Source organism: Neopelma chrysocephalum, unplaced genomic scaffold (genome assembly GCF_003984885.1).
Source record: "Neopelma chrysocephalum unplaced genomic scaffold, ASM398488v2 Primary Assembly neopelma1_84, whole genome shotgun sequence".
NCBI lineage: Eukaryota > Metazoa > Chordata > Aves > Passeriformes > Pipridae > Neopelma > Neopelma chrysocephalum.
In genome coordinates, this window is record NW_020897746.1 from 9,526,694 (window position 1) to 9,596,026 (window position 69,333).

Consider the following 69,333-nt stretch of genomic DNA (forward strand, 5'->3'; position numbering starts at 1 on the left):
ACAGGAGGGAGGTAGGTTTAGGTCAGACATCAGGAAGAAGTTATTTACAGAGAGAGTGATTGGGCATTGAAATGGATTTTCTACCTGAAAGATGGGAGTCGGGCTTTGCTCCAGGGAACAAGTGACAGGACAAGAGGCCACAGTCTCAACCTGCACCAGGGGAGGTTCAGATTGGACATCAGGAAGAATTCTTCACAGAAAGGCTGACTAGGCACTGGAATGGGCTGTCCAGGGGGGTAGTGGAGTCCCCATCCCTGGAGGTGTTTTCTAAGAAGGGGCTGGATGTGGCACAGAGGAGGCGGCGTTGGACCAAAGGCTGGACTCCACGACCTCAGAGGTCTTTTCCAGCCTCGTTGATTCGGCGATTCTGTAAAAGGAACCGCGCCTGCCAGAGCTCAAGGGGTGCTTGGACAACGCTCTCAGGCACACGGCAGGATGGTCGGGGCTATGCAGGTGGGAATTCCTGGTACCCGGCTGTCCCTTCCCAGCCCAGGGCACTCCAACGCCCCCGCTCCCAGACCGGCCCCTCCCGCCATTTCCTGTGAGGCGCCGCTGTGGGCGGAGCTCCCTCAAGGGCGGGGCCGGAGGGGGACGCGTCACGTGCCGGGCGGGCCGGCGCTGGGCGGGGCGCATGCGCGGCGCTGGGCGCGCGCGGCGCGGGCGGCGGGCGGGCGCTCCCCTCGCTGGCAGCGCTCGCTAAGATGGCGGATTTCCTGCCGTCCCGCTCCGCGCTGTCCGGCTGCTTCCCCGGCTGCCTCCTCACCAGCGGCGAGGCCGAGCAGCAGCGCAAGTCCAAGGAGATCGACAAGTGCCTCAACCGCGAGAAGACCTACGTGAAGCGCCTCGTCAAGATCCTGCTGCTGGGCGCGGGCGAGAGCGGCAAGTCCACCTTCCTGAAGCAGATGCGGATCATCCACGGGCAGGACTGGGACCGCGCGGCCCGCGAGGAGTTCCGCGCCACCATCTACAGCAACGTGATCAAGGGTGGGTGGTGGGTGAGAGCGGCGGGGCCGGGACCACCCTGCCCTGCCCTGCGAGCGCCGGGCCCGGCCGGGCCGGGGCGGGGGGAGGCGGCTCGGGCGGGTCCCGCGGGCCGGGGGAGCGGCGGGGCCGCCGCCTTCTACTCCTCCTTCTCCTCCTTGTCCTCCTCCTCCTCTTCATCCCGCGCTGTCCCGCCGCCTCGTCCTTCCCTGGCTCGGGGCGCAACCCTTGCGGGCCCGCCGGGTGTCACCGCCCGGGTGCGGCCCGCGGGGCGGCCCCGGCGCTCGGCCCCGGCAGCAGCGGGTTGAGTCCGGGAGGTCCCGGGATTTGGCGTTTGCTCCTTGGCTGGAGCCGCTCCAGGGAAGGTCTGGAGCACCAGGAGCGGCTGGGGGGGCTCATTCTGGAGGAAAGGAGGCGTAGGGGTGACCTTATCGCTCTCTACAGACACCTGAAAGGAGGTTGTAGCGAGGTGGGGGTCGGGCTCTACTCCCAGGTAACAAGTGACAGGATGAGAGGACATAGTCTTAACCTGCGCCAGGGGAGGGTTACGTTAGACATCAGGAAGAATTTCTTCATAGAAAGGGGTGAATAGACATTGGAATGGGCTGCCCAGGGAGGTGCTGGAGTCCCCATCCCTGGAGGTGTTTAATGAAAGACTGGTAATGGCACTCAGTGCTCTGGTCTGGTTGACAGGGTTGGTGTTCGGTCCTAGGCTGGACTCGATGATCTCAGCGGTCTTTTCCAACCTAATTGATTCCGTGATTCTGTGATTTCCCGGCAATGCGGTCGCGGTAATGAGCGGTAATGGATGGGGGGGAAGATGCACCTGGAAGCGCGTGAGGAGGAGCCGTCCCTGTGCTCTCAGCGTTTCACTGCACTGGAAGAATCGCTGCCGTCGTGTTGGAAACTCGGCTGACACATCAATTAACAGGAACCCAGAGGCAGAGCCACTTTTCATAGATGCTTTGCCAAAACCTCCACACACGATTTAGGAGCGGACGCTTGATTTCACTGCTGTCATCCCAGCTTTATTGGTCGTCCTCACTCATTTAATCTCTTAGCCCAACTGCCCGTCAGGTTTTCAGTTTGGACTCTTTAATAGCTGGAAAAAGCCTTAATGAACTTTCTCAAAACCGCAAAGCCTTGTCAGACTTCAGGCCCTGAATATCCAATGATTCTCAGAGAGAATTGTTTTACAAACCTAATGATGAATCAAGCCTGGAAAAACTATTAATAGCAAGGCAGTAGAAGTCATGAGTGTGTATGTTGGCCAGGTTAAAGTTTATTAATAAAGGTACTTCGAACTCTGTGAAAGTATACGTGTAAAAACTTGCAGGTCTGTTTTGGAAGCTGTTTTCCTGCAGTCACAGATAGATTTGACAAATAGCTGCCTTTGACAGGTAGAAAAATCATGGAAAGAGACACTCTGGCATTGAACAAGTATGTTACTGTACAATCATTTGTGACCACATCTTGATTTCCTTATATCTCTCCCTATGCCTTTGCAGTTGCTTATTCTTTCTGGAATTTTCTTCCTATTTTTTTCATCTGTTAATTTAGTTCTATAAATCATTTCCCTGCATTTCCCTTATTATTATGAGCACAATGGGTATAAGTCCTTTAGAAGGACTTTAAAAAGAAGTTTAAAATACTCCTTTTCTCCTAGAGAATATTTACCAAAACAACCACAAAAGTGTGGGAAAGTCTGTAGGTGATATAACTCCTTCTGCACTTAAACTGTAAAACCAGACTTTTTATGAAGTGCAGTGATTTTAGTAAATGTCTTCATATCTCAGAATATGTTCAAGGCAGAGATAGAAATACTCTCAGTGATAGAGATACACTCTATAATTTGATATAACTAGATATTAAGTTGATAGCACAAAGATTAGGGAACTTTAAAATAAGCCAACAGGTGGTTTAACATCTTTTGAAATAAACTCGTAAATATACTTCATTTGTCTTGTATTCATGCCAGGTGAAAGCATTTGGTAGCACAGATTGGGGAATTAGTCATTAAAAATAGCACTTTTTCAAGAGTTAACTTGCACTATGGATATTATCCTGTTGATTGTGGTGATGTTCTGTCTGAGTTTTGATATTCCCTGTAAATGCCGTGGTTTGGGTCCATCCAGCAGGAACTGGATGTTCCTACCGAGCTTTGTGCGGAGGGAGTGCATTGTTTGACTCTGTGCTGGTGAAACAGTAGATGCTGAGAAACTCTAATCTCGGTGCTCTTCCTTGTCATTCAAGGTGTGAGAGTCCTCGTGGATGCCAGAGAGAAACTCCATATCCCCTGGGGAGATCCTGCCAACCAGAGCAATGGAGACAAGGTGATGGCTTTCGACACCCGCGCGGTCACCGTGGCGCAGGGGATGGTGGAGACCAACGTTTTCTTGGACTACCTGCCGGCCATCCGGGCCCTGTGGGCAGACAGTGGCATCCAGCACGCATATGACAGGCGCAGGGAGTTCCAGCTGGTAAGATTTGGGGCTCACTGCCTTTAATTGGGTCTGTGTGATCCTTGTTGCTGCGTTGCTTTTTCCCTAAAACGCCACTTGAGCCGCCTCCTCGTGGATCTGAAGCGTTTCTCTGTGGCTGGCTGTTCCTCTGTGGTATTGCACACAGATGCATTTAGCTACTTCCCTCCTCCCTTTCTTTTAATAATAATAAAAAAGAGATTCTGGTGTAATTGTCCTCATTTCATATGTGGGAAAGCCGAGGTACTGAGGGCTTTTATGTTCTCTAACAAAGCTGGTACCTGCACAGTGTTTTCACCATATGTTTATTACCACCCTTTGTTAACTAATGCATCGACTTAAAAAACCAAACCAAAAAAAATTGGTTTGCAATAAAGGCAGGCTTAATAGTGATGTGATTTTTTTGAAGAAAAGATATGCATGGGTTAATGAGAAGAATTTAAAAACCACTCCCTTCTCTATTCCAGTTTGAGCAATCTAGCAAACATTCCCTCTGTATACTTCCTGTTTAATTTTGAATGTCTGTGTTAATGCTCATGTAATGAGATTTTTGTTACGTTGAAGTTCTCAGCTGAAGGTGGAATATACAATTTAAGAGCAGGGTTGGGATGTGGAGTACACAGTTCAGTAGTGGGGCTGGAAAGGAAAAAGAAACCTCTCCATTCTTGAGCTGGAGCTTTAACTGTCCGTGACAGCTGAAGTCCTTTCGCTCTGTTTCCATACAAATGCTGCAAAAGGAAATGAAAAATTCAACTTAAATTTGTTGTTTCTTGGTTCATAGACTTGTGTATGCCAGTGGCATAGGGTTTTGCGGGGGTGGGGGTTGAGAACCTTAAAATAGATTAAATCTGTTCTCGTAGGTCTCTCAAACCTAAGTGGCTTTGTGTTTTTATGTCTTAAAAATAACCTTTGTGTTAGTGTGAATCTGAACAATAGCTCATGATGTCTCCTGTTGAGCTATTATGAATGGTTGTGTAATCATGCTCTTGACTTAAAGAGGTTGTGCAAATATGCTATAAATATGTATTGCCCTGATCATGGAATGTCTTCTGGAGATTGCAGTATGGGCAGGTGCTTTGGTGGCCTATCACCTGCTCAGCACAGGGCTCAGCTCTGTAAATAAGTTTCTAATGAGACCTGTTGCTCCTTGTGAAGGGATCATAAAAGGGTAATTGCTCTGCTATAGTCAACATCCAGTTCTGGTGCAGATGTGAATTCTAGTGGTGTAATTGCTGTGCTGAAGGGATCTGTTCTAAAATCTGTTAAATAAAACAGTTTTGCCTTTGATTAAACATGTTTAGTGACTGGAGGCTGCGTAGCAAAGGAAAGGGAGCTATTACTGTTGTCGCCTTGAGTCTCTGAGAAGTAGGTTCTTTCCATGACTGAAACATGTGCAGAGTTTCACTTTGAGTGGGATGTGAAGAATGTGTTCTTATGAATCTTATGAAAAAAAAAAAATTATTTTTTCTGGGAATCCCTAAATTTGTGCAATTCTCTGCAAAAGTATGTATGGGTAGTGTTGTGCTCTAGACAGAACTCAAGACTATTTTTTAAGTGCTCTTAATAGTTGAGTGATGTCCTAATAATCTTTGAAAGCAAGGTAACTGCTTTATTTATACTTACATTGCTTTATTTCCTAAATCCTTTCAAAATCGCAGCCGGACATATTTATGCCAAGTTATAAACATGATTAAAAAAAAATAGAAAAAAGGCAGCTGAATGATGTCATTGTGTTGAGTGCAGGCAGTGTGATCTGTGCTGGCCAAGCATGAAGTCTCAGTTTTACCCCAGTGAGCTTCAGCTTCAGTTCTGCCAGAGCTCCATGTGGGCGGCAGGAGGGTGGGAAGCTCCTGGAGGCAGTGTGGGGTTTTGCTGTACCTGCTGTCGGGCTTTGGATGAGAGTGTTTGGAGAGTTTAGGTCTGTGCTGTAAGAAGGAAGAAGGACACAAATGGTTAAGGAGGGAGTGACAGGCGTGTCCGAGTCAGGAGATAGAGCAGGGGGAAGTTGGGAGAGACTCAGACAGATCGCAGACAGATCGGTCATGTCCAGTGCTGAGTCTTGAAGTAAAGGCTCAAGACTGAAAAGTGTTAACACTGTAGAATAGAGAATAAAGGGAAAATACTGTTCTGCTTCCAGTTCAATTGCTTGTGATAAAAAATGTAATGAGAGAGAGATACCAGCAATCATTAGATGAGTAGGAGAAGGAAAAGTGCCACAAGAACAGTGTAAAGTGCTGGGACTGAGCAGGGTGGAGGAATATTACTGGACTGGATGGGCTCCTTTGCAGACTGTTAAATGAGTTTTAACTTTTTTCACTGGTCCAAGTTTGACACTGCACTGAAAAACATGTTTCATGCTAAGAGAGCACAGGCAGGAGTGCTGGGGAGGTGTTGTTTGTCATGGCAATAGGACACTTTGGGGCAGGGCTAGAGGTGAGCAAATGAAAAATGGAGCAGTGATGGGTAAGGAGGGAAAAATGTCAAAATTTACATAGAAATTCTGGAGGAAAGGAAGCAAGAGCATGTAGTGTTGAAACCATTTGTAGCTTGGGCAGATAGGAAGTACAGAGAAAGGAGGTTTAGGATTGAAGTTTCTGCCTGTATACTGTTAAAACTTCAAGATACGTGTACATTTGTGAGAGATCATTGAGCTGTTCTTGCTTTTTTGGTTTTTCCCCACCATCTTTCACTGTCAATGCCAGAGATGATGCTGGGAGCCTGAAGAAACAATGTGGTCTTTTTATAGCAGCATGAAAGGGGAAAAAACAGAACTTGGTTGTATTTTAATGGAATCAGAAATCAGCATTTCCATGCCTAGTTCGCTGGAGTGTCCTTCCTCATTTTGTTAACTCAAGTGGTCATGGGATTGTCAGTATGATTTATTTTCCTTGGTATAAAAATAGGGACCTTCTGGCCACTAGCAACATGTATTTATGAAAATTCATTAGGTCATGCTTGTGTAGTGCTTTAAAACTGGAAAGAGCTAATTACAGCTTAGTGCAATATGTGCCACTTCAGTACTTCCCAGGTGGTTGATGTTATAATCCCACACATTTTATTACAAACTGAAGTCATTCAGGTGATTGTTCCACTAACACAGTTAACTGTCCTGGCTCTGTAGCTTACACTGGAGATTCTGCTCATCTCAGGCTTTCTCTCCTTCATCTACTGAGCTGCTTTCTTCTGTGGCCTCTCATCAGGTGGCTGACACGGTTGAGTAGTTACAGAATCAATGTGAACCAGCCCAACGCTTTCTGACACCTAATTAACATTTCACGTTTCTCGTCGCTACTTGATTTCCGGTCAAAATCTCCCGAAATGACTTGGATAAACATCCTCATTATCTTAATTCTGCAGCATGCAAACTGACTTACCTGGGCACTGCTCATCCTGGTGAGCTGCTGGGCGTGTGGCTGGGAGGGTTTGCTGTCCTCACGGAGGTTTGGGTGACGCTGTGGCAGATGAGCATTGTTTGGTGTTTTGTGTCTTGTAACACCGAGGAAGGCACTGGTGAGCAAGAGCAGCCTTGAACAGCACCTCTCACATCAGTCATTTCTTGAATTTGCTGTGAGAGCTGTTCAGAGAGAAGCCTTTTGAAGTAGTCTCCAGGAGTCTCCTCATTCAACGAGAATGGAAAAGTGGGATGAGAGCCGAGTTGCTCAGATGCACGATAAGCTTTGGACGTTTTCTAGGTTTGTTCTTGTTAAAGATAACTTTTGGGTGGGTTTGGATGTTTGCTACCAGCAGTTGTTGATTTTCAGACAGATACTTTTTGCCCTACTTGCAAATTACATTGAACATTGTTGGTGTTTTTGTTATGCGAGGGCAGGGGTGACCCTTTATTTTGTCCCTATTTGCAAAGAACTGCACAGACCATCCATAGGTGGTACAGTAAGGATTATAGGATATGCACTTACCTCTGGATCACTGCTACTTCTGTGACGTGTCTGCAAGTGCTAGATCAGATTATAGAAGACAGGAAAAGGCGTGTTCCGCTTGAAGTTGTAGTGGTAGCTTTGCTGCAGTTTCCCTGTAGCATTCTGCTGTTGCAGACTGGTGTTTTTGGCAAGTGTTATTCAGTTTACTGGAAGATTGTATTGTATTTCATCTTCTTCTCCTTGGGCTTTTTTGGGTTCTGTCTCTGAGCGTTGCTGGGCACGAGAACAGTAAGTTTGCTCTGCTGAAATAATGAGTCCTCAAACGGACACTGAAGTTTAATGTTCTTTCAGGTGCACAAGCAGCACATCCTTGAAATGTGCTTGATTATAGAGCAGGATCCTGCAGAGGTCAGTTGTGTGTGAAGCCAGACTAGATTTCCAGATGTTGAAGTCTTCCCCTTTTGGAGGGTGGATGCCCATCCTGTAGAACAGCTGTGAGGTCAGGGTGCAGCATCTCTCTGAAGTCCCAAGTGCAGGACCTGCAAAAAGAGTATCTTACCTGCCATTCATTAATGTGTCCACACCATGTGTGTGATACTGACTTTCAGAAGCCTTTCTGTAAACACATGCATTGACTGTTTGGGCACTTAATCACATAATTCAGAGTTATTTTATTGAAATACAGTGTTGTAATTATGTTGAGTATTGCTTAAATTTGTGTGTGGAAACCCAAAAAGCTGCTGCTTTTATGTGTTGAAATATTTTCCCCTCTTTTCTTAATCAATAGCTCTGCCAAAGATCAGATCACAGGATGGCATGTGAACAGTGAACATGACTCCTTAAAGCCCTTGGAAAGGGCTGCTTGCCATCTTTTGGTCTTTATGTGAAAAGGATTTATCAAAGATCATTGCTTTAACTATGGAAAGAAAAGTGCTTTACGAATTCATACTTAAAAATGAGTCATTTAAATCCTCAGAAAAGACTTGGAGTTCTTGGAGGAATTGCTGTTTCTCCTGCCCCAATGACAAGATAATGCTGGCTTTGAGTTGGTATTAATAAGACTCCATGTAGGGATTAACTCTAGAGTGCAACAATAGAGACTTGAGTGTCCTTATTCAGGGTTTGTGGCAAAACCCCTTCAGTGTGTGCCAGTGCTTTGGTAGTGGGAATTGACTGTAGTATTTCAGTTTAGCTGAATGATCTTCAAGTGAACTTTTATACTAATTTAACACAAAGTGTCATTTTTTTATCATTTTCCAAATTGGGATTAGAATTTCTGTTTCAGCCTCTGTGAGTTCCTGTGCCTAGAAAGGCTTTTTCTGGGACTGCCTTCTTCCCTTTCCACCACTCCTCCTTTCCTGTCTGCTGACCTTTCTTGTTAGCAGCGAAATATTGAAGTGTTTGGAGAGTGGACTGGTCTTGTATTGCCAGTTGATACTGGTCTGGTTTTACTGAAGAACATCTTTGCCATATATTTTTTTTTAATATTACTATTTTTCTTGTTTATATTTTTATTTTTTGTTACTATTATTTTTAAGCCCAGATGTGGCTCGTGATTGAGAGGTCTCAGTAGGAGCTGTCTTGGTGTGGACATGTCATCCTGGCACACACATGCCAGACAGAAGCATGATGAGCTGTTTTCCAACCAGGAATGTTAGCAACCTTTTGGAGTCCTGTGTGCCTTTTCTGCCTGGTTTCAGTGCAATCTCCGAGGATGGGATTCCTAATTCAAATAATTTCAGATATTGAACAATCTGGTCTACTGGAAGGTGTCCCTGACTGTGGCAGAGGGGTTGAAATGATATAATCTTTAAGGTCCCTTTGACTCCAAACCATTTAGGGATTATATGATCTGTTTAAGGAGAACTACAACTTTTAAAATGAAGAATTAGAGTGTGGGAGCAGAGGGATATGTTCTTGTACATACTGTGTCTCCAACAAGCTGTGTCCTGTTGATAGTCATGTGCCTTAGTTTCCTAAACATTTTATTGCAGAAGCCTAAAGGGTGACCTACTTCTTGCAAAAAATTGGATTTCTGTAACCGAGCCTTGATTAAATCAGTCTAAAATATAAATGCTCTTCTGAATATGAACGTTCACATCTTGAGTGTGTGAACCTCTTCCCAGCAGATTGTTTGAAATGGGTGCAAATGTGTTAGAGGAGCTTTTGCTGTTCCTGCTGTCTACGGTGTAACGTGAGACCTTGGTACAAACATTCATTCCAAGCTCATTTCCTTGCTGGCTACTCACCTGCAAGGTTCTACATGTTGGTACCTGTGCAACTGCCTTGTTACAGACTTTGGAATTTAAACACAGCAATGGCTGCACTGTTCTCTGTCCATTCAGGAATGACTTCCCAAACACAAACCCTGCACAGTCCCAGCACTCGTGGCTGTCAGCAAATCTCCGTGCTGGCAAAACACGTGGTGCTAATGCATCTGTGATCTTCCGTCTCTGTATGTTGCACCTGGGGCAAAGAATATGGGGTGATCTTTTTCATATGTAAATATGGGATCCTTCAGGATTAGGGTGCTGTGCCAGGTGCAGTGTTGGTTTGTGCTGCTGTTCCCTAATTTGAGTTTACTGTAAGACTCCAGCCTGAGAGGCTGGTTAAGTCTGGTCTCACAGAGCACTTGGGTTGTTCTTGGTGACTGTTTTGGCTCTTTGTTGTCCTAAACTTCAGTTAATGGTAAATGTTATTTTTATGCTCTGGGTTCATGCTGCGCCTCTCACGCAGAAGTAGCAAAGGGGCGGGAAACTTCAGCTTGTGGCAGCTGAGGAAGTTGCTTAAGAAAATGTGAGAAAACCCAAGTGCAGCCGACCTGACTACGTAAGAAAAGCAATAGAGTAACTCTACCAGTCCAACATTGTGTCTACTGCCCCTTTTTTCCTTGGTAATATCTCAATTTATCACAAATAATTTCAGAGGTGCAGAGCCTGCCCTTTTACAGGACAACAGGCTGATAGAGGCCACTTGATACTGAGTGGTATCTTGTATTGCTCTGGAATATGACGACTTTGTTTATATCTTAAGCTGAATGAATGGGTCATGGAACACATTATTAGTTAACTCATCAGCCTCAAACTATAAAGGTATTTAATCCAAATAAAAATGTGAATAATCCTGGAGACTCATCCTTATGTTTTATCCCAAAGTAGCCTGATGGGTTGAATTTAAATGGTGATCAAGAAAATGTTTAGGGCTTCATCAGCAGCTAAAAGAGGTCCTAATGACTTGCAATATCTTCTCCACTTGCATGTCTGTGTTAACAAGAAACATGAGGTAATACAACTGGAAAAGCTGAGAAATTTTAAATAGAGAAAACACCCTGAATCCTTTATCATCACAATAACTGACAACTTCAGCTATTACAGAGAAGGAAATTTTTGGGTTATAATAGGCAGTGAGCTACCCTTCCCAGCACTCAATTCACTGTACCATGTTGCACCCATCTCTCCATCGTGGTCATTCATGCCTTAAATTTCCCAGTACTTCAGAGCCTCCTCAGTTGAAGTAAGTGGAATATCACACTCCTCTTCAGTGACTTAACCAAGGAACTGAGAAGGTCCCAAAGTTTCTGGATGAGGGGTATAGGAATGTGTGATCACACATGAGTTTCTGTATCTTTTTCCTTTGTTTAATGATGTAGAGAAGTAATGTTAAACAAACGGATGGGATCTCGGCAACCTGCCCGGAGCACTTCTCTCTCTGGGCACATGATGGTATTTGATCACCCACTGGTGACCAAATAAAGAGGATGCAGAATTTCCAGGCGTGGAAACACAGCACTGACACCGTGTTGCAAAATATCTACACAAAACTGTGCTTAAAAAAACTCAGTGCAGGGTGATTACTAAAATTTTACATGGGGGTGGTATCAGGACCTTTAACTTCCATTAGCAAACACTTACATAGTTGCTCTAATAAGTAATTTCTACTCTTTCTAGTTTTAGTTAATTTATAGTACAAAATTCTGTAAGTGATAGGACATGTTTGCAGCCTCTTGGATGTTGTTGCTGTTTAGGAATTCTTGTGTACTTTACTGTTAGTTTGAGCTCTTTAGACACAGCTTTTAGTAATTTTTTATGATGCCAACATTCAGCTAATGGTACAGGTAGATCTTTCATAAGACCCAATAAGTTACCACTGAGTTTTGTCAGATGTCTTGTAACCAGAGCTGGTTTATTAGCACATCACCATTTGCCAACAGAAATACCAGAACTTAATTGAAATGGATTCTGCTAATTGAGGCAGAGGAAGGAACTAAAAAGCATTTGGTCATCTGGATTTCTCATGAGGCTGAAATAGGAACCAAATGTACTTTGAATCCTAGAGAAATGCACTGGGATCCAGTTCAGGGTTCTGCTTTTGAATGCTGTGATTTAGTGCAGAGTTTATGCAATAATGGACTTTTCCAGCATCCTAAAGTTCAGTATGGCCAGTTTTAGTGCTGATACGCTTCCACATGCCAAATATTTGTCATGTTTTTGGGAGCCTTTGCCGGCCTTGTACAACTTCTAAGCAAGTAAAGCCCTCAGTGATGGATGGCAGATTTGCAGACTCACCACTGCTCCAGCGTTAGATTAAATGCAGTTTGAGTTGCAAACACATGAAGTCATGGAGCCAGTGGGTCAGTGCTCTGAAAGAAGAGCAAATGTTTACAGTCTGTTTCCAGTCTGTTTTGTGTGCAAAACATCTTGAGGTTTATATAGATGCTTCCCAGAGTGTAAATAGTAACTGGGAGGTGGCTGTTTCGCCTTGGTTGGTGCATGTTTTCATAGGATTTCTGGGACTGTGTGTTCTGTGACTTGGAAGATAGATTTTCCAATTTCATTGATGAAACCCTTTGCAGTATCAGTCTTTCCTAAAGTAAACTTTCTGGTAGAGGAGTTTGGATTGTAAATACTTAGGGAGAGAATAAAAAGATCCTTGGAGAAACAGAGTGCACCTGATCCTTGTGGACAGCATATCCTAATTTGCTTTCATGGGTTGATTTCTGTTGAAGTTCTGACAAACAGCAGCCTCTTGGTTAGATGCTCTGGTGCTGTGGAGTGTCCCATGTGCCAGTTATTGTGTTCCTTGTCCTGGCTCTGATCTCCACAAGGGGCTGCAGCAGCCTTGAGTTTGCTTCCTATCTGGAAGCATTGTTAATCCCAAGGAATACCAGAGAATCTCAGAGTGATTTGGATTGGAAGGGACTTTAAAGATCATGTTGTTCCAATCCCTTACCTTGGGCAGGGACACCTTCCATTAGTCCAGATTGCTCCAGGTCCCATCCAACCTGGCCTTGGACACTTCCACTGTTCCAGTGCCTCAGCATCCTCACAGTAAAGAATTTCTTCCCTCCAGGATAAAATGCTGTGCATTCCTAGGGCTTTTAGTTGTTGGAAAGAGTCTCGGCAGCTTCTTAAATTTTTCAGCTGTTTCTAGAATATGGCACATCCTGGTTTCCAAGAAGTCTTTCAGAATTAGCACTATGGGAACAGAGTGCCTGGCATGGAAGAAATTGTAGTTTCGTAGGCTTTAATGGAATGCTGTTTTGTACCTAAAAGCTGTAGTGAATTTGCATATTTTGAAGCAAGTCTTGTTAAGAATCTGACAATTAAATTCCTTTAGGAGAGGGGGGTTTATACCTAGCTAAGGAAAATGAAACTGAGTTTCTTCCCTCTTAGGAAAGTAATTGAAAACTGGAACAGTTTCCTGTGTGATACACTACTATGCAGATTAGAGTTCTTTTTAGAATTTTAATTAGTTTAATTAGGATGGCATGTTGCATATGAAACTGTGGAGATGCTGTTCTGATGGGAGGAAATCCGAGTGTGAGCTGAGTGAGGGGCACTTGGAAGGGAGAGCAGCGCTGATCTGGGTGCAAGAAGGAGCAACAGCTGATGCCAGAGGCATGTTTGGATTATTTAGTTCCAGGCTGACTTGGTGACATCCCCTCTGTCCCTCCCAGTTCCCAGGACGTGGCAAATCCTGCTGGGGAGTCAGAGCACAGGAGCCCAGGTTGGCGTGCTCTGTCTTCATCCATTTGTTATCCACATTTTGAGAATTATGGATTAATTGGATTACATGGTAAATAGGGGATAATAGATTAAAGGGATATTATTGGGTTAAACCCCTTCTTAAACCCCTTCACCTTTCTTTGTTAATACTGTTATGCAAGATAAAAATGTCAGCCACGAAATAAACTTGGTGTGGCTCCTCCCTTCGGTGCTTTTGGAAATGAGCACCTTCCACCCACCGTGGCCCAGCTGTTCCGAACACAAATTCTGCTCTGCTGCCACAAGGTTTTACAAGAGATTGCTTCTGTGAGTCAGGACTTGGACCTTTCCTTTTTTTTAGGGCAGATATTCAGTTTGTGTGACCGAACACAAGACAGGTTTCACTTCTACCCGGCGTGACGCAGTTCTGATGGCTTTGAAAAGAGTCAAACCCGGCTCGAGCCTCAGCCCGAGGGCTGGAAAGAGGAAATAGGTTTGTGCTCTCGGAGGTGGGACGAGCTGTGACGCATTTGTGAGGTGTATTGGTGGAGAGCAGCGTTATTTTGTGCTCCTGAATCAGCAAGTGTCTGAACTCTCCAGTCTTGCAAAGAAACAGGAATTAATTCCAGGGCACTGAATTTTATCTTTGAAATGGGCAGATCAGGTTTAAGCGACTATTCAGGTGGTTGAGCTGGAGAGAAAGGAGTTGGGAGATCTGAGATGTGTGGTCTTGACACACACTGTCTGTGCTCCAGCCCTTCTAGGGCTGGGCCATTCATGCTTCCACAGACAGCAATGCCCTTTCCCAGCAGTTTGCCCTTCCTTTTCTGGGAGTTTGGGATTAGTTTCACATGGAGCAGTTGGCTGCTCTGCTTATGGCCACAGTAATGCTCATGTGGGAATAAATGGGGACTGCTCTGCTTTGGTGGGAGTGCCAGTTTGTCCTGGTTTTAACATAACTTTGGCCATAATTAACACTTAGAGAAAGGAAACATTTCGCCAGGAAATGTGTTTTGTGTTAGCACACTCAAATATTTTGACCCAGATTTGCAGTTTGGTAAGTAAATGTACTGTTACTTACCTCCACACTTTTCCCTAATACCTTCAGCACCTTATTAAAAATTAGTTAATGTATATGCTTATTGTAAACTCCCAGAACACTGCAAATATGCTGCTTGAAGAGAGAGTGTTATATCAAGTGTTGAAGCACAGAATGGCAATTCAGAAACTAATTGTTTCCCCTCATCATAGGAAATTCCAAACAAATTGCTGGATTGCTACTATAAAATAGGGAAAGTATATTTTTAAAATTTAGTTCCTGGAGTAAACAAGGTATAAGTATGATTGTGGAGTTTTGTCCTAGTCTATTGAGTGGGGCATGTTTGAAAGAGGAGTCCTCATTAGAAAGCACTGGGAGGAGGGACTGGTAAGAAATTAATTTATAGAAACCTGAAAGCTGTGAAAGAACCAAGATTATTTTATTTATCTCCAAGTCTGAGACCAGTAAAAGAAACCCAACCAGTCCAATGTCTCGACATGAGACTTGGTTAAACTTCTGCTGGTCTAACAATCAAGACAATTGTGGATTTGAGCTCATTAATATAATTAGGATATGCATTCGTGACATAAATATATCATCTGGATCATCTCCCTCTTTTGTGTAACGTTTCAGACATCCCCTGCCTGGGTGGGGGAGGTTGTGCTCTCTAATCTCTCTCCCACTGGAAATTTGCATTGATTTGACTGAAATGTTTCTCCACTCCTTAGCTCTGTTTATTACTGACATTTCAGAAGACATCTGGTGCAGCTTCAGAGGCAGCACTATTGATCTGCAGTCAGTCTTCTTTTGAATCAGCTTGGGGTGGGGTGGCAAGAAGATAAAGGTTGTTGGAGTTTCTTTGCCAGAGTCCTCAGATATGGATTTTTCTGGATTAAGCCTCTAACAGAAAAAACCTGTCCATAACAGAGTGTGTGCTCTAAGCATTTTTAGGGTGCTGCAAGGTGCAGAATTTCCAGGCTCTGGTTATTCCTCCATCATCTTCCTTCAAGCTGCTTTTCCCATGTTATGGATGGGTTAGGTTTGTGTGTCAATTTAGGCATGTACACACCAGCCTAAAAACATTGTAGGTGCCTGTTCTTACTCTAAACTAGGCTTGTAAAAAAGCTTTTTTCGTGTGTTGTTTCTGTTTGTTTGTGTTTATATGGTTTTTTAATTAAATAAAATAGGAAATATTTGTTTCTCTTTTCTAAGAAATTCAAGTAAGGTCAGGAAGAGAAAATGTTTGGTGACTCTTACAACTCTAATCTAGAGTTACTAAATTATATCTCCTGTTTTCTTAAAATACCTGATTTATTATCTCAGACACTTAATAAGCCTTGTCAGTTCAGTATGTTCCACTGAACTTGCAGCCAAACGCAGATGGCTTGATAAATTGTGTTTCTTTCTTTAAACCTTGTGATGACTTAATCTTTATTCGGTGCTTTTTTTCCTCTTTCCTTTTTGAACGATTGCTCTTGGAAAAAATGCAGTGTCCCCATTCCCCTCGAAGAGCTAAAAAGCCATTTGGCTGTGCTAAGGTTTCAGCAAATCATATTTAGATTGCTGACATTGTTTTCATGGAAACCAAATAAATTGGTGCCACTTCCTGGGTTTAAAAGATGTGTTCATCTGGTGTGTATTTCATGTAGTCCTTTTTTTTTTTTTTGCCCCTCCCCAAAAAATATTTCTGTGGTTACTTTGCTTGACGCACTGACTAGACAGTGATCTTTGTGCTGTGTTTCAGCTATAAAAGATACCTGCTCTGGTTTTACCAGCAGGTAAATCACCAACTGTGCTGTAACCATGTCTTTGGAGAGAGAGCGAGTTGTAAAACTGGAGATATTTCCTTGTACAGGCACTGGCAAGTGGTTACAATAGATGCAGCGTTGTAAGGGAAGCTGTTGTGGAAACATCACCTTGATAGGAGCATGATTTAGGTGTGTTTTCTTGTAAATCACATTCATGATGAACTGCCTTGGCTCTGTCAGTGAGGATCACAAGGCTCCAGGAGGCACACAGGCTGGTTTGACTCAAACCTTTCTGAAAATGGAATACTTGACAGTTATGAATAAAGCTATTTAACAGTCAACTTCCTGTGGTTTACATGCATTTCTGAATCAGGAGGAGGCTGAAGGCCTGCAGCCGAGATGTGTATATTCCATCTGAACAAAAAAGGGCATCTGCTACAAGCAGTCAGAGGGACTGCTTAAAATCTGATATCCCAATGTGATACAATAATGTTTAAAACAGCCAAAGCACTCTCATGTAACACCGGAAGGTCTTTGGAGCTGATGCGTAGGTGGTTCATTCTATTGTACTGGGGGGGTTGTTCAAGAAGTTTGCTTTATTGCAGTACATCAGTATTCATGTGCTCAAGCCTGTGCTTGGTTTTGTCACTTGTACTGGCATCTTTGGGCTGTGCTTTAAGTGCAGGGCAGGGCACGAGTCAGGTGCCGTGGGCTGGTTGGTGTCTGCAGTGTCACAGGTCGCTGCTCACCTTCAGCCAAGCCTCAGAGGTTTGCAGTTCAGAACTGCTCAACTGTAAAAATTACTTTTAAAGGGTTCACTCGCATTTAAAAAAAGAAGTTCACCTGTGACTAGTTAAAGACTATCACATGGAATCACAGAAGGGTTTGGAGGGACACTTTCCACAAGACTAGGTTGATCTAAGCCCTGTCCAACCCGCCCTTAAAGGCTTTCAGGGATGGGGCAGCCACAGTTTCTTGTCAGGGCCTCACCACCCTCACAGGCAAGAATTTTTTCCTAATATCCAATCTAGACCTACTCTGTCAGCGGGAAGCCATTCCCTCCTGTCCTGTCGCTCCAGGCTCTTTGTAGATAGTTCCTCTCCATCTTTCATGTTGGCTCCTTCAGGTACTGGAAGGCCACAATTAGGTCATCCCAAAGCCTTCTCTTTTCCATGCTGAACATTCCCAATTCCCTCAGCCTTTCCTCACAGCAGAGGTGCTCCATCCCTCTGATCATCTTGGTGGCCTCCTCTGGACTCGCTCCAACAGGTCAAGGTCCTTCCTGTTCTGGGGACATCACTATATATTTTTAGCTAATCTTTAAATTTCCATCCTATGTGCTCACAGAACGTGGGTGTGAAGACAACAGGAATGTGATGGAGAGCTGCAGTTTTTTTTCTTGGGGGCAGATCCTGCAGTTTCTCAGTTCTGTACAGATTTTGTCCTTGGTGTGGCTCCTTTGTGACGTGACAGCCACAGGTTGACTGAGGGGCAGCCACGTGGCAGGGCTGGACGTGGTGAGCCACACTGGAGTTAGTGGGGCAGAGGGGGGAAACCCAGACTCTTTTTTCTACTCATCTTGGGTAAACCAGAGAGTTTACAGTTTGTCTGAAGGGAAATTTTAGGTGTGACAAGTGTCTGTTGAATACCGACATTTAAATACACTCACTGTCATGAATTTCCTGAGGGAGATGTAGTTCTGTATCTACCAAGTAGTCTTTGGATCTGTTTTACAGGGATGTGACTGGATCATTTTCTTACCAATTTTTAAAATTTGGTGGCATTAAGTCTTTCCTTGTTTGTTGTGTTCTGGGTTTTTCAGTGTTTTCTCTTAATTTTTGCAAAAAATACATAAATTCACCCTTCGGAAAGGGATTGGCAGTTTTGCTTGGCTGCTTTGTGATGTTACCCTTTTGAAGCTTGTTTAAATGGGTCAAAACTCTTTGGTTCTATGGTAGTGCATTCTGATAAGGATCTGTTCACTGAGGTGGTTTGCTGCTCAGCAGTGTCTGTATTTAGCAGAGCTCAGGCTGCTGCTACGAACGTGGCCAGGGCAGACAGAAAATCCCCACTAGTCAGGGCCCTGCCTTGCAGCTGTGGTGTGGAAGGGTGGCTGGAGTGAGGTGGAAGAACAGAGGAGTTTGAAGCTGTTCAAGGTTCTTGATGCTGTGCAAATCCAATGATTGAACAACTGTTGTCCTTGGATGCAGAGTCGAGTCATGTTGGTGGCACTTGGTGTGTTGGGTTTGTTGTCTGAATAGATTTTCACGAGGTGAGAGCCCGGTGATGGAGCTGATGATGTGCAGGCAGGAAGCTGGTTATGTCACTGCTGTATCAGCTGTGTTATCCTTGTAACTGGTTGATTTTATAGTTCAATCTCTTGAGTTTCAGCATGGCCACCCTGATCCTTGTCTGCTGTTGGCTCTGGTCGGTGACAGCCCAGGAAGCAGAGCCGGTTCCTCCCAGCAGTGACTTTGCTGTGGGACACGTGGCTCTGGAGCGTTGCTGTCGCTGCAGGCCCCTGTATTTTGCATTTGTGATTTCAGGAAATCCCCTCTTTTAGGAAGCTGCTCCTGGGGGGTGTTTTCTGCCCTTTCCAGGCTGTAGTTTACTTGTCTGTCCCAACTGCTCCATCCGTTGCAGTAGCAGTGAGCCCTGAGACTTAAAGGAAGGGTAGTCACTTATGTATTCCAGTGCTGTGGAGTTAATGGTTCTTTAGGGAGTAGACATTGCTGTAAGTAGTGTAAAAAAGAGCTGTCTGAGATGAAAATACATGTTTGCCTACACACACACACACAAATACTTACAGCCTCTGAGGCCCAGGTATTCTAGAATAAATACCTCCACTTAATGAGTCTGGAATCTGGCTGATTTGTATGTAGCCCTGTGGGGAAGGGCAGGTTGCCAGCTCCTACTGGCACCTAAAAAAGAAATTAAATCTGACCTTAAATTTTATTTTGCCCTAATACTCATCTACAGACAGTGGTTTTAGCACTTGGAAGGCCTGAATTCTGATCCTGTTACTCCTGCTTGGGAAGCTTGATGGATTTGTGCATCAAGGTTGTTTCTTTTCTGTGAAATAGGAATGCTCTTCCCTGCACACCTTCCTTACAGGATTGAGGCTAGAATGGGTGCTGAAAAAGATGTAGTTGTACAATACTGCTGTCATGGCAAGCAGTAGTTGCTGAGTGCCACTAAACTGGTTAGTGTTATTGCTGCAGTTTGTCATCCCAGAGAAAACTGGGACAGCTGAGCCAAACAGAAGGTAAGGTAAGGTGGTGGAGGTGTGTTGGAGTCTTTCCCTGCAGGTGTGTCGAGCATGAGGCATGTTCCAACCAGAGCCCCAGTCTTGCCTCATTAAAAGTTGATGTTCAAATTGCACACTTCAAGGTGTGGTATCTCCTTGTGTTATGTAACTTATTTTAGTACCTGGAAAACTTGCAAAAATACCTTGCTTATGTGTCTGCCAGAACCCTTTTTGGCCTGTTATTTACCCTCCCCTAGTTAGGTAGGGTAGATGCTTAGGTGGCACAATTTAATAGTGAGGTTTGATATTCAGTCTAGATAAGTTTTCAGAGTTCAGATTGAAGTGAGGGGAAGTCATTATCAGGGTGTAACTCCTGTCCTAATTCACTTGTCTGGATTAGATGTATCACCCTGGTTTCAGATGCTGCTTGAATTTCTCATCAAGAAAACTCAGAATTCTTGCTCTTCCATCTGCAGAGTGAAAACACAGGTGGTTTCTTTTCTGCACTTACTGTAAAGTAAATAAGTTACAGCTGGTCATCAGGAGCTTTCAAAAGGAAGCAGTTTGTGCTTCTGTGAGGATGCTGAGAACCCTAAAGAGGTGCTGCTTTCCTCTGCAAGGAATTCTGTCAGTACATTACCTGCTGCAGTTGAATTCAGGTGCAGCAGTATCCATGCAAGAATTCCTCTCTAATCCCAGCACCCCAACGGAGTCCTGCAGGCTTGACTGTAGTTCAGGCTTAGCATGGAAAACTCTTTAGTTCCGCATTAGTGGAGGGATTACAAACTGCAGTTACTCTTTGCCAGGACTGTGCTGGCTTGGATCCAGAGGATAACCTGGAATACCTGCACAGTAGATGTGATCCCCTGCAGTACAGCACCCTGGAGCTCTGCTCGTTACTCCCAGAGGAAGGAATTCTGGTCCAGCTTGGTGTCTGATGGGAAACCTGAGTAAAAGGCTTCGTGTGTTGTGGTTTCTCATCCTCTGTTGTGCTCATCATTCCCTGTGCTCCAGGGAAGTACCTGTGGGAATGGATCGTGTGGCACTGCAGTTATAAATTAACTTTCTCCAGTGATTAATCCCCATACCTGAATGTCTGTGTGTGCACACACTGCAAAGCCTTAGAGGGATTGAATGTTTCTTTTCATAAGGAAGGTGTGGCTGCTTCATTGATGCTCCCTGTGGATAATACTTGGATTTATTTATCAAGTCTAAACTTGGAAAGAATGTAACTATTATAAATGTGCCTTCTTATGCTTTTAAGCTTAAATATTAACCGGCCTAAGAATAAATCATCAGTTGTGTTCTTAGTTTAGCTGCTTTTAAAAATGGCAGTGATTAAAGCTTACAACACTTAAATGTAGATTTTGGTAAATTATCTGGACTTCAGAATGTAAACTATTGGGATCAAGTACGTCGCTTATTTAAATAACTGTTTGATTTGTTTTTAGGGGGAATCTGTAAAGTATTTCTTGGACAACTTGGATAAACTTGGAGAACAAGTAAGTTCTTTTTTTGTTTTTCTTTCCAGTCTTGAGTTTTAAGTTGTCTTTGTGATCTCTGGGTTTTAAGTAGATGAAATGTAATCAGTGTCTACTCTAATAACTTTATCTTTAGTTAACTTCTACTGTTGCATTATCTCAGCAGTTCATCACTGACATGTCAAAAACACAAGGCAGTGCAAGGGCCAGGAGACTTTCTGGAAATAAAAGTTCTGTCAACATTGAGCAAAAAACAAGTTACAAATGATTGTCCAGTCAGAAAACTATTAAAGTAGTCCCTCAACACTAAATGATACCCAAAAATGACTGGGTTTGGGTTTACATATCCATTTAGGAACACTGAGTTAAATCAGTCACAGGTCAGTAGTGTCCATTCACTAAAGAATAAAATCTGTTCTCTGAGGAAAAAGCTGAAATTTCTGTAGAATACTTTTTTTATAGAACTGTTAGTTATTGCTTGGATAGTGAAGTTGCATGCTGATAGTCTGGGCTGTGTGTTGCAGGAATGGCATGTGGAAAAACTGCCTTTAAAATGGGATGGTGCTTGAACTCTGTGGGGAGGCAGTTTCTCTATAGTCATTTCCAGCTGATGGCTAACAACTGAAGGAATCCAAACCACTTCAATTGAGCCCTGTTACATCATGCTTAATTTCATTTTTCTTTTTTGCCTTTACCAGATAAAAATTTGATTTTAATCCAGGCTATTTCTCTGCTTTGAACTGTCATTGTTCTGACCTGAGCACAGGCGCTTCCCAGACCTCTGGCTCGGGAACTCCAGCACTTGCTCTCTGAGTTAGGATTTGGTCTGGAGTTATAAGACCTGCACTCAGGAGAAGAACTGCACTTGCTTTAATTAAACTGCTAAACTCTCTGCCAGTGGTGGATTTCTGGTGGTCTTTGAATCCAGTGCCACTTGAGTTTTGAATGGTTTGGTTTTCTTCCCCAGCACAGTTGAGCAAAGAGTTTTGCAGCTTCATTTCAGAGTTCTTTATTTAGAAACTTTGGTCCATTCTTTGATTAAAGTGTAAAACTTAGTCACTAGTTAAGTTTTTTTAATGTTTTTATATACACACACTTACTATAATGTGATGTTGCCATGGGAATGCTGAACTCTGAATTACAGCTTTTCCAGCTTCAAGTTAGACCAAATGGTGTTGAGAATCAGAGAGACTCATCAGGATCTTCTGTTGTAGAAAATGTTAAGTCTTTGAGGAAAAAAAGCACTAAGTTTTGTTCCTGAGTGAAAGATTTGATAGGTTCTTCTGGTTTATTCTTATCTATGTGCAAGATTTATCTAATGAATATTTCCCCAAGCTGTATTAATGTAAGTATTTTACTGTTCTTATCTGATGCAACTGGGCTGACCTGCAACTAAATTGCTTATAAACACACAGATCTGCCATTCGTGTGCCTGTTGCCAAAAAGGAACTGATAACAGCACTGAGGGAAAAGAACTTAATGTTCAGATTTAATCAATCAGCAAAAAAAAAAAAAGAGTATCTGACAGGCATACGGGTGTGGGATCGCTTGGATTCCTTGCAACTGTTTGTTGGTGTTTCAACTGCCAGTGCAGACTATATGTATTCAAAATACCTCACAGAAAGATGTTGCTTTCCATGTTGTGATTGGATCTTAGTCATGCCTTAAATTGTAATTTTAACTAGGCAAACTGTGATGTGATACCCAAAAGGACTCCTTTAGAAGAAACAGACTGCAGTGGATTTGGGGAAGGAGATAATTCAGGAAGGAGGCACATGTTCCAAATCAGTGTCTGTATGGGGATACTTGCAGGAAAAACACTGATTGACAATGGCAAAACACTGAAAGAACTTGGAAAATAATACTCACTGCCATCCAAGGAAAATATTCACTTAATGCTGCAGTCTTCAGATGTGGAGAATGGGATCAACACTGAGAAAAGGGCCAGCAAGTGGCAAGCTGCCAGTATCCCAAGGATCTGGAGAGGGAGAAAAACATAACCATCCTTCAAAAAGATAACTAAAATACTGGGAGGTTTCTCAGGAGTTGTTCTGTTTGGTTTCCTGTAGCCAGATGATGGCTGGATACCCACACTTGTCTTGCAGAGCACTCCTTTGCTGCCTGTTGCATCAGAGTAGCCAAGATCCAGGATAAAACAGAGAGTCAGGGAATGGTTTGGGTTGGAAGGGACCTTTAAGACCATGGTGTGCCTTCTGTGTGTCTTCTGTGCGTGTAGAACTTGAAAGCACTTGAAAGGATTCTGTTTGTGGTTACAAGTGTGGTAGGAGTTTTCAATGAGTAATAGTACTTGAGAGGGAATTTGTCAGGAATTCCAGGGATAAGCTCCTTGTTCTTGAAAGCTTTACTGAATAAACATTACAGGTCAACTCCCAGGAGAGTTTGCTTTGTGCTCTTGTTTCAGTATTGAAGGTACATATGCCTTTGCCTATTATATTAATTGCTTTTATTTATTTACATGATTTAATAATTTCAGTCACTCCTGAGCTTTCCTAAGACTTTCTGTTTTTGTTCTGAGAACTTGAGACTAACTTCCTGAACAACAAAAGAATTCATATCCCCATTTGAAAGTTGAAATAAGAATTGAACCTGTGACACTCTTGCCTACGTGTTGACAGTCAGCTTTGTTCAAAATCCCTTCACATGTGCCCAGTGACATTTGATACAGTTACTGCTCTATTCCTCTGATTGTTTTCCTCTCTACAATTTTGGTAGGAAAGACCCAAGATAACTTTAATGAAAAGTCTTACCACCCTTTAAAGTTGCTTAATTTACTCGGAGAAGGGAGTGGCAGCACATCTGCTGCTCAGTTTGGGGAGAACTTGATCCTGCTTTAGCTGTTGAGCTCTCCTGCAGGTTTAGGTGGTGTGGGGTTTGATGTGTAGCAGTGCTGCAGCAAAGGCCCAGGGTGGGGATCCTGTGCCTCAGAGCTGCTTTGTAATTTGTGCCACGATAAAAATCAGCTCCTGAGTCATGGGCAGCTCGGATAAAGGAACCCGGAGCTCAGACAAAGCCATCTCTCCCTGGTTTCACTTTGGAGCCTACAAGGTAAAGCAAAATGATCCTTGAATTTTTGTAATGTTGCACTCCATGATTTTTAGATTTTATTTTTGTGGCTTGAACTTGCCCAGCTGCCTTAAACTTGGGATACAAGTATTGAAATGGCCATGGAGTTTTGTTTGTTCCCCCGCCCAGCCGACTGCTTGAATCAGACTTTCTGGACCCTGGTCTCACACATCTTTATAAAAGCTCCAAGTCTGGGAACTGGCACTGTCAAAGGAATATCATAGATCATTCACTAAGAGGAGACTGAAATTCCAAAACCTAAACAGCGCTCTCTGAAGTTGTGAGAAATGCTGGAAAAATGTGAGGAACAGTTTCCATAACAAGTGAACAACAAGGCTTTAAGCTCCAGCACAGCCAGCTGTCTGGGAGAGATGCTCCTTGCAGATAGCAGAAGGGCTTGGAGCAGATGCAAAAGTGTAATTCTAGGAATGAAGAAATCCCCAGTCCAAGTCTTGAATTTCATGCTGTCAAAAGCTGACTAATAAGAGCTCCTCATCCTGGAGCATCTGCATCCATTGATGATGTTCATATAACAGTCAAAAAATAGTAAAAAAGCACTTTTCCTGCCTCTTGAATTCTGGGGAAAGGTGGGCTGGAGAAGTTCAGGGTGCAGCTGTGTGCCCTCCAGGCTGTGCTCTGGGAAGAGGCTGCTGTCCCCAGCTGCCTGGTTCTTCTCCTGTTCTGCTCATGGCACAGTGAATTTTGGACAAAGCCAGGCAGTGTGAGCTCACTGGTGTGGCACACAGCTAATAGAGTGACTTTTTGGACCGAGGCAGCTGGATGCAAAAGATCCGTGGCACAAACACAATAAGCTGCTTAAGTTTTGCTTTTCAGGCATAATTGATTGCCTTAAAATCACTTAGTGAGCAGCTCTTTTTCACTGGAAGCAGTCGTGCAATATGCAGGAGAGCCTGGGAGGAACGGAGAGCCCACAGTTGGAACAGGATATACCCTGGTTATTGATTTGGGAAACCTGCTTTAGAACCCATTTGCTGCATTGCAGTGTTGGCAACCAGCGTGTTCCCCAGCTTGGTGAGGAGAGGATGAATAAAGCACAGAGTAATCCAGAACAAGGGAAAACGGGCATGAGGAATTGCTGGTTCACCTCCCAGGTTATTTATGGATCTTTGTCATGGAGAGCCTAATTTCTCTGGGGTACATATTTTGATTTAATATTAATGTGTTTCCTGTTCTGGACTCCAGATCTTTCCCAAAAGCTCCAGTGTTAGCATGCAAATACAGGTCTGATTATTGAAAACCTCGTGTTGTTCCTCTGCCACCTGCTCTCTCCATTGCAGCTCCACCGTGCCCGTGATTGCAGCCTAATCTGCAAACTCTCCTTTACCTTTTTTTTTTTTTAGGATTACCTTCCCTCCCAGCAAGACATCCTGCTGGCACGAAGACCCACCAAAGGGATCCACGAGTACGACTTCGAAATCAAAAATGTCCCTTTCAAAATGGTCGATGTGGGCGGGCAGAGGTCGGAGCGGAAGCGGTGGTTCGAGTGCTTCGACAGCGTCACGTCCATCCTCTTCCTCGTCTCCTCCAGTGAATTCGACCAGGTGCTCATGGAGGACCGGCAAACAAACCGCCTCACCGAGTCCCTGAACATTTTTGAAACAATAGTCAATAACCGGGTTTTCAGCAACGTCTCAATCATCCTCTTCCTAAACAAGACGGACTTGCTTGAGGAAAAAGTACAGAAAGTGAGCATCAAAGACTATTTCCCAGAGTTCGAAGGGGATCCCCACTGCTTAACAGATGTCCAAAAATTCCTGGTGGATTGTTTTCGCACGAAACGCCGGGACCAGCAGCAGAAGCCCCTGTACCACCACTTCACCACTGCTATTAACACAGAGAACATCCGGCTAGTTTTCCGTGATGTCAAGGATACCATCCTGCACGACAACCTCAAGCAGCTCATGTTACAGTGATGTGCAGAAAGACATTCTTGTTTCAGTAACTCTCGTGTGTTGGTTGTTTTTTTTTAACTAGAAGTTTACAGCAGGAGTAGAGAAATCCAGATCCTGTCAGACTTCTTGATATGTGGCTAAAAGCTGCTGCTGAACACATTATTGCCAATTTCTGCAGAAATTCAGGCTTAAATCTCTTCCAGTGTAGCTTCAAGATGACTCAAGTTGTAATTTTATAGCAGATCTGTGTCTAAGTTACCTGTAAAGTGGTAAATTTGACCTTTTACAAACATGTATATCATCCTAGAAAATTCAGAATTCCAAGTCCAGACTTCCATGAAATTGTTGCAATTTTTAGACTGTGGCAGTAATTTAGGGGTGGGGGGGAGAAACTTTTCACATCTAACTTCATTACAAAGACTGTGATACCATAGCTGACTTATGATTTCTCAGGTCTACTTTTGGTTAGAAATCCCATCAATCCCTTGCTGGAATCATCTGTTTGAAGCGTGGATCCCTGGGCGTAACGTACTTCCTGTTCAAGTGTAAACCTTAGCCTTGGGTTTGAATAGGAGATGCTTTAAAAATGCTTAAAATTGGAAGCTTCAGACATGTCTGGCAGGAAGTGCTGAGTCCAGGGACGAGGGATTAGTGGTTGGCACAGTACACGGATTCACTCCGGCGTTGTCCGTACGTCTCGGAGCCATGGCAAAGCACAGAGCACTCTGGTCTGGTCCTCTGGACATTCTGATGTGGGAAGGGGGAGCAAGCTCAGCTTGTGTTTCATATCTTCACTAAGCAGATGTTCCATGTAGGTAACAGATGTTCCACGTGGGTAACCCGTTCTCGAAGCGCTTTAACTTAGCACTGGTTTGTTTTAATTCCCAGCTCCTTCCAAGGTGCCTCCTCGGAGTCAGTAGCCCCTGGTGATGGAGAGAAGTACTTGCAAACCTAAGTGCCTCCTTGTGTTCTGTCCTCCTCTGCGTATTTTCAGTGGCCTTATGAGTTCCCAGCAGAGGCCTTGTGTAGCTGACACCGTGGAGGTGAATGTTTTCTTCTGGGGAAAAAAAAAAAAGTGTGTCCCAGCAGAATGTGCTTCTGCTGATGAGGTTCTTTCTGAGACTTTCCAGTGGGGTCTAAGCAATCCTAAGTGTACTTGAGCCAAATACGTTGCACAGCATCTCCCAGAGTGCTGCTTGTGACTGTTTTACCCAAAGTTCCATTGCAACTTTGTTTATTTTTTTTATTTTGGGGGGGAGGTGGTTGTTAGTGTTGCCATGTGAAATAATAATAATAATAATAAAACCCCATGAAAATAAAGCAGTGCTCACGTACCCCACGGCCCTCTGCAAAACGACAGTGAGCTGTTGTGTTTCAGAAATCAGTGCAGCTGCCACGTTTCCCCCAGGCTGTTGTGTCATGGGGGCAGTTCAACTGCCCCTTTGCCCCATGGAACCAATTCCTGTGGATCATGATGGTGGCCAATCCCTCAGTGAATTCTCATTCACATCCCCTGCACGTGGCGAGCGGTGGGACACGGTGTCCCTGCCAGGACATAGGAAAGCTGCCTGTCTCCTGAACTTAGCCTTTACTTACTGTGATTGTAAGTTGTATTAACATCTCTGTACCTCGTTCTCCTGGCAGCAGAGGGGGGAATAGTGTATTTTTATTTAGTTAGGTGCTTTGAAAGACCTCTATTTTTTTATATCATCCAATGAGTAGCCATAGGTTAGTCTGCGATTCTGGTTATCAGGCACTATCTTGGGAGGAAAGAACTTTGAAAAGAGCTTGGGAGAAGTCACAGTGCAGAATCTAAACATAATCCTAAAGTCTGGATGCAGCACTGATGTCGGGAGGATGAATAGAATCTTAGATGGGGATATTTAATGTAGATTTTGCCTCTGTACTGGACATGGATTATTTCTGATTTATGTGAGCAATTCAAGAAGGAGGATGAGCTAGAGACCTCAGGAAAGACTAGTGAGGCTCTTTCAAGGACTGGACATCCTTTGGAGAAGGATAATGGTTGATTTGGTTGGGCTTTAAGTGCTCCATGAGCAGACACAAACCTCTGGTGGCCTCCAAGTCCAGTGTTGGAAAGCAGAACCTGAACAAATCCATGCCCCACCCTATCAACAAGATGAGGAGTTGGGTTGTTTTTTTTCCTTTGCTGACAGTTGTCTGAACAAGTTTCTTTTCAAAAAAGAGACTTGTCTCTGAATAAAACAGTTAATTTGGAGAGGTCTGCAGTATGTGCTTTGGAGGATGTCAGACCAGATGATTGCAGAAAAGACTAAAAACTGGTAGTGGATGATGGGGCGATTACCAGGGATTTATTTAAACAAATTTATGTATAATAATGATGAATTTTGTGTCAAGGGACCTGTTAATTTACTGAAGATCTTTCAAACTGATGTCAGTCTAAGGATGCAGTCAGGATCACCAAGGCACTGGGCACTTCTGACCTTGGCCAAAGTGGGGATCATAATTCAGCAGCTTCTCCTCTGAACCACCCCAAAAATCCTTGGTTTTAATCCTCTCAGATCACTGTCCCTGTGAACCCCAGGGCCTGTAAGAGAGCAGGGGGGACCCCAGAGCTGGGTCACTTGTAGGTCCTGGTAGATAAGCACTATATGAATCTCAGGCAGAAATGAATTGATTTAATGAAATAACTGAGTCAGATCACTTGGGTTTCCCACTCCCTGTTCTTGAGAGGGGGGGTGAGACAACACACCTGGAAGTACCTGTTTACATGGTTCCTTTGTTAAAATATGGCCAAAACCCCCAAATCATCGCCCTTGGCCACCTTCAGACTCACTCTTCATCAGCTCCCTGAATGGAGCACAGCATGGACGGTTGTATTTCCCTTCAGATTTATTTCTAAATATCATTTCTTTATTACAGGACATAATTTTGGTACAAGGAACCAAACAAGTGACAGTTGTCTAGTGAGAGTGAAGCTTCCTCATGGAAACCAGTCTGTGGTACAAGGTTGGGATGCACTTCTGGTGAAGGTGGGAAAGCAGGTAGAAAATCAAGTTTTCCAGAAAATCAAGTTTCCCTAAATTTCTTAGTTCTCTGCTGGAGTGAGCTCTGTTCAAAAGATCACTGACCCTGTGGAGATGAACCACTGTCTTGTACAACCTCCCTGTACTTGAAGGTGAAATTGGTGTTTCAGCGACTGTTCCCTCCTGCAGGGTGTTAAATGAGATGATTGATACCTAAAAACTGTGGCTGTTCATCAGGGCTTGAGAAAATTTCACATTTTTTAATATATTGCATGTGGGAGCGTAAGCCATCAGTTTGTGGGAAACTTCAGCTTTCTTCTGGAATAACTGCTCTTAGAAAGAAGTCAGGTTGATCTCAAAGGCTGTTTATTGGGCTCATCTCTAAGTAGCTTTACATTTTGCCCATCAGCAGGTTGATCAGGTTGGGTGGGTGTTCCAAGCTTCCTGACCCTGGGCTGGGGACAGGATTCCTGGTGTGTGTCCAGGAACACCCCCCTGGTTATTCCTCTTGCAGAAGCTCCGTTTCCCACCACCACTCCTGTCCCAGCCCCATCCGAATTCTCCTGCCGTGCCCAGTTGTTCACCACTTCACTTTACAGGTCTTGTCTCTCTGATGGTACCATTAACATAGTTTTTAATTTCACAGCATTGCAATACAGTGCCATTTTGCAATTTCTTTGCGTTGTACTTGAAAATAAGTTGAATTGCAGACTATTTAAAACCGCTTTCCTGCGCTTTCAGTAGCAGTGAGAGCTTACCTTACGTGAAGCCTTTATGTAAAAATATATTTTGTAACAACCTCATAGATCTTTAACAAAACCAAGATTTGTATTAGCTTTGTATAAATGTTTGTGGCTTACAATTTTATATGTTGTTTAACTTTTTATAAACTTTCCAGGGACTACTTTTTATTGTAAATTTTTTTTTCTCCTTGCTTTAGTTTAAGATTGGCAATAAATTATTTCTAAGGGAGGTCTTAGAAGAAAAAGCATCACTTCCTTTTTATAAATTGATTCACAGTTTAAAACCTTACACTTGCTTGTACATTGCTCTGTACATACTCTCCAAAAGTGTTGCCTTTCAGCTATTAATATTTGCCTTGTGTACAAAAATTACTGACGATGAATAAACATATACAGCCTCATGTTGGTGTGATGAAATCATCTTTTCAAATTAATAATGAGTGGAGGCAGCCAACTGACTCTTTTTGGGGGTTGGCAAAGGCCAGCTGGTTTGCTCCTGCCACATCTCGTGTTTCAGATAAAATATGTAACAGAGTCAAGCAAACTCCTTGCTAAAAGGGCTCCTCCAGGTTCTACTGGGCCTGATGACTTTCTCCCCACCAGGGAGGCACCAGGAAAATGCTGACTTGCATTTGACAGCCAGTTTGGTGCTCAATATTTAAAATATTGATGGCACTCGGGTGTGCTCTGCGACAAGTCTCTATGAATTATGGATTTCAGTATTGCAGAGTTGATTTTACTGGCTTTTTTTTTAAGCTCTCCTCTGACTAAGCCAGCCTCTGCCTCCTGGACAAACGGGTCACTGGCTGCAGTATGAAGCAGTATTTTGCAGCAAAACATTGATTTCTCCTTTGTCGGTTTTTATAGGGCTGAGATGCTTCGTTTTCCACAACAGCCCTCGGATTTGGCTGGTGTGCTGTGGACACTAAATCCCCGGAAATACTCGGCCCAAGTCATCCTTGTTTATGCAGTTAATGCTCAGCATTAGCATTTATCTTGCTAATGGGGATACAGGAGCTGTAGGAATTCTCAGCAGTGTGAATGTTGCTGTGGGTGGGTTGGAACCTGGATGCAGAGTGCGGTGGGATGGAGCCTCTGCTCACTGAAGTGAGTTAAAACCCTGCCAAATGCCCTGGAACTTAAACCAGCTCCATGATGCAGTTTGGATTCCGGGTCCTGCCTGTCCTAGAGAAGCTGTTTCTGAGGAATCATCGCTTCATCTCTTGACCACTTTTTCGTGCTGGAACAGTCACATCATCTGAGCACTGTTTGTGATGTTGCTCTGACTTTGAAATCCAGTCTCTTCAGATTTTTTTTTTTTAATTGCATCCTATTTCCTGAGCTGCCACCAGCCACCTGAGGAGTAAAACTAAACCCATCTAGAACTCAACAGGTCGTGTTAGTTGGTTTTTTAATCCCAGCATTACAAGTGTAATTGCATCACTTTCTCATGGGCTTCTACTTAAGTTCTTGTTGACTAAAGCTCTGAGCAACCTGGTCTAGTGGGAGATGTCCCTGCCTGTAGCAGGGGTTGGAACTGGATGAGCTTTAGGGTCCCTTCCAGCCCAGACCATTCCATGATTCTGTGATGATCCTATGAAAGCTCTCCTTAGGAATGGGTTAGTGGTGTTGGACCATCCAGCAGCTGGAGCCCTCACAGGCTCTGATAACCTCAACACACTGATGTGCCAGGGGCTGAAGTGGTGGGAAGAGCTGAAGTGGGAAGGAATGTGTTCCAGGATTTGTGTGAGCAAGTGGAGTTTCTTCATGTTCACAACTCCTTTGATTTACCAAAACACCTCTCTGCACGTACTGAACGTAGGTTGGGTGTTCAAGCCTCTTCCTTCCTGTTAAAGTAGCTCAGTGATTACACAACGACTGACGGGAGGGAGCAAAACTGGAGTGGGGCTGTGCCCAGAGTGTCCCTGGCTGCCCTGTCAGCAGCAGGAGCTGGTTCTGGAGCCAACCCTGGTCCCCTGGTCCTGTTCTGAGAGGAGCTACCACTGAGCTGTGCAGCAGCTGAGGGCGAAGTGCTGAGGAGCAGCTGCCAGGCAAGCACAGCCCCTGGGGAATCCAGCTGGAAATGGGACAGGAATCTGCACTGGCCCAGCCCCTGCTGGGTTTTCCCTCTGAAACAAAAAAGGTGATGGCATTGAGGTTCTTCTGGTACCTAATCCACTGACTGTGTTTTCCACAGAAGCTGAGGTGTTTTTGCTGTGCATGAAATGGGAATTACTAAATTAATAAGGATCCAGATATTCCAAGTCCTACAAGCTTTGCAATAGTGTTTTATTTGTGCCTAACTTCAGATGCTACTGGATTTCCTTCCTCTGCTTTCTTCCCTTGTGTTTTTATGCACGTGAGGGGCAAGACATCGGTTCCTGCTGGAGTGCAGCTTCCACCAGCAGCAGCTTTCTGGGCTCTGGGATTCTTCCTCACTGTCACTCCTGAGAGAAGCTCCTGCAACTTCCGAGCGATCCCTGCTCCAGGCTGTGAAACACAGAGCCAGTCCTTAGCCCAGTTCAGTGAACAGGCTGCAGATGAGCCGGGGATAAGGAATCACAACATCCCAAGTGAGATGTGCAGCAAGGGGGAGACGCAGTCCCTGCCCCTGCGTGCGGCCGAGCTGCTGCCTCTGCTCAGCTCCATGCAGGGAGCCAAGGCTTTGATTAATTGCTGAGCACTGGATCTGACAAACCTGGATTTGGGGCAGGCTGCTGCCAGCAGAGCTCTGCTGCAGTGCTTCCAACTCCATGTGGAGGTTTAATATTTAAAGGCTGAGTCCTCCCAGGCGCCGGCTGTGAGCAGCAGGTCGTGTTTGCTGTTCCTGGGGCAGTGAGGGCTCCGAGCCGCTGCAGGGTAAGGCAGGAACGTGTTTGTCAGCAGATCCAGTGAGTGAATAAATCCCATTTCTCTGCCTGGATGGCTGGAAACATGGTGACCCAGTAAGATGATGCTGATCAGTGCAGACTGGTTTTTATTAATTTAGTGCTTGCAGAGCAGGAGGAAGCACAAGACCCCATGCATCCAGCGGTATCCGAGGTGAGTTTTTCCCACTCCCTATTCCAACGTTCAATGTAGTGGATCTTGCCTGTATAAAAGATGCTGACTCCCTGCCCAGGATTCTCCCCATGGACAGGTAGACCCCAAATCCCTGCCTGATACTCGAGGGAATGGCCTGAAGTTGTGTCAGGGGCAGGTTTAGGTTGGATATTAGAAAAAGGTTCTTCCCCCAGAGGGTGGTTGGGCACTGACCAGGCTCCCCAGGGCAGGGGGCACAGCCCCAAGGCTGCCAGAGCTCCAGGAGTATTTGGATGATCCTCTGGGGCACAGGGTGTGACTCTTGGGGAGGGTCCTGGGTAGGGCTAAGGGTTGGACTCGAGGATCCTGGTGGGTCCCTCCCAACCCAGCGTATTCTGGGATTCTGTGATTCTCTCTCCAATGCAGCACCAGGCCAACCTTGGGTGGCTCTCAGCCAGGCTGCAGGTGCTGTCCTGTCCTCTCTGAGCTGTCTGCAGCCTGGAAGACAGTCGACTTCTCTGATGTAGAAGAGAGCCAGCCCTTTATCAGATCCAAAGGGGAAGCAGTAGAGGAAAAAGAGAAGAGGGACATCTATTTTAACATTCCCACTCCCCCAGACGGCCTTTGTGCTGGTTAGGGAATGAGTGACTGTTTCCAAGTTGACCACATACCATGCAAATGATGTTTGTGGACTGATACCAGCCATGAATAGCTCACCTCCAGTGAGCAACTCACCTCCAGCACTGCCTGCATTGGGCTGTTCTGGCAGTGCCATGGGAGGTGGGATCACCAGCCCCCACAGCAGGTTCAACTCTGAGCCCTCTGTGCATCCCCAGTCTGTGCCTGGGACTTGTTTGTTGTTTTCAGCTTTTATTGGAAGAAAAGCCAGGATCTATAAACAATACAGGTCCTTCTGGGGTTGCCTAGGCACAGTATTTTGCACTTTTTCTGTATGAGCTGGATTCTCTTACATTGATCCAATAGTAGCTGTGAATTGATGACCCTTCCCTGCTGTAGCCTTCATTTTCCCTGAAGAAGAGGGAAGCCAACAAAAGAACTTCAGTGAAATCAGCATTTTCCCAGAGTTACTAACATCAGGATTTGCAGGCGGGCAAGTTGAGCAAGGCTTCAGCAGCATCAGCCTTCTTACATCATGTCTGGCATTTGCTGAAAATTGTCTAGAATTAAGGGGAAAACTTCCTCTTTTATTCCTGCAGATGACTCTCCTTCCCCCTCTCCCATCCCCACTTTCAAAACTTGAGGGGAAAAGGGGATGTTTCTCATTTTATCCTCTGCTGTGCTCCACAAGCTGCCTGGGAAAGGGACACCAACCTGACATGACTCTGCAGCTGAAGCCACTCCAGCTCTCCTTCCCTCTCTGTTCCCAATGTCCCTGCTGATGGCATTGCATCTCTGCCCACAGCAGGAAACCTTTCTGCTGCTCCTTCTCTCACCTCTAATACTCAAGGTGAAATATTACTGAACACTTTTTTTTGGCCACTTTTTTTTTGTGGCAAATTCTAAATCCTCCTCTCGTTTCCAGTGAAATAGTGGCTTTCATTGCACTGCAATAAAGCAGTGCAGAGTCATCTCTGCTGTTGTCTGGGGATGCCTCTGGGGGAAAGGAACATTTTTACACATGCAAACGTCAGCAGCAAGTCCTTGGCTGTTCCCTTGCTCAGCTGAGTGACACCACTGCAAGGACCTAATTGTGGCCTCCCAGTCCCTGAAGGGAGCCCAAAAGAAGGATGGAGAGACTATTTCCAAGGGCCTGGAGTGACAGGACAAGGGGGAATGGCTCCAAACGGACAGAGAGCAAGAGTAGATGAGATATTAGGAAGAAATTCTTCCCTGGGAGGGTGGGGAGGCCCTGGCACAGGTTGCCCAGAGAAGCTGTGGCTCCCCCATCCCTGGAAGTGTCCAAGGCCAGGCTGGACAGAACTTGGAGCAACCCAGGACAGTGGAAGGTGTCCCTGCCCATGGCAGGGGGTTGGAATGAGGTGATCTTTTAGGTCCCTTCCAACCCAGGCCATTCCATGATTTCTCCCTTTAGAAAGGCAACCCCGTTTGCCTGAACCGGGAGGTTTGATAACATGGAGGGTATTCAGACATTTAATATTCAAATGAATTGCCAGAAGCAGCTCCTCTCTAAAAGGCTAGCAAGGTAAAGTGTTGTTTTCCCCTCTCCACAGGAGCAGGAGTGGAATATGAAAGGATCTGGCAGCCAGCCAGCCGTTCTGCTGGAGCCAGGCTTTCCACTCCACGTCTCCCTGCCCCGTATCATTTGCTTGCAGCAAGACAAATGCCTGTGATGATGCCAAAGAAAGGAGAGCAGAGGAGGAAAACACAGTCTGGCACCTTCTCTTCCTGCCCTGGCCCTCCTGGGAGGTGGAGCTTGGTGATTCCCTGAGCAGGTGCTGTCCTTTGGATGAGAGTCACTGCCCAGATGTGGGGAATGTTCCTGGGAACCGGCAACTTCAAGGGTCACCAGGAGGGGGAAAAAAGCACCTCCAGAGAGCCTGAAGTGGTGTCCCAGGTAGGTGGAGTGAGTCACTCCCCAGAAGTGATCAGCCCAGCACTTGCAGATACTCCAGTGAAGCGAAACCACCTCGGCCCCACACCTTTGTGCCCCAGTTCCCTGATAAGGAGAGGCAGGTCTGAGTGAGAGAGAGCAGAGCACTGGAGATCCCTGGAAGAAAGGTCTGGATTATCTTCTTTCTGAGTGTGATTTACAAGGCCCCCTAGGACCCCTTTGTGGCAGGGTTTCATCCATCCCATCTCCATGTTCACTTTTGCAACAGTCACAGCCCATTGTAGATAAACAGCTCCAGATCTTGGCAGTCACGTGGGACACAACCCCACGTATTTTACAGTTCCTTAAAAGCAAAAGAACAACTAAAACATCTAAAACCGAACTGAAAACTAAATGTAATTTCCCATTTCCATAGCTGGAGCTCTTTAGCTCACACGTTTCTTTAGCATAGGTGGATTTTTTTCCTCCATCTTCTGGATTTCTGTTCGTGGAACACAAATGTCACCCCATCCTTATGTCCCAGACTGCTTGGGAAGGGCTCCTAATGCAATGTTCAGGAAAAATACCTCAGAGCTGAATGTGTTAGTAAGAGAATCAGCAGATCTTTGCTTGACTTACGTGGCAAGATTATTCTCTGTACCCAGTTCTGTTTCAGCCCCGTAACAGTTTGAAGCTTCAGATCAAACATTGTGGAGCAGCTACGAGGTGGAGGGAGAACCATGATCCATGTTCATGGTCCTGTGCCATGATCTGAGCCCAGCACTGATTCCAGGAACATCTGAGCACTAAATATAACAGCTTTGCTCACTCAGCAGCTTCGGGTCCAGCAGATACTACCCTGCTTCAGGACAAGGCACAGGACAAATCATTCTGCCCTGAGGGGAGGTGTGAAATTGAGTCTCTCAGCTTCCCAGGAATTTCAGGATCCCTCTTTTCCCTGGTTTATGTCACTTTGAAATGCTCGAGAGAATAATGGAATTATCAGGGGAAAAAAATGAATGTTAATATGTGGATATTTGAACCATGGGCTGAATTCTTCCTCTATTTTCCAGCAAGCCTTGCTCGTGTTTGGAAAGGCTTGTCCCCATCCCGTGTGTCCCTGTCCTGCATGTCCCTATCCTGTGTGTCCCCATCCAGCATCTCTCTGTCCCTTGTGTCCCCATCCTGCCTGTTTCCATCCTGCCTATCCCCATTGCATGCCTCCATCCCACGTCTCCATCCTGCCTGTCTCTATCCCGTGTGTCCTCATCCCTGTATGTCCCCAACCCATATATCCTTATCCCATATGTCCCCATCCCTCATGTCCCCATCCTGTGTGTCCTTGTCCCGCCTGTCCCTGTCCCACCTGTCCCTATCCCATGTATCCCTATCCCACATGTCCCCATCCGGTATATCCCTATCCCGCCTGTCCCCATCCCGTGTATCTCCATCCTATATATTGCCATCCCCTTTATTCCCATCCCCTATATCCCCATCCTGTGTATCCCCATCGCGTGTATCCTCATCTGTATATCTCCGTCCTGTTTATCCCCATCCTGTATATCCCCATCCTGTGTATCCCCATTCCGTGTATCCTCATCCCTATATCTCCATCCCATATATCCTCATCCCTATATCCCCATCCCTATATCCCCATCCCCTATAACCCCATCCTGCGTATCCCCATCCTGTGTATCCCCATTCCATATATCTCCATCCCGTGTATCCCTATCCCCTATATCCCATCCCCTATATCCCCATCCCCTATATCCCTATCCCCTATATCCCCATCCCCTATATCCCTATCCCCTATATCCCCATCCCTATATCCCATCCCCTATATCCCCATCCCCTATATCCCATCCCCTATATCCCCATCCCATGTATCCTCATCCCCTATATCCCCATCCCCTATATCCCCATCCCCTATATCCCATCCCTGTATCCCATTCCCTGTATCCCATTCCCTGTATCCCACCCCAAACCGGGCGGTCCCGGTGCAGTTCCGCGCGGGGCCGGCAGGGGACGCGCGCGGGCCGCGCAGCCGGGGCGGTCCTGCGGGAGCGGGGGGGACACGGGGAGGGACAAAGGGGGGACACGGAGGGGACAGGGGGGTGGACACGGACACCTTTCCCCCGCCCCTGAATCGCTGCCAGGGGAGAGAGCCCGGCCCCGTCCCGCAGGGAGATGCGGGCCCGCAGGTGGAAATGGTTTCCCTAACGCCGGCTCTTCATCAGCCTCTGGCTCAGGGAATCGGGAGCGGTTTTGGTCCTGGTCGCGGTCAGGGGATGCAGGGTGGGATGCAGGGCTTCAGCCACCTGCAGGAATGGGACTGGTGTCCCTGGACCTTGCCCAGGCTGTGTATGGAATAGAATGGAATAGAATAGAATAGAATAGAATAGAATAGAATAGAATAGAATAGAATAGAATAGAATAGAATAGAATAGAATAGAATAGAATAGAATAGAATAGAATATCCTGAGTTGGAAGGGACCCACAGGGATCATTGAAGTCCAACCCCTGGCCATGCACAGACACCCCAACAATCCCACCCTGTCCCTGAGAGTGTTGTCCAAACCCTCCTGGAGCTCTGGCAGCCTTGGGGCTGTGCCCACTGCCCTGGGGAGCCTGGTCAGTGCCAACCACCCTCTGGGGGAAGAACCTTTTCCTGAGATCCAACCTAAACCTCTCCTGACACAGCAAGCTGCAGGCTGCCACGGGCTCTGTGTGACAGCAAATACAGGGCACAGAGCAGGGCAGTCACACAAGCTGCTCCCAACTGTTTCCTTCCTCCCCTTCTGCAGTGCTGAAGGTCTCCCCCTGCCCTGCAGAAACCAGTGGCACAGCTGTGAGAAGCACATCTCCAATCCAACAGCATCACCATTCCCAAGGCCTCCTGGAGCCGAGGGTGTCCAGCAGCAGAGTGGCATCAGCAGGATGCTCTGGGCAGGTTTCTGGCCACTCTGCTCCCTTGGATGCCTGGCTGGATGTGTGGATGTGGGTGCCTGGTGTCACCTCTGCCTGGGAGCCTGAGCTTGGATTTCACCACCCTGCAGTGCACCAGTCAGCCCCAGTTTCTGACTTCCTTGTAGGATGCATTTCACAACCCCTGTGTTGGTTTGTGTCTCAGCTGTTGCTGTAGATACCACAGCTTCTGCCTGTGAGCCTTTGCTTGTTTTTCTCATCTTTCTACGGCCTTACAGACGTAAAAAAACTGTAGGAGCACATAAGTTCAGGGTTTCTAAAGGAAACTGTGGTCTGAGACATGCAAAGAAATGTCAGTGGTAGAGAGTTACACTCGTGGTTAGTGACTGTTTATTTGTTTTGCTAAGTAGAAGCAGGTGTTACAGAGTCAGGATATTCGGGGTTGTGTTGCTCAGAGGGTTGGGGGTTGAAAACCTTCTCGCCAGTGTTAATCATATTGTTTTTAGACACAAGAAGGAGAACACAGGGGACAGAGCAGAAGGATTTTGCTTTGGTCTTTCAACATTAAAATCCTTCAAGCTTCTTCTTTCATTTTTGTTTTGTGTGTTACGTCTTGAAAACCTTATTATCAAGGAATGCACGAAGATGATAGAGGAACAGTGGCAGGAACCCAAATGTGTTCACCAAAACCCTACAAGTGTTCGAGGAGAACCACAAGTGGTTATTAAAATACCTCGAGGTGCTGCTGGACTGAAATATATAAGCAGAGTGTATAATATATGCAGAAAAGCTCACGTATTTAAAGGGTTACTTTCTGCCATTTACTATGGACTATTTTAAAATTTACTGTCTGACAGGGAACTACCAGCACACTAAAAATTCTTCACTGAAAAGCTAATGTTTGTATCTCTTGGCTGACACCGGTTGCTAACATGATGCTCAGTATTTGGTCTGTGCTGGTGCCGCCTGTATCCAGGAATGTTTGTCTTCATCACTCTTGAATGCTCCTAAATCGAGTCAGGGGTGTTCTGTGTCCCACACAGCTGCAGGAGACTGGTGCAGTTTAATTCTTTGTGTTTTATAAGACTAATCATAAAATTGCAGGAGCAAGAGAGTCCCTGTGTAGGAGTAAAAGGGTGTTTGCAGGTGCCAGGATCTGCCCACAGTGTGGGCTCCAGGGAGAGGAGACAAGTCTGGTTGCATCTAAGGCATTTCATGATGTTTAAGAGAAGATGCCTTGAGTTTAACCCAGGTTATTTACATAGTTTCTCTCTCTCTCTCTTTTTTTTTTTTTTTTCTAATCGGGTTCACAGATTTAATTGGTGCTTTGTGTGAGAGGTTTAATTTCCTGTGTCAGGATGTTATTTGTAATTGCTGTAACTAGGGCTTGGGTAGATTTCCGTTCTTTACCTCATCCAGGTAGGACACTTCCTGCTCTGTGCTGGCAAACGGGCTCCCCTGTACCTGGGCCCCAAATCGGGCTGACAGGGAGAAAGTTTCCCACTGTGCACAATTTTCAGGACTAATTTTTCCTCTCTGCTTCACAGATCTGCTTTTGTTCTCCCTTCCTGCCCTTACACACTGCGAGCAATTAAATTCTCTAAAGCGTGTGAATTATCTGCTGTTAAAAGCCCACGCCAGAGTGCATCTGTCTACATTAAAAAAATTACTTTTTTGAAATAGAATCACTGCTGTATTTTAATATTTATCTCTATTGTTTCCTCGCTCGATAAAATTGAATTTGACGTAGTTCTAAAGTTTATGTCCAGTTTCCACTTCCCACACCGACCAGTTTGGCCTCTCTGCTGTGCTGAAAGTGCTTTTTTAACAAAGGAGAACTCCACAGGTGGGTCAGGCTGCAGGGTCAGTGCCTTGTCCTTGAAGGTTGAAATTCTTGACTCACTGAAAGCTGCGCAAAGGAGGCTGAATAAAAACCTTTGAGATGTGACACTGCCGGTGCAGACCCGGGGTTGTCTCGATGAAAACACTCAATGAACTGAAGCTCGAAGGTGGTTTTGTGTTTAACAGTTTGGGTGATTGTTTGCACCAGGGTTTGCTGTGAGTGCTTGATGGGGCAGTGGGTTCACCTGCTGGTTCCTTTGTGATTGTGATATTGGACAAAGCTGTGAAGGGCTCTGACCCCTCACCAACGAGGCAGGAGGAGAAGAAACAGAGAAATTCCTGTGCCTGCAGACTCCTTCCAAGGTACAGCTTGTTTAATGTGTATTTTTTCTGGATAGGGAATTACTGAGTGACTGAGGAGGGGGAACTGTGCAGGGCCAGCAGTTCTCTGTGGACATGAGTGTTTCTGAAAGTGTGGTTGGGGTATTTTGGGGGGGTTTCTGTGTGGGCAGAGCAAAGCCCCTCGCTGGGTTATGAGCAGCTGCTGTTGAGCAAAAAAGGGTTGTGTTTGTGAGCAGCAGGGAAGGGCTGCCTGAGTGCTGTGCCAGGGCCCACTGGAGGCTGGGATCAGATCCCTCGGGTGGCACTGAGTGGGTGGGGTGGGACATTCCCTGTGTCCCCACTCTCACCCATGGGGGATGATGGTGGGACCAGTTGGCAGGAGCCCAGTCCACCGGGGCCCCCAACATCCCCTGGGTGCCCCGTGGTGGGGCAGGAGGTCTGTGGCCCTTGATAGCCCTGGGGTGCCCTGGCACAGGGCAGGGCTGTGCCTGGCCGGGGCTGATAAGTGTTGTGGCTGCAGCTCGGGGATGTGCGTGAGGGAGATACTGCCACGGGGTGTTTGGGGCTGGTTTTGGGTACAGTGAACCCGGGGCTCACACCAGGGCCCTGGGGCTGCAGCAGGAGGAGGGGAAGGGAGTGATTTCAGGGCAGGCAGTGCGTGGGAAGGAGCCGGCTTTTCTGGGGTTCAGCTCCAAGCTGTTGCTCCACGTTTCCAGTTTTCATTTTCCTGGTGTGCACATTGGAGCGTTTGGCAAAGGCAGCGTTGTGCCAAAAGTGCTGCTTTCGGAGGAGCAGCAGAGGAACATCCTGTCCTGCATCCACAGGGATTCATCCCATCCCGCAGCGAGCCTGGCTTCTGGTGCCAGGATGTGGAGGGCACCTTGCTCTGCTCCTCCCTCCTCTCTGTGCAAACCAGAACCTGCTTTCACTCCTGGTTCTCCAGGAGGATGCAATGTGGGAATGTGGAAGGATAGCAGTTGCTGTGCCAGCTCCTGCCTGTGGATGCAGCATCTGGAGCAGGAGTGGCCTCGTGTGTCGTGGTGTCCTCAAGTCACCGCTGTGCTCCCACTGCCAGGGCTGGGACACACGGCCATGGGGTGGTCACTGCTGGCAAAGGAAGGGAGATTCAGGACCTGTGAGGGGAAGGGTTTGGCCAAGGGCTGTGCCTGGAGCAGATAAAAGGCTCCAGTGGCAGGTTTGTGTGAGTGGTGGTGTCAGAATTGGACCTTTTCACGTGTCTTCATCTGTCACTGCGTTATTTAGTCATTAATTTGCAGTTTATACCCACTGAGGGAAACCCTCCTTCTCATCATGGCAGGGAGGTGGAGTGAGGGGCTTAGGACAGGGTGAGAGGAGCTGACCCTGTTCCCTCAATCCCAGGGTGGTGGTTGGGTGGGTGCTCAGCAGGATTTTAGGAGGGTGCTCAGTGTAGGCAGGATCATCCCCCTGTTACTGTGCATGGGGCAGCATTGGGAATGGAAAGCCCCCCTGGCAGTGCTGGTGCTGCCCTGTGCCCCCCCTGTGCCTCTCTCCTGCCATCCTCCAACCCCAGGTACAAGCACAAAAATGGCCTTTGCTCTTCACTGGTGATTTTGGGTCTTTGTCTCATTTTGCAACATGTGAAAAAAAAACCAAACTATCAGCCACATCACAGCAAAAGGCAAAAGCCTTGAAGTGCTAAAAATGCCTAATTTTCATAACTTCCCGTAGCACATGGGCAAACTGGTGGAGATTAAAAGGAATCAGGAGAGCAGAGGGGCAGGACTGGGGGTACCAGCCCTGCTGGGAGAGCAGGAACACAGGGTGATGCTCAGCACCCTGGTTTGCCATCTCTCAGGCTCCTTGGGGATGGTTTGGGCTGCTCCTGTGCCAGGCTGAGCGTGGCAAGCACCCAGCAGTGGACAAAGCAGAAAAAGACGTTCATGACATTAATGAAAGCTCTGACAAAAGGAACCGAAGGGAACTATTGTCTCCTTGGCCTTCTCCTCGGAGTGTCTGCGTGTAATAAGTCTTTTGGTTATGCTTGTGGCTTCTGTGACAAAGCTGTGATTTAGGGGCTGTCTGTACCGAGGCAGAGCTGCCTCGCACGGGCCAAAGTGCTGGTGAGTAATATTTTACCACAAATTGTTGTAACTGGAGCTCGTCGACTGCAGTAGGAAGGGAGGGGGGGGGGGATCGCATTTGATTTATTAGATGACTTACTGCAGTTTGCAGAGTGAGCTTTATGCTGCTGCGGCCACAGATTTGCAGATCCTGCAAGGAGAAGTCCATGGGAATGAAGCTGGGGAGGGGGAAACTGTGTGGTTTGCTGCCAGGATGCCCAGAGGAGGCCTGGATCGGCGGGAAGCACGAGGGCATCACGGCTGCAAACCGGCTTTGGGAACCCACAGCAGCTTGGAATGCCCAGGAGCCTTTCCTGTGTGTGTCTGGTGCAGGGTCCCAGTGGGAACCAGGGGTCGTGGAATCATAGAATACAATCACCAGGGTTGGAAAAGACCTCCAAGATCATCAAGTCTTTGACCAACCACCACCGTGTCAATTAAACCAGGGCACTGAGTGCCACGTCCAGTCAGTCATTGCTTGGACACCTCCAGGGATGGTGACTACCCCACCTCCCTGGGCAGCCCCTTCCAATGCCTGACCACCCTTTCCATGAAGAAATTCTTCCTGAATTTCTTCCTGAAGGGTCCTGTCTTTTGGTGTGGACATCACGTATAAAACAGTCCCTCTGGGCAGCAGCACTCGCTCCCCCAGCCCTCAAACCAAGCCAGAAGTTAAAGGGACGTTTCCCTAAACCCAAAGGTTTTCCTAAACCCAACCTGTGAAGCATCTTCAGGATGAGTTTTGAAGAGGAAGGAAGGACGGGGTGGCTGCTGCTGGGCTTGCATCACTGTGAGAATTCAGGTCATGTTTACTACAGGCAGCTGGAACACGATGATCTCAGATGGTAACAAGTAACATCTGAAGGGACGCGTTATAACATTCAGGCTGTTTTGTAAGCACCTACTTTGCTTTCTTTCCAGAACCAGTTGAGCTATATTTAAAAGATTCATTTGTCCCCTTAAGAACCCGGTGTCAACTTAGCTAAAATAAGTGCAAAAAGAACAAGAGGCTCCCCTTCCTTTTAATTTCAAGTGGAAAAAATGGTTTTGTCTTTTGGTTGTTTTTTGGGGGGTTTGTTTTTTTTGTTTTGGTTTGTTTTTTTTTTAAAGACCCCAAAACAACAAACAACCCCCCACTTTCCAGCTTCCTTTCTGCTTTAGAAAGGCCAGATACCTATGGTCTGAGGGTTTCTGGCCTCCCCCAAGCTGACCTTGTGTAATTTCCTCTATTTACATTTGGCTGGCACCGGCCTCATTGACTGCAAGAGTTTACACAACCCTTTTGGAGAGGAATAGCAAGGACTGCTGAAGCAAGTCCTGTCTCACATTCTCCTCTTATTTACCATGGTACAAAGTAGACATGCAGTGCTACTGAATAAATATGTTCTTATCCTATTTTGTTCTGGCCTTAATGCCTTTGTACCAGGATAACAGAGAAGGTCACGGGCAATTAATGTAAACCAGGTGGGAAAAACGACTCTTAAAATCTTTCTGTGCAGGCAGAGACATCTGATAGTGCTGCAGTTAAATGTTGCTTTTATTTATGTGAACTGTGTGCAGCCTTTGTAACGCCTTTTTTGAGGGGGGTTGTTTTTGAGGAAACTGTTGCAAATAATGTTTGTTCACTGCTGCAGTTGAGTCAGAGTCAAATTTGGACAGATTAGCTTCCCGAGACTTTGGTGTTTGTGCTCGAGTCTGCCCTGCTTGCATGCACGGATCACCTCTGTTCTAGGACTTTTGCAACCAGAACGAAAACAGATTGTACTTAACACACATCAGCGGCTGTGATGATTCCTTCAGCAAGTAGTTGATTTGCAAATCTAATGCATGCAGTGATATTTGGGATGTGGCAGTTACTCCTTGGAGGGTTTGGTGATGTTGGGAGTCGCAGGGTAAGCGGGGAAGGGCGTCTCTCTCTGGCGTAAAAAGAAATTAGGTTTGAGGGAGAGAAAATTGCTCCTTAGTGCGACTGTTCTGCTATTTAGTGGCTTTTTTTTTTTCTTTTTTAAGTAGATTTTCTGATACACAAGTTGCTTAGCCCGGCATGGGGAAAGTATTCAGCAATTCAGAGATGATAAAATAATTACATGATTGCGTGCTTCTTGAAGGCACGAGGGTAATGTTCCTAAGTGCCACCCATTCAGGCACCACTCAGGAGAAGAAAAGGCTCCCTCTAATCAGGGCTCCCCGGGTAAGAGTTTACAAGAGCACCCTTGAGGTCAGCGCTAATCCACGGCTTCCAGGCAGCTCATTTAAAGAACTCGGATTGCCCAATGTGCAGGGAAAGCACAGCCACTTCAGGCTGGAGAAGTGGCATTGTGACAGCCACGCTGGGAGAGCACTTTGGGAGGGGATGCAACGGGTTAGATCCCGCAACAAACCCGCAGGGAGAAGGCTTTGGGACACCCCAGGGATGGAGAAGAGGGAGAGGAGGAAAGTTTCTTCACCGTGTTTATTATTAAAAAAAAAAAAAAAAGAAGGAAAGGGGAAAAAAAAACCAAAAAAAAGAAAAAGTTTATTGCAAGTCTCAGTGTTTAGAGTATTTCCAGAGTCCACTGGGTACGTTACAAACAAATCAGTAAATCCTGCTTGTGGGTCTGCTGCGCCCGCACACACACATACTCATCACTCGCTCCCCTGCTCGTGCTGCTACACAGACAGGAACAGAAATGGACTGTGAGGTCAGTGACATACATATTATTTGATCTGTATTGGAAAATGTTGTAAAAAAACAAAACAAAAAAACCAAACCTAAGTTACAGTAGAACCTCGCAAATCTGCAGAACAGGGAGCTTCCACACACACGCAAAACCTGGAGGCCTTTTTTTCCACTTCCAAGCAGTTGGAATAGCAAAGTGCTGTAGTGAGGTCTCGTGTCACAAAGACTTCAATAACCTTACAATTACAGGCTACAGAACGTTTACCAAAACGCTTGAAGTATCATAAATTAAAACAATAAATAAAAAGCACATCTTTTAATGCGACATGGTTACTTGTTCGTTAATCACTGATTTTTTCACGCGACTCTTAGTTCTCTGTAAGGGGGTCTTCCAGTCCTGGGTGCAACGCAGCGAGGTTCTGCTGGCCGTGATAAAGTGCTGAGGCAGAGGAAGGACGCGAGACCGCGGGTCTCGGGCAGTGAGGATGAATTGCTCCAGCCACTTGCAAGAGTGCCTGTTTCTCTTCTCTTTTTTTTTTTTTTTTTTTTTTTTTTTCCTTTTTTTTTTTTTTTTTTTTTTTTTTTATGGACATCTAAGACAGAAAAAAAACAAATCAAGCACCTTCCCAAAAAGAGGTTGTTCTCCTTTTTTTTTTTTTTCTTTTTTTTTACACAGATTGTCCCACATTTCTTATGGCTGGTAAAACACAGACAGGTCAGCGTAGCAGTTAATGGATGATGCCACTTCCACTCGAAATACACAGAAATGGTGGTTTGGGTTTCCTTCCAAACCGAAACAGACTTGTTTGATTTGTCCCCCTGAGTTGCCTAGAGGCGAGAAGATGCATATAGGTGGGGTAAGCAAGCTCGTGTCACCGTGAGCAGGAATCTCTCCTGTTAAGACTAAAAATGAACAGCTCGTCCCTTGTCTTTTGTCGCTCCCTTCGCGCCACCGAGGTGCACAGGCTCCACTTCGCTTCTCACTGATCTCAGCAGCAAAAAAAAACAAACCAAAAAGCCTCTTGCTGCCTTTGGGGGAGCAGGGAGAGCTAGGGAAGGGGGTGCAGCTCGGCCCAGCCACCCCGTGACCCCACAGACGTGGGGAGCGAGGGGCTGAGTGACGTGGGGGGTCCCACATTCCATCGGGGATGAGGCAGAGGTTTCCTGGTGCACCTGTGAGCGAAGGTTTTGGGTACATTAAGACACGCTGGGCCAAATCCTCCCTGCAGGGTGGGCTGGTTCTGCAGTGGTGCCACGTCCATTGGCACCTGCTGAGCCTTTTTTCCGTGGAAAGAGATGCTGGATCTGCAGTTTATTATTTTTTTTTCCTTTTTAAATAACTGGGTTACTTAAGACTTACCTATTAAAAACAGCTACACTTTATGCTGTAAGAGTAATTTCCCCAACAATTTCACAAGCAATACAAGATAGGCATTGAAGAGAATGATGTAAAGACAGCTTTCCGTTATGCAGAAGATCATTTTTCCTCTCCAGTTATTTAAGCTAACCTCCTTTAACAATCTCAGAATAAATTAATAAATACTAGTTAAATTAGAAACAGTACATCAGATCTGACTATCAATAGAAAACAGTTCTAGGGGTCCCAATCAGGAGAAGAAAAATGATCTCAGGAAAATACGTGCAGTAAAAACTGGCCATAAAGACACACGGAGCCTTTGATTTCCCAGCATTTGTGACATTCAAGTTAAGATCATTAGCAATGGTTTCTAAGTGTCAGCTATCTAGCCTAGCCTCCTCCTCAAAGCTAAAACATGAGTCTGTATCCCTCCAGAAGAAGATTCAGTTGGCTACTGGTGGTGTATGAAATGCTTGTCTCCAGTTCGTATCATCGGTTTCTTGTCTGTGTGGAATTTGTGGTAGGGGATGGGTGACAGTCAGAGGCTGAGCTGCTTCTGCTGTTGCTGTTGTCAGTATTTATGGGATCAGTTGAACCTTTACCTATGCTTGTTATCAGGAAAGCAAGAGTGTGCATCACATCTTCATGCTAGACAGGAGTTATTTTTACGTGGCTATCCGTATTTTCTATGGAGCTTTCCATTGTTGGTTAAAAAAGTTCTGTCTAATATTTTAGAAAAAAAAAAAAAAGTTGTTGGTAGCAACTGTTCACATTTAAAATTTCACATTCCCTTTAGAATGTAGTTTTAAAACGTGGAGCAGAGCTGACATTTTCCCCAGCCTTACGCCGAGTACGTTAGATGGAGAAAAGGAACGGGGTTTGTTTTTGTTTTCTATACCACGCTGTCAGAGCCTTTTCCTGAATTTTCCGCTTTTCCAATATCCATGTCTATAAAGTCATCTGGTAATTCTGGTGGGGGCCCTGGTGGGCTCTCCTCCTCCTCCTGCTGCTGCTGCTGCTGCTGCTGCTGGTGATGGCGGTGGCGGCGGCACAGCCCAGTCTTGCACGGCCTCACCAGGGCCAGAAACACGGCCCCCAGGACCATGCCAGCAGCACAGGAGTAGAAGGCTGAGCTGTAGTTCTTTGTCGTATCCACTAAGACACCTACAAAAAACAATCACAGCAGTTAGACCCGGTCAGCTCCCCCTCTCCCCTGCCCAGCCATCCTTCCTGCGGATTTTTAATCCTGGTGCCTCTGCATCACTTCATCTGCAGGCAGAGCTCAATGATAAACAGATGCCACTTTAAAAAAGTGAACCCACTGTGTTCAGGGGTACGTGGTGTCATCTTCAGGCAAGTCAGAAGCCTCTGGGCACCGCAGGGACTCTAAGCCCGAGATGCATCAAGCATCTGTTTGTTCTGATAGAGACTTCCCCTCTCTGCAGTGTGTGGCACAGACACAGGCACAGCAAGAGGGATTCGCCTCTGCTGGTCGCTAGAGCCTGAAGTGATGCCAGGTTTGGGTTTCTAACAGGATCAGGGTAGCACTGCAGTATTTCCCTTCCCTCTGAGGTTCCTCAGTGGAGACTGCCTCATCCGTGGGACTCTGCAGAGCTGCATTGCAGCAGTCTTCTGGCTCCCAGAGTCTCCTAATACTAGTTGCAGGGCTCTTAGGATAGTGCTGTGATTAGCGCTGCCAGAACCCTTTCTAGGCAGAGATCAGCACCAACAGCTGTCAAACATTTCAAAAAGCAAATTAAGGTCAAAGTTTGAGAGTTACCTGCAATGGGTGGTCCAGCCAACCCAGCTAAGCTTTGAATGAAGACGTAGACTCCAGCTGCAGAAGACATCTTTTCAATGCCAACCACATCATCTTCTGCCAGGAGGGGAATATGTGTGCCCGCCACCGTGCCGAGCATGAACCCAAAATAAATGCTACATGTCATCAAGCCCCAGAACTCGGAGGCAAAAGGGAAGGCAAACAACGCTACGGACAGCAGGATGACACAGATGAGTTCGATGTAGATCTTGCGGATGGGCTTCTTGTTGAGGACCCAGCCAGCAAAAATCCTCCCGAAGACCTCGGCGATGGCCATGGCCGACAGGATGTACGCGGAGTGGTCCTTGCCGATGCCCAGGCTGAGACTCAGGGGGATGATGTAGAGGGAGGGAGCGAAGAAGCCCAGGGTTGCAAACAGGCCAAAGAATGCATAACAGATAAAGCTATAGTCTCTCATCACAGAGAAGTCCAGTAGTTTGGTTTTTGGTTCTGGAGGGGTGCTGTTATTTTCAACGGGAATCTGTCCGTGTTGCTTTGGTTCTTCACTTTTCGGCTCTGCTTTGGTTTTTCCAGGCACGTTGCTGGGTGAGGTAGTTATATCGACTCCTGAGTCTATGGACTCTATTGAGGTGCATGTTTGCTCGTTTTCAAGCATGTACTTTGTCTCGGTGGACTCTTCTGGAGGCTGTGCTTTCACTTCTTCTTGCTCTTTGATGATGATGGGTCGCAGCAGCGATCCACAGACGGTGATGCCAAGCTGCAGCACCCCGACAGAAAGCATGCTGTATCTCCAGCCAATCTGCTCCTTCAGAGCTGTGATTGCTGAGGGGAGAGAGCAAGAGGAAGAAGAAATTGTAACTAGGAAAGCCTGCAGTTACACCAGAGAGTTGAATTTACAGCCGGGGAAGTCACTCGAGTTTTACCACTGGAGGGTTCCAGGCACCTTGGCTCCCTCCTGCTCAGGGGTCTGGCACCCACTTTCCTCCCCTCAGCTGCGGCAGACAAAAGCTAGAAGCTGTGTTCACCACCTCTCTAGCAGAAGCCACCCTCTAGGCAGCCCCTTCTGAATTTGGGGATGAAGGGGGTGTTATTTTTAGTGAAGGAGCACAAACTCAACACTCGAGTTTCCTCTCTCGGCTGACCCCACCCTGAAACCAGCCACCAGAGGAAGTCCCTTAGCCCTACTCAAAGGTGCATGTCACTGCTGAATTACCAGCCTTCATGTGCAACCAAAGCAGCTTTGCACTGGGGATTAGCTGAAAGCACACATGCACAGCAGGATCACCTGAGCAGCCAAGGACAGGGACGTGCTGCCCGGGGACAGGCCCCCAAAAGGCTGGAGCAGCTCGGCAGCCCGTGCTAAGCACAAGCCCACTAACCTTTAGGAGCAGTTATGTGTGCACTGTGTGTGTTTTAAATAGCTGAAGTTTCTCTGTCTTATTTTTAGCCTGCCAGATCTATATAGGGAGCCCATCGGGCTGTGTATCAGCCAGGCATGTCCTGTGCTGGCAGATCCCGCTGGGGACGGCCCGGGCAGCGTTAGACCCGGCTCTGGGACTATTTATCACCCTGCCTGCAGGGCACGAGTGCCATGGGCACACGAGCAACAACCTGTGGGCTTTAGCAGGTCCCCGGGCACCAGCTCCCTTGGTCCCCTCTGGCTCCCATTTGCTTGGGAAAAGGAGAGGGGAGCAGTGCTGAGCTTTAGGCACACACATGTGAACTCCCAGCATGTGGGGACTGTACCTGGTGCGAAGGAGAAGACGGCGAAACATTCCCCTGTAGATGCCACTGCTGTGACCAGCGAGCGCCTTTTGTCAAAATACTGTGATAAAATGGTGACAGTCGGGAGGAAGGTGAGGCAGTATCCAAGGCCTGTGAATAAATGCCAAAAATTGCCATAACAACAAGTAAAGGAGGGTTAAACACCGATGCAAGAACACCTTAAGTCGGCTTTCCCGGTGGTGATTACACAGTATCATTTCGGCCAACTCAGCAAGTCACCCTGGAAGAAAATCATTGGGGAAACCAGAATGTTATTTTTTTGTGAATTGGAGAGGGGGGGAAAGAAAAAGAAAAGAGGAAAGTAAAAACCCAAGAGACCCAGCCTCCCAAACCTGCCAGATAACGCCTTCTGCTACAAAGCAGCCAGGGGGGTCCACTTTCAGGACCTCATGTGCCTAAAGAGTTTGAGCCTGTAGCAACTGCTCCCCTAAGCAAGGCAAGCTCCTGGACACAGATGGGAGCAGGACATCCAGACCAGGCTGGAGAGGGGGAGAAGTATCAGGAAAAGAAAAAAAAGAGACAGAGGCAAAGGTTAAGAGGATCTGACCCCACGAGCAGTTTGGTCTCCCCAGCGATCCCAGTCCGTGAGAAGCATCCAGTACGGCTGCACGAGCACAGGACCACGACCCAGGGTGGTCCCCAGGGTGAGAGGGTAGAAAGCCAAGCCCAGAGCCCAGCTTAACCCCCCTCCCAGGAGGGCGAGGTCAGCTCCGGAGGGGCAGCAGCGTTAAGCAATCCCCCTGTCACGGGGGGTAAAACCCCCGTGGGTTTGCGGGAAGCTGCGGGAGAGCACGGGGAGCGTTGGACAGGTAACAGCAGAGGATGACTCACCGGAGATGATGCCGATGGTGACATACATGTCCACGACAGAGCGGGCGAAGGCGGCGATGACCATCCCGGTGCTGATGAGCAGCCCCCCGGCCATCACCACCAAGCGGTGACCGAAGCGGTTGCTGAGCACCGTCGACAGAGGAGCTGGGGAGGGAGAGAGCCCCGGTCAACACCCAACGCAGCAGCTTCACCAGCCACGTCTCCTCCAGAGGCTCTTCTCGTACTCCTGCCCAGGTCCCCCTGTTGTGCCACCTCCCCGCACAGCACCGTGTCACCCCGGGGCCATCCTTGGAGCGCCGCACAGCTCTTGTGGCACTTAGGACGTGCTAAAAAAATCATCACAAGAGACTTAAAGATGAGTGCGTGGGAGCCTGGGACAAACCTGCAGCCACATCCCCAGACACCAGCGGATTTCAGCAAGGCTCCAGCTACTTCTAATCCTTTTCACTGCAGACTTTGGTTTCAAAACTCTGGTTTTTGCCTGCGAGACCTGAACAGCCGGGCCAAGGCCAGCGACATGGACCATGTCCCTGCACCACGCAAGGACATGAGTCAGGGCTCAAAGGGTGAGACAGACATTTCTTAGCATTTCATGGCAGCCTCTGAGCTTTATGGCTGTTATTTAATTTATAGTGGAGCCATTAGAGGCACGAAAGTCACAGGTACCAGGCCCTTGTTTGCTGAGTCAGCAGTACGGCTGCCCCTTGCACCTGCTCCTCTTACCTGTGAAGGTCTGCACAAACACACATATGGATATTATCCATGATATCCTGCTGTTGGTTTCGTCAAAGCTTTCCATCAGGTCATTGAAGAAGACTCCAAATGATTTTATGATGCCGTATGTGAGGGCTTCCACAACAAAGAATGCAAAAGCAACTGTCCAGCCCCATCCTCCGTCAGGCACTTTAGTATAAACGTTTGCAGAGGTGCACGGCATTTTTACAGCTTTGACCGTCATTTTGGACCTGGAGAAGAGGGGACAGGGAGCCAGGCATGAGTTGAAGCTGAATTTTGCTGAAAGAGGCACAGTCTAGGATCTGCAGCGTTCCCGAAGGCACCATGAGCCAGTCCCTGTGCTGCCGAGGGATTAAACAGAGGAGCTGGGCTGATATTTCTGCCTCTGTCACCCCACGGGCTCCTCCCTGATGGTGCCCTGCGAGCCCAGGACCAGAAACTCTCAGCTCAGCACCCGGGCAGGCTGTTCCCAGCAGCCAAGCCCGGGAGTTGTCATCTGTCTGTCGGTGTGAGGGGGTGGGTGGGTGCAGTTCGTGAAAGATCCACCGCAGAACCCAGTGTGGGCTGGTGGAGCTGCAGGAACCCCCCCGGGGCACCCGTCCTCCCCGCTGCACCCCCTGCCTGCCCGGTGACACCTCAGTGACACCCATTTGCCGCAGGATCAGTCGGTGACAGAACCCACTGTCACATGCTGTGGTGTCCAGAATCCCGCAGCCGCTGGCTCCAGGATGACAGGAACTCCTGGGGAGCTTGTCTGCCCCCAAAGTGGCAGCTCAGGGCTGCCCAAACCTCAAAACAGGGGGTGGGGACAACCCCCTGCTGCCACCAGCTCCCCTGCAGCCCTTGGGGCCGCTTACAGCCCCCAGGGCACTGGGGGGCTGGAGGGGATCGCCCCATATGACAGTGGGGTCTCTTCAGCCCTTCTCCGTGTCATCAGGGGCTGTGGGTGTGCAGGGGCAGCTTTTGTCCCACACGGAGCTCCTTGTGGAACTCCAGCGCTGCCATAACTCTGCAGGGGGACAGTGCCAGGGTCAGTGCCATGCCTGCATGGGGGGGGGGACAGCGCCAGGGTCACAGTCCTGGGGTCACTGCTACACCTGCACAGGGCGGGGGACAGTGCCACGGTCACCGTGCCGGGGTCACCGTGCCGGGGTCACTGCCACACCCGTGCGGGGAGTGCCAGTGTCACCGTGTCACCTGCGTGGGGGAGACACGGCAGTGCCGGGGTCACGCCCCAGCGCTGGCTCCGAGCAGCCGCCCCCGGGCAGGGACCGAGGGGTGGCCGCAGGGGTCCCGCCCGGGGGCTGCCCCGGGCACCGCGCGGACCCGGCGGCTCTTTGCGCGTTCTCCCCCCGCGCCGCCGGCCCCGGCAGCCACCAGGCATTTCCCTCCTCCATTTTCTGCTCAGATCTCCTCGGCACCGCGTTCTCGGCGCACGGAGCCCGAGCGGCTCCGGCCACGCCGTCCCAGCCACCCCCTCCCCACCCCCGGGCAACTTCTCTCGGCGGACCAGGCGAGTGCGAGACACCGGCGCCCCCCGGGAGCTGGACGGGGGTGGGATCCCACGCGAGGGGGTCCCTGAGCGGGGCAGGGGGGTCCCCGCAGCTCGCAGACCCCCCGTGCGGTGCTGCATGGCGGGTGCGCGGCTCCCTCGGGATCCTTTCTCCCAGGGATGCAGCGAGGCGTGGGCTCCTGCATCCCTGCGGTGCTGCTCTGCTGCAGCCCCGCGCCGGGGCGAGGGGCACGGGCGGGACCCCCGGCGGCGGCCCGAAGTTTTGTGGGAAGTGCCCGGAGACCCCCGAGAAGGGGGACGGGGCTGCCGTGAATTTCTGTGTCACCGCACGAGGAATTGGGAGAGAGTAGGTTCAGGAGGAAGCACGCTTAGGAACAGAAAGGAGGAAAAAAAAAAAGGAAAGGAAAGGAAGAAAAAACAACCCCCGAAACCGCAAACCTGGGGCGTGTGCTTTGTACGTTTAGAGATTAAAAGAAATGGCGATGAGGGGGGAAAAAAACCTGAAAATTAAGAAGCCGGAGCGCGCAGGGGCCCGGCGTGGCCCCCCCTTCCCTGCATCACTTTCCCAACATTTCAGCCCTAATTCCTGCATCGCCGGGGCCGCGGGCTAAAAATACAGGGATGCGGGCGAGGGGAGAGGGGAATAATGTTTAAAAGAGGCCAAAAATGAGAAAGGGGGGGATAAAAAAAAAAAAAGGAGAAAGAGAGAGAGAGAAACAAAGCCCTCCCCCCACCCCGCTCCCGCGGGAAGGAGGGGAGCCCCACTCACCCGGTGCTGCGGCGGGGTCAGGGGCTGCCCATGGCCCGGGGAGGGCGAGCGGGCGGGCGACCCTCGGCGAGGAGGCGGCCCCCGCTGCCCCGCCGGCCGCTGCTGCTCCCGCTGCCCGCGGCGGCGGCTGCTGCTGCTGCTCGGTGCTCGCTCCCAGCCCTTATATACCGGCTGGAGCCGGTCTCCGCCGGCGGCTCCGCAGCGCCCATGTGCGCGGCGCCGGGCCCGGCTCGCCCCAGCGGCGGCACCGCGTGTGCGGGGAGGGGCGGTGCAGGGCGGCGGGAGCGGCTCCCCCCCCGCTCCTCCAGGGACCCAGAGAGGGAGAGAGAAAGAGAGGGAGAGAGAGAAACAGAGAGAGATCCCCTCGCCAGCCCCGCACCTGCCGCAGGGACCCGCGCCCCGCGGGGAGCAGGTGCCCGAGCGGGTCCCCGGGATGCGCCGCTGGAGCATCCCCGCGGATGGGGATGCGGGTGGGGGTGAGCGCATCTGGGAGTACCCCCCCTCCCCTGTGCTCCTGGGGGTGCCAGAGTGTCCTTGTCCCCTTTGGATGCAGCGTTTTTAGGGAAACATGTCCTTCAGTTGTGTTTTTAGGGAAAACGTCTCCCTTCATTGCGTTTTTAGAGGGAACATGTCCCTTAGCTGTGTTTTTAGGGAAAACGTTTCCCTTCGTCGCGTTTTTAAGGAAAAACGTCTCCCTGGGTTGAATTTTTTAGGGGAAACAGTCTCCCTTAGTTGTACTTTTAGGGGAAAGCATCTCCATTGGTTGAATTTTTAGGGAAAACCAGTCACCTTTAATTGTATTTTTAGGGAAAAACATGTTCTTTAGGTGCATTTTTGAGGGAGAACATCTCCCTTGGTTGATTTTTTTAGGGGAAACCATCTCCCTTAGCTGTACTTTTAGGAGAAAACATCACCCTTGGTTGAATTTTTAGGGGAAAGCATCTCCGTGAGTTGAATTTTTAGGGAAAAAGGTCTGCCTTGGTTGAATTTTTAGGGAAAAGGTACTCCCTGGGTTGAGTTTTTAGGGGAAAAGGTCTGCCTTGGTTGGATTTTTAGGGAAAAACATCTCCCTGTGTTGAATTTTTAGGGGGAAACCATCTCCGTTAGTTGCATTTTTTTTAAGGAGAAAACATGTCCTTTAATTGCACTTTTTTAGAGGAAACCATCTCCTTTAGTTGCATTTTTAGGGAAAAACATGTTCTTTAGTTGCATTTTTTAAAGGAAAACATCTCCCTTAGTTGTACTTTTAGGGAAAGACATTTCCCTGGGTTGAATTTTTGGGGGAAAGTGTCTCTGTTAGTTGCACATTTAGGAGAAAACATATCCTTTAATTGCATTTTTTAGAGGAAACCATCTCCTTTTGTTGTATTTTTAGGGAAAAACATGTTCTTTAGTTGCATTTTTAAGGGAAAACACCTCAGTTTGTTGCATTTTTAGGAGAAAACATCTCCCTTGGCTGTACTTTTAGGGGAAAGCATCTCCCTTGCTCGAATTTTTAGGGGAAAGCATCTCCCTTAGTTGCATTTTTTTTAGGGAAAAACATCTCCCTTGGTTGAGCTTTTAGGGGAAAGCATCTCCCTTAGTTGCATTTTTAGGGAGAAACATTTCCCTCAGTTACATTTTTAGGGGAAACCATCTCCTTTAGTTGTATTTTTAGGGGAAAACATCTCCCTTATGTAGGGAGCTTAAAAAGTAGGGATTTGTGAGTCAAACTGGAAGCAGGAGAGACCAAGTCACCACCTACATGGATGGGGAAGGGAGCAGAGGTTCAGTCCCTAATCATAGAATATCCTGAGTTGCAAGGGACTCACAAGGATCATGGAATCCAACCCCTGGCCCTGCACAGGACACCCCAACCATCCCACCCTGTCCCTGAGAGCGTTGTCCAAACCCTCCTGGAGCTCTGGCAGCCTTGGGGCTGTTCCCACTGCCCTGGGGAGCCTGGTCAGTGCCCAACCACCCTCTGGGGGAAGAACCTTTCCCTGAGATCCAGCCTAACACCTGGCATGGAGAGCACAGGGCAGGGTTTCTTCCCGTGCCCAGCAGCGCTTGGCAAAGAGGGATGGAACTAAAGCAATGAGTGCTTAAGTCCTCTAAATTTCCTTGAAATCAGTAAAAAGGAGGAAAAAACCTGACAGCACTGGGGGCTTGCTGTGCCACAGCCACTGCTGCTGCTGCTGCATCCCAGTGCAGCAGATGGATGCTGCCAAGGGGTTTTGGAGCCTTGCACCATTCCTTGTGGCTTGTGGGCCAGTGACTTTTGCCTGCAGGGAATAGCAGAGGACTCAGACTGGGACAGTGAGCAGACCCCTCCTCACCTGCCCTCCTGGGGTCTACCCACTGTGCTGGCCCGGGACCTCACCACAGATTAATGTGGAACGCAGTGATCCTGGTTCACACTCCTGGAAACAGTATCCAGGTTAAAATGTTCCTTCAGTGCAAGGGCTGCTGTGTTTGGTTTGGCCGGAGTCCCTTCTCCTGCTTTTCCCTTCTTTTGTCACAATGGGATGGCTGGTGGGGTGGCACAGCGAAGGGCAGTGGGGGCAAAATTCTGCAAATCTCCCAAAATGAGGCAAATTAGCTACTGCTTTCGTTTGGGAACTTTGGGAAAACCACTGCTGGTTTCTCGTGGCAATGCTGGTTCAAGAGCCACTGCTTCCAGCAAGTGCTGGTGCTCACAGGGATGTTCCAGCAGCTTCACTCCTCACAGTCCCTAAACAGTCCTAAACAGGCTGAAATCCATCTGAAATCCAAATGCTCGGCCATGGGACTGTGTCCTGTGTGTCCTTGGGAACCTTGTATCACCTTGTCCCACAGGAAAACCCCTTATTCCAAGGAAACCCGAGGTTCCTCTGAGGTGGTTGCCCTTTATCCATATGTTGCCTTTCAGGGGCACAGATAAAGGGTGACCACCCCTCTGGCCTCATAGAGCTGATATCCCCGTTACACAGGCTTTTCCTTGGAAATGGGTCACCCTCCCCATGCTGAAATTCTTCCTGGCATCGACAGTGCAAGTGGTTATGGGACAACAAAAGAGGTTTGTGCCTCCAGGGGAGAAATAAGAATGCAAATATCTTTGGCATGAAAAACCCAAAGCGATTTACTCCTTGGTATTTCTTGTCAGTCCTTTGCATCTGTCTCTGCCTCACCTTCTCATTCCTTTCCTCTGGGCCTTCCAAGAGCAATAAGGCTTCGGGGAGCGATGGGGACTGGAGGGGCCCTGTGGGGGGAATGGGGATGGTGGCTGCAGACTCTCCAGCTCAAGGCTTCCCAACCCTGCTGTAAAATCCTTTTCCCCCCGAGTTGTTTGCCCACTTTGGAGGGATTTCCCTGCTGCCTGGCTCGGCTGTGTCTTGCCAGGGTTCTTTGCCCCGGCACATCCCTTGTGGGTCCATCCCATCCCTGGCAGCGCTGGCACCGGGACAGGACGTGCTCCTCCATCATCCCGGGGGCTTTTGCAACCCGGGTGCGTGGCTGGTGTTGGAGAGCTCTGTAATCCCCGGGGAAGCAGAGCAAGCCTCCTGTCGGTGGGCATAAATCAGGCGGGAGCTGGAGAGCAGGGCGGGCTGTGGAGGGAAGGGGAGCGCGGGCCCCTGAGCTGCGCCGCCGGATGGCTCCGGGACTTCCAGTTCATTTATTCTGCCGGGGTTTGCCCGGCCCTGCTCGGCATGTGAAATGTTTTCTCTGAAAGACCCAGCAGCGAGATGGGTGAAAAACATTCTCCTGTCCCAGGAGCTGGCAGAAATCCTGGTAAATCTGCAGAAGTATGTTTTTGTCGGTGCCGCTTTATTCTGTTAGGGGAACTAGTATAAACTATTCCAGCAGAAAACCTCTTCCTGGAATAAAGTCCTGACTCTGTTCAGAGCATTGTCAGGATGGTTGTACCAGGAATGGAGCTTAGCTGGTAAACATGTTAGGACTGAGGAGGGCCAATGGGGCAGGCACAGAGCTCCTGCACCCTCTGCCCCATGGATAAACCCCTCAAGAGGCACCTGCTGCCCTTCTCTGGGCTTGAATCAAACATAAGATCTGTGCAAGTTTAATTTGCAAAGAAAATATGGAATTTTTTTTTGTTTTGTTTTCTCCCCTTTGAAAGCCTGTCTGTCCCACTATCCATCCCCTCCAGGCTGTGGTTGGGCATTGTCAGCAGGGTCAGGGTCAGTGCTGGGAGCCACACCATGGGGACATGTCCCCATCCTGCATCACTTTGCAGCTGTGGGGTCAGTGCACGACCTAAGCCATCACTTCTGCTCTCCTGCCTCAGTTTCCCTGACCCTGGCTGGCACAAGGGGCAATGCTGGGAGCCCCTGGAGTGGTCCTGGATAACAGCGGGTGCCCGATCCAGTTTGAATTTCTCATCTCTCGCTGTGTCCTTATCTCCCTGCTCCTTGCAGCCAGGATGGGGATGCCTGCTGGGACTTCCAGCAGGAGAACAGGGCCATCAGTGTGGGTTTGGGCAGGAGATCAGAGCTGTGATACCCCGGGTGGGGTGCGAGCCCCGGGTGCCAGCGGGGGGACAGCACAGCTGGACGTGCTTCAAAGGGCGTCAGGTTTTTCTGGGCTCCGGCCACTGCTTTGCTCTCCAGGCAGGCGTGAAAATGTGAAAGAATGTGAAAAATGTGAAAATGATCTTGCTGGCCCCAAGATTTGTAAACTTTCTGGTTAATGTGTAATAAATACATGACAGATACTGCCAGTCACTGCCGTGGGTGACCGCGGCCGCTCCGCGGTGGCACCACCAGCGGTGACATCCCGGAGAGGCATCTCCTCCTCTGCCCCCGGGGCCAACCCCAGGATGTCCTGGTTGGAGAGGGTTTGGGGCTTTTCTAAACTGGTTTGTCTGGTTTGGACTTATCCCGAGTTTCTGTGAACCGCCTCGTCTGGCTTGCAAAACACTCTTTTACTTATTTGTTTAATCCTCCCCTGGGACAAGGTGCGCGCTGTGACGCCCAGGTGCACCCCGTCCACTCAGAGCGATGCCCAGCACGGTGCTTATGCCGCTTATCCCGAGGCCTTAGATCCTTGGAGTGATTCCTCCCAGGTGGCTCATCCAGCTGTAACCACCTGTGCAGTATTTCCTGCTTGGCATGAGGTGAGGTGCCTCCACAGCCGCGTTCACGCCGTAGTCAGCCCGGGGGAATCTCTTCTGAGTCATTGTTTTTTTGCAAAAATAGCTAAAAGTTGGTCCTTCAGCTCTGGGTGGGTCTGGCTGTAGCAAAGCTGGAGTGGGACAGAGATGCTGCAGGTCCTGGTGTGGCAGTGAACGGGCACCAGGGCTTATCCCAGGGAAGTTCCTGCATCCACCTGGGCACCAGTGGGGGACTGCACAGCACGGGGGCAGAGCTGGCACAGCCTAGGCTCAGCTGGGAATTCCAACCAAAAAGGGTCAGAGAGGAGACCCTGCCAAAGGGCTTGGAGGAGAGGGCAATGGATTTGATGCCAAGGGGTGGCCTCCTGCCCTGCCAGGGTTGGGATGTGGTCTGGATGTGGACGGTTCCACCTCTCCTTCAAACGGCCTCCGAGCATCAGGGATCAAGATGTTTTGTCTGATGCTAATGCATAAATTTCAGCCCTGGATGACTTGCCCTGTAATTTAGGGAGAAGAGACTGTCCTTTGAAAATTGTTAGCCCTGGCATCCCTCCCCAAAGTAAAGGGAAGGGATGGAGGTTTGTGGGTGGACATGGGCTTGGCTCCCTTGGAGTTTGTTCAGCTTTTCCAGGTGGCTGCAGGTGCACATTGTGGGATGCAGGGCCACCCCTCATGAGTGGGATGGGGTCCAGGATGGTGCTGCATGGAGGATGCTTTGAGGGGTTTGGTGCAGAGATGGGGCTGGGCTCACCCTGGCCATGCCCAGGTTAGTCTGTGATGTTCCTATGGAGTTGGTGGCTCAATTCTGTGCTGTCCTTGGCCCAGCTGGTCTCAGGCCCTGGGCAGGGGGTGTTGGACCAAAGCAGGGCTGCTCCCTTCAGGTGCCCATCTATGAAGAAGTCCCAGTGACTTTCCACAGAAATTGTAAAGGGAATTTTTTTTTTTGAAAACAAAAGCGATTTAGTACCATCAAACATGTCCAGATACCTAATCTTGATTCTTGGAGCAGGAGGGACAAGCTGTGGGGTTGCAGGAGGGTGCAGAACAGGAGCTGGGCTCATGGGCTTTGTTGGGGCAGGGCTGGGCAGCCTCTCCCATGGCTCAGCCCCCCAACCCACCACATCCCACCCCCATTAGCTGATGTACCAAGAGCCTCCAGGCTTCATAAATTAACACTATGAGCTATGAATTATGAATGGAGTCACATCCCTGATCACTTCAGTGCTACACTGACAGCCCTGGAGCTGCTGATCCGAGAGACAGCCCAAAGCTTTTAAAGATATGAACAGCAAAACCTGGGAATTATTTGCTTTGCAAGCCTCAAACCTCTTAGCCTACAGATGGGGCTCATCCTGTTCCCTCTCCTGCCTCCTCTTGTCGCCTTCTCTTTTGTTTCCCAGTATTCCCTTCTCTACTCACCCTCATGGTTTGTCTTAAGGGATGTTGTCCTGCTTGGCTGTGTTGACCATCCCATGGGAGCTGCATCCTTCATGGCACGTTCCTTTCCCAAGGTTGCTGGTACCAACTGGGGACAGCTGCTGCAGTGCTGGCCTCAGCTGGGTCCTGGTTGTCCCCAACCCAGTCACAGGTCCCCACACCATCCCCACGGGCTGGTGCAGAGCTCCTGGCACAGGACTCAGTGGGGTTTTGGCAGATCTCTGCAACTTCATCTCCCCTTGGCCATAACTTTGTGCTCAAGGGGTCGTGTTGCACAGCTCCATCTCTGCCATCGGTCTTTGGGGGGTTTATCCTTGAACCTCTCCACCACTGGAGGCCAAATCCTGCCCTAAGCAGCCAGATGTGCTTAATCCTGTAAGCCTGGGTATTCCTGAGGTTTGTTGCCTCTGGGTTTGTCTGGATTCCTGCATCCCTCCCTCTGGCAGCTGGGCTGCACTGCCTGCTCTGGTCCACTGGCAGCAGTGGGGCAGCAGGAGCAGAACTAAATTTGGAAAATGAGCTTCAGACACTTATCAGTTGTCACAAATGAAGGCAGTGCCCTACACGTCCCCCACTGTGGTGCTGTGCACCCTGCAGTGCTCAGGAGACAGCCCTTGGCAGGGCGGGAGGGAGCAGTGACGGCCGGCACACGGGAAACCATCCCAGCCCCAGCCATGGATGTGGGAAAGGGGCCCTCGTTATTCCCAGCCCTTTCCAGCTGAGCCATCGTGAGCCAGGCAGCAAAAAATACAACTTCAAAGGCAGAGCCTCGGCATGTGGAGAAGGCGTCCTGCCCCGGGCCGGGGTGCAGGAGCGCTGGGCACGTCCTGACTGCGGCTGGTTTCTCTTGCACAGGGGGTGCTATAGCCGTGCGAGGAGAAGGATGGACTGACACAGCCCCAGCAGTTGTTTCTCCACCTGAAGGCCAGGCTGAGGGGCTCAGTCTTCAGGGAAGGAGCCGTTTGTTGGACACAAACACCCCTCTGGGCTGCAGTGAGGGGAGAGGAGCCACCGCCGCAGATCAAGCCGCTCCTGGAGGGGAAAATACCACTTTGGTTTGGTGTCTAATTAGATATTTACCAGGAAGGAAGGAGAGATATAAATAGGGTGACGGTGACTTCAAAGGGTGTTTTTGACTTCTAAGAATAACACCTTTGCTGGCGCCGATTTCGGGAATATCAGCTGTGCTTGGGTGTGAAAGACGGAGGAGGTGTCGCAGCTCGGTCGGCAGCCAAGGGAGCAAACCCAGACCCCCGGCCCCACGGGACCAGCTGAGGAGGGGACATTGGAATCACTGCAAGGGCCTGTGGAGAGCTCAGCTGGATCCACAGGGACACAGGGGAGGGAGTCTGGGGAAGACGAAGCCGCCAGTGCCGCAGTGTGGGTGGGAGGGGACGTGTGTCACCATGGGGACCCCGTCCCCACGGGCAGTGCTGGTGCTCACCGTGGTGCTGGTGGGACTCTGGGCTCCCCGTGGGGTGTATGGGCAGCCCAACTTCATCGTCATCCTGGCAGATGATGTGGGCTGGGGGGACCTCGGGGCCAACTGGGCAGAGACCAAGGAGACCCCGCACTTGGATCAGTTGGCTGCTGAAGGGACAAGGTAATGTCTGTCCCCCTTCCCTGCCCTCTCCTAGCATCCCTGGTTGCTCTGTCCTGCAACAAAGGGGAATTCACTCCCACGGGACCAGCAGGGATTTAATGGATGTGGGTTTGGGTGCACGGGGAGGGCTGCCAGAGACCAGTACCTTGGGGTGCAGGTCCATCCATCCCTGTGAGACCTGCGAGCTTCATCCCCCACTCCCAACCCTCATCCCTGGGGCAGAAGGGGACGCATGCAGGGGAACAGGGAGGGATGGGGCAGTGTTGGAGCGTGCAGGGCCTTGTGAGCAAAGGGTCCTTTAACCTTCCAGGTTCGTGGATTTCCACTCAGCCGCATCCACTTGCTCCCCCTCCCGCGCCTCGCTGCTCACGGGGCGCCTCGGGGTGCGCAACGGGGTCACCCACAACTTCGCCATCACGTCGGTCGGCGGCCTCCCCCTGAATGAGACGACCCTGGCTGAGGTGCTGCAGGAGGCTGGGTACAGCACAGGGGCTATAGGTAATGCCCAAAATGCCATGGGGGCAGCTGGGGTGGGGAGGTGACAAGGGGTGGCAAAGCCTCCTGTGTCCATCCCTTGCAGGGAGGTGGCTGCAGGTACTTAAGTGGAGCGCTGGCAGTGAAAGGAGAGTCTAAAGGATCACATGAGAGGGATTTCACACATCTCCCTTGGATTACGTAATCCCAAGATTAAAATCTTCCTTTTCGATGCTGCCTGAAAGTCCAGACTTCTCCATTTAAGCTCTAATTGCTTCACCTCACAAGGAATGTGCTGGGTTTTCCTGAGCAAACACGACTGTGCTCGGCAGCTCTGCCATCCTGCATCCCACGCCACGGTCGGTGCTGCTGGCCCTGTGACTTTGGGCACCTTTCTGTCACCGTGGGTCCCCCCAGCCAGCACAAGCCCTTTGCACCTGCAGCTCCTGCTGGTGCAGAAAATCCCTCGGTTTCACCATAGCCCCACAGCTTTTGGAGTTCTCCCTCTTGGATCAGTGCATTCGGTGGGAGCAAGCGCGTGCTGGAAGGTCAGAGGGTGAAGCTGGCTGTTTGGGGGGGGGTTAGAAAGCCGTCGGCTCAGAACACAAACACATGAAAGAGCCTTTTAAGGCTGGAAACACTCGCTTTGCACAGGCATGAGATACCTTATGCATTTTTTCTGGGTTTCTGCAAAAATAGACGGCATTCTGGAAACGCGGCCAGCACAAACAAGGAGCCTTTCTTGTAGCAAGATTAAAGCCCCCAGCGCTGCGGGCACCTCGTGGGTGATGGCTGGTGGTGGCTGTAGCTGTGTAAACCTCTGAAATGATGTTCTGTGGCTTCCACGCAGGCAAGTGGCACCTGGGACACCGCGGCCGCCATCACCCCAACTCCCGCGGTAAGGGCTGTGCCAGCGGGGACGAGCCGAGGGCCCTGTGGTCACCTTGACCCTGCTGACACTCTCTCTCGCCTCTCAGGCTTCGACTACTACTTTGGGATCCCCTACAGCCACGACATGGGCTGCACGGACACCCCTGGGTACAACCTGCCACCCTGCCCGCCCTGCCCGCGGCACAGCGCGGCCGCCAGGTACGGGGCCGTGAGGGATTCGGGTGCTGGCACAGGGGGGTGGATGTTTGCATCAGTGTCCCCAGCCCCGAGAGCTGCCCTTTGCTGTGGCCACCTCCACTCATACTCCATGTGCCCAGTTTCGCCCCTGTGCACCCCACAGCAGGGTGCAGGTTGGGAAGGCCAGGAAAACCGCCAGGCTCCGTGCCTGCTACCACACCGGTCCCCTCTCCGTGTACAAGTGTTTGGTGACTCTTCCCAGCAGGGTGGCGAGGAAGGACTGTTACACCGAGGTCGCTCTTCCTCTCTTTGAGAACGTCACCATCGTCCAGCAGCCCGTGGCCCTCGGCAGCCTGACCACGCGCTACGCGGAGGAGGCGGCGCGGTTCATCCGACGGGCAAGGTGAGGGGACACGGTGGTTTTAAAACCACCATTTATGAGGAAGGTCAAAGCATTTGAGCTGGGCTGTGCCTCCTTCCTTAGGGGGAAATGTACAGCAGGGTTCTGGCTAGTGGGAATCGGAGGGAGGGAAATGTTGTCATCCCTCTCTCCTCCTTCCATCCGTCCTCCATCCCTCCATCTCTGCAGTGGCAGCGGGGCAGTGAAGGTGCCTCCCTGGATATGAGGTGCTGGCAGGGGTGTGGGAGAGGTGCTGAAATGGGTGCCCACGGCAGCTCTGGCAGTGGGACCAGAACAGCACCCAGAGGGGTTTGAACCTGCCCTGTGTGAGGGGTTCGATCTATTTTGAGGATAAAGCACTCCAAGATCCCTGGGCTTCAAGCTCTGCCTCCCCCGGGCTCACAGGACACGAGGTGCCCAGGTGTGCTCGTCCCTCAGGAGCAAAGTGGCTCCTCCAAATGACGGCCGAGCCCTGGGGATGGGTTGTGTAACTTTAATCCCCATTATTGGCGGATTACGAGCTGTGACTTTGCAAAATGCCTCCCTGCAGTGCGAGGAGAGGAAGCGCTGCCGGGCAGCTGAGTCCCAGCCCATCCCATGTCTGCATCCAGGGATAGCACAGACCCACAGAAGGGCCACAGTAGTGGGGTCCTGGGGGTTAGGTTTGTGTGATGGGGATGAACAAAAGGCTGGGCAGGGAGCAGCCTGTGGGAAATGGCTCCTTATAAATCTGGGTGTGGTTTTGTTGCACAATATCTATAGTGGTCAGGATGCTGAGGGTACTCAGGCTCTGGGCTGTGGGACAGCAGCAATCCCCCCTCCTGTCCAAGCCCTCTGGGCTGCCGGGATGCTGTTTGGCTGTGAAACCAAGTGTGTGAGCTCTGGGTTAATAGGAAAAACCTCTAAACTCCCAGAAGTGTTCTGGGGTTATCTGCGTTCACGGAGAACAGGATTAAGCAGGTGCCTGCCTTTTCTCTCCTTCCCTTTGATGGCTTATTCCAGTTTTCCCCTGCCTGACTCATTCATTACAGGGCAACAAAAGAACACCGGATTTGCCATCTCGGTGTTTTTTTAACCAGTCGTGTCAAGGTTGAGCAATTTGTGACGGGGAGACATGGGACTGCTCGAGCACAGTGAGCATGGGAGCAAAAGTCAGGGACTCCTGTCCTCAGTTATCTCCATCTGGGACAATTCTGAGGTGTCCTTGTGATAAGCAAGTGGGATGTTCAGCTGAACACCGCAGCCATGAGTTCATCTGGATGCTGGAGTGACGGAATGCGAGCCGGGGGGAAGCGGCTTTCCCTGCTCCAGGGTCTCTGGCATCCCGTGGGAAAACGTCTCTCATGGCTTTTGGAAGGGGCTGGGCACAGCCTTTTGCAGGGCACCAGTGCCATGGGGCAGGATGGGGCAGCTCCAGGTGGGATGGGTTTTACTCATTTTCCATCCCAGGTGACAGGGAAAAGGAAGGAAGTGCCGAAACACACGTCAGAGGGGCCCTGAAAGCTTTCTGGAGGCAGCGATGGGGCGGCCGGAGCCGGGCGCGTGCGCGGGCTGGGACACGTCCCCGGGATCCGGCCCCTCCCCGCCGCTGGCCATCCCACCCTTCCCCTCAGAGGTCCCTGAGGAAGAGCAGGACTCGTTGGAGGAGATAAATATAGCTGTAAACAAGCAAACAGGACATGTCCTCTGATGATTTAGGAGCGAGCAGGCACTGGGGCAGCGCGCAGCGGGCGAACGTGCCGCGCTCCCTGTCCGGGGCTGCTCAGCAGTGCCAAGGCCATGCCTGGGGTCGGTGTGGGTGTCCTGCTGTGGCTCATCCTCTGCCCACGTCACTGTCAGATCTCCAGGCACTTGCTGGAGAGGGGAACAAAGGGCCAAAATGGGCCCCTGAAGGAGAGGAGGGGAGTGGGTGGGTGCCTGGGATGCACCAGCGCAGGGTGTTTGGCCACTGGAGATGGAGGAAGGGGCGAGTCTGTCCCAAACAGGAGGACAGTTGACAATGAGAGGGGCCACGGGGAGAGGTTTAAGCAGGAGCAGAGGCCAAGCATCCCCCCCTACAAGGGTTTACAGCCAGCTGAATGCACATAGGGTGTTTTTCTCCCAGGAGCTGTGGAAGGGCCACCGGTCTGTGTCCCCAGGCTTGGCAGTGCCACCACCCCAATGACCTCCTGCCACTGCCTTGCCCTGAAGGCTGAACACTCTCCTTCTCTCTCCTGTGCAGCGAGAGTGGACGCCCCTTCTTCCTCTACCTGGCTCTGGCCCACATGCACGTCCCGCTGTGGGACCCCCAGCCGGGCCCCACCTCGGGCAGGGGCATCTACGGAGCCTCCCTGAGCGAGATGGATGCCCTGGTGGGACGGATAAAGGAGGTGGCCGACAGCCACGGGAAGGGCAACACGCTGCTGTGGTTCACAGGTACGGCAGGAGAAGCGGCTGCGGGGCTGGGGGTGACACTGGGGACTGCCCCGCACCAGCCCCGGCGTGGAGGTGGGTCGGGGGGCAGGACCTGTGTTTGTGCCCTGCCCTCGATGGTCCCGCTGCTCCGCGGATGGGGAGCAGTCCCCTCGCAGTGATTGGGGTCCCAGGGTGCCGCGGCCACTCCGCGGGGTGCCCGCCCTGCCACCCCCCTTCAGCCGCGGGGCTGAACAGGCGGGGCCGCGCCTAATTAAGCCACAAATCCTCACTCATTAAGAAGCCCAAATCCGCTCTCTCTGAGCAGCCTCCCTAATGAGGATGTCTTGCTCCTGACGACAGGAACCTCGCCGCCGCTCATTAGCGCCCGAAGGTGGTGGCAGCCGCTCCCCTTCCCCCCCCCCCCCCCTCACCCAGGACTCATCCCTTGGAAACAAACTGTTAGAAATCAAAATCAGTCATCCTGCTGCTCTTCCCCGTGTGGGGAGGCATCACAGGGATGGGAAGGAGGGATGGAAGGGTCACTTGTCCTTGCCCACCGCCCCACTGTGGAGGTGTCCCCTCCCACCCTCTGGTCCTGGTGTCACTCATGGAGACAGTTCTTTCTCTTGCAGGTGACAATGGCCCCTGGGCACAGAAGTGTGAGCTGGCAGGACGCCTGGGGCCGTTCGTGGGGGCCTGGCAGAGGCAGCGAGGTAACCTGGCAGAGTTGGGAGGGGGGTCTGCCAGTCCCCAGGGGTGCAGGGGGGGTGCTCCACAAATCCCTTCATTGCCCATTGAGGGGGACATGGGCAGCATTTCACCCCCAACCTTTCCCTGGCTGCTGCCCTAGGCTTGAACACACCCCAGAACAGTCAAGTTTTCCCCTAAAACTGCCGCTGGGAGGGTGGGGGTCTGAGGTCCCTGTTACCCCAGAACTTGAGGTGACTGGTGCTGGTTTGGGGACTGGATGTTGCCATCAGCTCCAGTAGGGTCTTGTAGCCCCCAGCCCCATCCCGCCCGGCACCCTCCCCACGCCCCGGGGACTTTGCTTTTCTTTCTCTCCGCCGTTTTCTTGGGGTGTTTTTTATTTCTTTTTTTTTTTTCCCATCTTTCCTCCTTTTCCGGCCAAGCCATCTGCTCGGTGGGTTTATTTCGGCCAGAAAACATTCATGAGTCAGGCGTTTCCCACTTCTGCTTGTGTTACGCAGCGTAACGTGCCAGGCTCGGTCCTTCCCCCCATTGCCCGGGGTCAGCGGGGCGGGAGCGCCTCATCCCTCCCCCGCTTCCTGACACCCAGGCCATGCGACCGTGGCCACTTCCCTGGGCAAGCGCTGCCGGCGGGCTGGCTCGCCTGTTCCCATCCCCATTCCCAGAGCCCTTCCTCCTCCTCCGGCTGGCCCCGGGAGTGAAATCCGTAACCTTAATTTTCTAGTAAACAAACCCTGCTGACGGCCCCGGGTTGCTCTTGAGCAGATGGTACAGGCAGTGCGGGCGTTCGGGAACAGGGCGAGGAAAACACGGCCCCTTTTCCAGCCCCTCGCCGCCCTGGGAAAACACCCGGATCCTGGCCGTGGCCGAGGCTGGGGAGGAGGTCGGGCTGGCAGGGCACTCCGAGCTGGCTGTAAACACCGGCTGGAAGGATGACTTCGGAAATCCCTCGGCTGGCTGTCGCACGGATGTTTGGAAAGCCAGCCCGGCGTTACGGGGCTGCTGCCGGCGGGGCTGGCACCACAAACACCCGCCCCTGGGTGCTGCTGGGGTGGGATGCTCGGCCGTCCCATCCCGAGGGAATCATCTCCCGGCACAGAAAAGCCCCTGAGGAGTGGGGAGGGCAAGGGAGAACAGGCTGCTCCGAGCTTTCCGTGTTTCACGTAGCTTGGTGTTTCCTTTTAGGCTCCAACCCAAATTCCAGGGGTGTTTTCCATTGATATCAGGTGGTAACTGGAGTTGGTCCTCACTGAGAGAAAGCAGCATATCCATATGTGCTACCCCTTTCTCTGGCTGGGGAGCTTCCCACAGCCCTCAGCCCACCCCAAAAACTTGTTTCCCACCCTGTGGTCAAGAGCCCAGCAAGGGGGGATACTGGGATAGAGATACACATTTTGGGGATGTGATGCTGGGCATGTTTTGAGACAGGTTTGGGAGCCTCCAGACTGGTGTCCCTGTGCTGAGGACCTGCTGTGTGTGGTGGGACCAAGGTTTTCATCCCACCACGGGAATGCACAGTTCAGCTTTCCTGGAAAGCCCGGAAAGTCCCCACAGCAGCAAGGCTGCATCATCCCCACCCTGGGGAAAAATTCCCTGGTTGGGTTTGGGTGTTTCAACCCCATTTACTGCCCAAAAGTGTTAACGTGAGCTCATTCATGGGCTGCTCCAATGTCCTGACCAGCCACAGGCACTGGGGTGGCTGGAGGGGATTCCCCCACTCTGCTGTCCTGCCAGAGCCCCCTGACCATGCATGGAAAAACTGTGGAAATGCATCCAGGAGGACGAGTTATTTAATATGTGTGCAGAGATGGGGATTGATATTAATTGCTGTAATTGCTGTGGTTTCCTGGGGTGTCTGAGGGCAGGGGAGGCACCTCACTTTAGCCATACATGATGTGTGTTAGAAGCACTGTTATGTTTCCAGTAGCCACAAGAGATCCCAGTGCCGGCTGTGTCCCACTGTGGAGGCCCCAAGGAGATGTCCTCTGGGGGGGAAACACCAAAAGTTTAGGTGGGGAGTGAGAGAGATTGAGGATGTGCCAGCAGAATGGGCAGCAGGGTCAGAAACTAGAACTAGCACAGCATCCATGCCCTGTGTGTCCCTGTGGGTACCTCAGCATTGCTTGGGAGCGTGGATCAGCCTGTCGGATCAGGGAGTGACTCCTGGAGAGGCTGGGCTGGGCTGGGGACCGGCACAGGGGCTCGGAGGAGCGCGGGGTGGCCGTGCCTCTCTTGGCTGTGCCCGGAGGAAATGGCTTTGGGCGAGCGCCGTTGCCATGTGCACGCTGAAAGGCGCGGGACAAAGGCTGCTCCTGGGAAGTTTGCTCGGTGAATCGCGTTGGGATTTTTCTGTTTGCCCCATTCCCAGCCCCTTCCCCCGCCTCAGCTGCCTGGGGCACTT

At 49.3% G+C, this 69,333-nt stretch overlaps 3 protein-coding genes across 4 annotated transcripts in view; 2 read left to right on the forward strand and 1 right to left on the reverse strand.

Moving 5' to 3' along the window:
• The first annotated feature begins 649 nt into the window (after positions 1 to 649).
• GNA13 (G protein subunit alpha 13) lies at positions 650 to 29,987 on the forward strand. Its single transcript, XM_027691598.1, has 4 exons — positions 650 to 984; positions 3,235 to 3,461; positions 20,809 to 20,859; positions 25,284 to 29,987. Exons 1-4 carry the CDS (start codon positions 702 to 704, stop codon positions 25,854 to 25,856), a joined length of 1,134 nt encoding a protein of 377 aa, XP_027547399.1. The 5' UTR covers positions 650 to 701; the 3' UTR covers positions 25,857 to 29,987.
• Positions 29,988 to 44,829: 14,842 nt separating this feature from the next.
• Positions 44,830 to 53,894, reverse strand: SLC16A6 (solute carrier family 16 member 6). Its single transcript, XM_027691334.1, has 6 exons — positions 53,760 to 53,894; positions 51,466 to 51,707; positions 50,743 to 50,886; positions 49,873 to 50,001; positions 48,127 to 48,948; positions 44,830 to 47,510 (listed from the first exon to the last, which is right to left on the reverse strand). The coding sequence occupies exons 2-6, from the start codon at positions 51,698 to 51,700 to the stop codon at positions 47,239 to 47,241; spliced, it is 1,602 nt and encodes a 533-aa protein (XP_027547135.1). The 5' UTR covers positions 51,701 to 51,707; positions 53,760 to 53,894; the 3' UTR covers positions 44,830 to 47,238.
• A 4,736-nt stretch (positions 53,895 to 58,630) lies between these two features.
• The window catches only part of ARSG (arylsulfatase G), a 19,998-nt gene continuing 9,295 nt past the window's right edge, over positions 58,631 to 69,333 (forward strand). Inside the window, exons 1-8 of one of the 2 annotated variants that reach the window (XM_027691332.1) lie at positions 58,631 to 58,851; positions 61,141 to 61,888; positions 62,199 to 62,386; positions 63,213 to 63,260; positions 63,340 to 63,451; positions 63,693 to 63,833; positions 66,052 to 66,245; positions 66,857 to 66,937. In XM_027691332.1, the coding sequence (XP_027547133.1) occupies positions 61,692 to 61,888; positions 62,199 to 62,386; positions 63,213 to 63,260; positions 63,340 to 63,451; positions 63,693 to 63,833; positions 66,052 to 66,245; positions 66,857 to 66,937 (961 nt within the window). In that variant the 5' untranslated portion in view covers positions 58,631 to 58,851; positions 61,141 to 61,691. The remainder of the gene's footprint in view (positions 58,852 to 61,140; positions 61,889 to 62,198; positions 62,387 to 63,212; positions 63,261 to 63,339; positions 63,452 to 63,692; positions 63,834 to 66,051; positions 66,246 to 66,856; positions 66,938 to 69,333) is intronic. The other variant, XM_027691333.1, reaches the window with a different exon arrangement.

Excerpts from the sequence above, each read along its gene's own strand:
- GNA13 (XM_027691598.1), top strand. The coding sequence starts at position 702 with ATGGCGGATTTCCTGCCGTCCCGCTCCGCGCTGTCCGGCTGCTTCCCC. Across the intron at positions 3,462-20,808 it reads GGCGCAGGGAGTTCCAGCTG|GGGGAATCTGTAAAGTATTT; the intron begins GTAAGATTTGGG and ends ATTTGTTTTTAG. Across the intron at positions 20,860-25,283 it reads TGGATAAACTTGGAGAACAA|GATTACCTTCCCTCCCAGCA; the intron begins GTAAGTTCTTTT and ends TTTTTTTTTTAG.
- SLC16A6 (XM_027691334.1), bottom strand. The coding sequence starts at position 51,700 with ATGACGGTCAAAGCTGTAAAAATGCCGTGCACCTCTGCAAACGTTTAT. Across the intron at positions 50,887-51,465 it reads GTTTGTGCAGACCTTCACAG|CTCCTCTGTCGACGGTGCTC; the intron begins GTAAGAGGAGCA and ends CTCCCTCCCCAG. Across the intron at positions 50,002-50,742 it reads CACCATCGGCATCATCTCCG|GCCTTGGATACTGCCTCACC; the intron begins GTGAGTCATCCT and ends ATTTATTCACAG.